This window comes from Diplotaxodon limnothrissa, linkage group LG5 (genome assembly GCF_057381915.1).
Source record: "Diplotaxodon limnothrissa isolate DT_005_m linkage group LG5, D_limnothrissa_male_GT1.1, whole genome shotgun sequence".
Lineage (NCBI taxonomy): Eukaryota > Metazoa > Chordata > Actinopteri > Cichliformes > Cichlidae > Diplotaxodon > Diplotaxodon limnothrissa.
Genome location: NC_140600.1, coordinates 32,303,472 through 32,375,560, shown reverse-complemented (window position 1 = coordinate 32,375,560; position 72,089 = coordinate 32,303,472). Strand labels below are relative to the sequence as shown.

The window sequence follows — 72,089 nt, the reverse complement described above, 5'->3', positions numbered from 1 at the left end:
ATATTTTTATTTTTTTCAGTTTCCATGTTGTTGTTTAAGCTAAAAAACAACATGTTTATTATAGGATACTCTCAGAGTAAAGGTTCAAAATATTAGCTCAGAAAGTATTCAGACTTTTAACTTTGTTATATTGTAATAGGGTCTATAATGTATCCATGATCAGTAATCTATAATGGCAAAGTGGACTTTGACTTCATGGCTTCATCTGGTTCTGACATACAGGACGCGTGAAAATATCGTTTTCTACCAGTGGAGTCCAATCAAGAAATAACAACATTGCAGTCATATTGAATAATAGTAAACTAAACTGACAACTAAAATTTAATCTACTATGCAATACTTTCTGGTGTAATTGACTATAATAGATTGTATGTTAATCTTGTGATAACAATAACTGAAATGTTCAATTTAACAATTCACAATAACAGTTACCTCAGTTGGCATTTTATACTCTAAAGAGCCAACAATTTTAGAGAGAAACCCCAGCAATCGGGGAGCGCGGTGGCGTGGTGCATAAAGTAGCACTGTTGCCTCACAGCAAGAAGGTCCTGAGTTCACCTCCGCTGTCTGTCTGGTGCCTTTCTGTGTAGAGTTTGCATGTTCTCGCTGTGTTTGTGTGGGTTCTCTCTGGGTCCTCTGTCTTCCTCCCACAGTCCAAAGACATGCAGTTAGTGGGGTTAGGTGAATTAGTAATTCTAAATTCCCCATAGGTGTGAATGTGAGTGAGAATGGTTGTCTGTCTCTCTGTGCTAGTAGTGCGACAGATTGGCGACCTGTCCAGGGTGTACCCCTCTTCTCGTCCTATAGTAGCTAGGATACTGTAGGCTCCAGCCCTCCTGCAACCCTCATAAGGATAAGTGGAAGAGAATGGATGGCTGAATGAAAACCCAGGCAAAAATACAGCCTCATATATCTTGTACTTGGTGACAGGGGGAAGGCGACAGTCTTCTGCTGCTTAAAAAAAGAAGAAGAAGAAGACTATAGGAAGCTAGCTGTTTTCCTTTGTTTCCAGTCTACATACCGAGGTAAAGTGCCCATCAGTTGGGTGTGGTGTGACTGGATTCCAACAAACTAAGTTTCAAATACTATACATGTTCAGAACAACATGGGATTTATTACTAATTAGGTAGGTAGGTGGTTAGATATCTAAGACAGGAATCAAACACACAAATACTGCAGGTTTAAGAAGATAAGATAAACCTTTATTAGTCCCACATGTGGGCAATGTTTTAAAAGTAGTAGTGTTTTGATCAGAAAGTACAAGTTAAGAGCAGTAAAAATTAAGAACAAAAATAATAGAATAGAATAAGATAAAAGAAGAATAACATACTATACAAAGTAGAATGAAATACTTGTTATATTGAGAAGATTGCACTTGGTACTAATGCACGTTAGGAAGACAGGGCGAAAGTTGTGTATGTGATATGTGTGTTTGTCTGTCTGCACGTGTGTGGTCATCTGCAGAGACTTATCCTTAAGCTGTGACATCAGTGCAATGCAAAAAAATGACCTTTAATGGCCACATGGTAGTCTTTGCACACTTATTTGTTTTTTATAGCAATAACTGTAACTGTACAATAACATATTTCAGTGTTTTGTTTTAGGTTTTAGGAGGTTTTAGGTGAAGGAGGATACCTACTTGGCCTTTCTGTCTGTAATTCAATATTTACTTCCCATTTATTGTGGAAAGAAAAGCGAAAAAAAAAAAACACCTAGATCTCTTCCTTTATTTAGACAATGTAAAGTTTTATAGACATTTCAGTCTTACCATTGAAAAAATGGGTTTAATATATAAACTCAATGAACCTGGATACACATAATCAATCAAGATACAGGATATAATCTAGGAGTCGTGATTCAGGTGAAAGCGGTCTTTCTTATCTGAGCCTTTGGGTTTTAAAAGTGGACTCTTTCTGACGCATCTAAAGTTGTAAACTGAATGAAGAATAACCATCAAACATTATTATGTCACAGCATAGCCAATAAAAAGATAACGAACTACACCCTGAAATGCCAAAACACTTGAAAAACCAATGGATCATATTTCATCTGGTGGCCTAATAATAGAAATGCAATTGTAGAAATGTCAAGTGAATACAAACAAAATGATTCCGTGACTGGCCTGACAGAAGCAGAGCCGGTCATATTACTGATCTGTAAAAAACAAATATTCATTCTAGTTTTTAATGTTATACAGTTTGCAGCAGTGAAAGCGACTATGTCTAACGAATGCTGCAGAGCTACATAGTTAAATGTAATTCAAAGGGCTGCATCAGATTAATTTCGAAAACAGCTTGAATGTACAATATTCACTATACACTTATTAGTTACACCTGTACTTAATACCTAGTACCTGGTCGGACCCCCTTTTCCTTTTAGACCTGTCTTGAGTCTTTGTGGCAACAAGGTCGTCAAACCATTCCTCAAAGATTTTGGCCCATATCAACATGATAGCATCACACAGTAGCTGCAGATTTGTCAGCTTCACATGTGTAATGTGAATTTCATGTTCCACCACATCCCAGTGATGCTATATTGGATATGTCATGTTCACGAAACCAGTTTGAGATATTGTGAGCTTTGTGGCATGGCATGATATCCATGCCATCCAATTATTCATTGCACTAACATTAGCATTATGTCATTTGTCATAATTACTTGTACTGATAGTTGTGTTATTTTATTTTATCTGCACTCATTTTTTCCTCTTGCTGCATTGAGCATGTTTACGACAAAAGAGATTCCCTCGGGATAAATAAAGCTTTTCTTATCTTATCTTATCCTGCTGGAAGCAGTCATCAGTTGATGGGTGCAATGTGATCATGAAACGATGGACAGCAATAACATTCCGGTAGGCTGTGGAATTTAAATGATGCTCAATAATAAGGGACTTAATGTGTGCAAAGAAAATACAGATCACAACAGTTCACTACAAAAAGCCTGAACTTACAAGGCAGGATGAATCACTGGTTGCGAACTGTACCATCTGAAAGCCATACCAGAAACCAAGATTCATTAGACCAGGAAACATTTGTCTAGTCGTCTGTTCTCCAATTTTGGTGAGCCAGTGCAAATTATAGCCTCGGTTTCCTGTTCTTACTTGACAGGCGTGGCACCCTTTGTGGACCTCTGCTGCTCTAGCACATCTATTTCCTCAACATGGCATTTTTGTCCAGATAACTCTCGCTATTTTTTTTCTAATTTATTTTTTGTTTTGGCATTATTTTTGACCTCACAGGCTTATAAGGTCAATAAGCCAAGGGGGTTCCATTTCAGTGCAACACCATCAGGAGTAGAATGACTCATAAAAAACAGTCTGAAAACCCAGACAGACTCCATTCATTAACTATGAGCTGAATCAGTCACACTCATTAAATTGAAACTCTTTTTATTACACAATGTGAAGCAGGCGCTGTGTAATTGTAATTAAACTGACAAAATCTCTCATTGTAGCGATTAGTACATTCAGTGCTACTGCAGATTTACTTTATTTTGTGCTTTTGCAATATTTTCTTGATATATATTAATCTGTCCACAACAACACAGCATTTTACAGGAGGAACTTGGATATTAGGAGAGTGTCAAGTAAGAAGAAGTAAGAAGAAAGTAAGAAGTACAGGGAAAAAATAAAGTTATAGCTGTATAAATAATCCTCAACAAATATAATAGATTTTGTTCCCAACCTGCCGTCTGTATCAACTTTGAAGGTCATTTCATAAAAGTTAATTCTATTCTGGAGACTCATTGCTAATGATATGTCTCCTGCTTTAATTTATACCCCTCTAGAGTCAGCAGTGACAGCTTTGCTGCAAAGCTATAAATGGACTCAACCGCTTCCTGCAGACTATCCTTGTGGAAATTCATCAGGAGTGTCAGATTTACGCATGACTCATTTAATTGTTTATGTTATTCTAGCTAGTACTGTGACTACTACCAAATTCTCTCCTCGTATAGCTCCTTCAAAAGGCTAACATTTCATAAGAGTGTTGAACAAATATTACTCAAAAGTCCTGCTCCTCTCTTTAATAGTAGAGCTTACATAGAGACTGGGTCTTGGAACTATACCTGTCCAGAAGGCTGTCAAATACAACATTTAGACAGATGATTAAAATAGCAGGTATGGTAGTAAATGCAATAGTGGCCACTAAATAAGGCAAGGTAGGAAATATTAAAACAAATCTACATTGGAAGAAAATCTCATTATTGTGAGTAAGCCAAACACAGTTACAATACATTACAATTTGTTTAACAAAGGCATCTTTTTACATGTTACATATTACTTGTATATTTCTACAAATCAGGCTAAGCACACACTCCTTATATTATTGTCTTTATTACTCCCGTTATTGTTTGTATTATTCCAGCTATCGTCTATATTGCCTCTCCTGTAAGGTCAGGGTTCAGTGTAAAAGTCTGAGTCTGAGTGGCAACGCTTAAGAGTCAAAATTGTAGAGAGTAGCAGACTGTTTCCAGCCATTGTTTAATTAGCTTATACTGCCACAATCACATGCAAAGTGAAATCTCTAAAAAGCAATAAATGTATAATAATTAATAAATTACATGTAGTGTGCGTGGCGTAACATCACAGAAGATTTCTGGACTGAACCTCCTGGTCGCCTGGGACCCTTCTGTGTGGATTTTGCTTGCTGTGGTTCCTGCAGGTCCTTGGTCTTTGCCTTCATTGTTCAAAGGCAAGCACATTAGGTTAAATGGTGATTTTAAGTTAGCTTTAAGTGTGGATATAATAGTATGTGGTTGTCTGCCTCTGCAATGGACTGGGGATCTGTCCACCATCTACCCCACTCTCACCCTGTCAGATTTGGAATAAGTGCCTGCCTTTCAATGAACTTAAGTTGGATAAGCAGTTATACAAACTGATTATCGGATTCATACAATACAAATCAAGAAATGATTGTCAAAGCGCAAAATAAAGTAAATCTGCAATAACACCAAACACACTAATACTTACAATGAGATGTTGTCACTATAATAAAAACTACACTGTGTGTACTTCACATTGTGTAATAAAGAGTTTGAATTTAATGAGTGTGTGACTTACAAAGTACATTGGTTTTTCATTTCAGACTCAGGAAATGATAGGTAGCATGCAAAAACTGCAAAATAGGTCAGTCTTACATAAAATGCTTTTTGTTTTCAGGCTTTTTATTCTGAATCACTGAATAATGGTACCCATTTTACCACAGTTGACCTTTGTGAGCCTGATTCAAATAAATAAATAAATGGGAGGAAAGAAAACAGAGACTACTGTAATTAAAGTTAGATAATGGATAAAGGGTTTAAACTGGCTTTCATGTCATTTCAAGATTTACAAAGGAAAAAAGAACTGAGTTGATTTGTCCAAAAATGTATTTCTTTATTAATTTCTTATAATTGGCCACTTGCACACATGCATTTGAATTCAGTGTTAATGTTATCTTATCTATATTTGGAATGAAAAAAAGAGACACCCATATTTTGCACACAACAATCAGTCAATGGAGTGCTTATCTAAAAAGACACCACTGCAGCTGCACGTCCATCATGGTGACACTCATACTCGGACTGCAGTGTATTTTTCTTTTGGTATATTTTATTGATGTTTTGATACAAATACTTTACTAATCAGGGACAAACATACCATACTGGTTTCTGATTCTGCTGTTTTCATAAACAGAACCACTCTTGAAGGAAGGTCCTCTTTTGTGGAATGAATTAGCCTGAGGGTGGAAAATATAGAATAGAGATACACAGAAAAGGTTTGCAAGTCTTTGCTGACATTTCAGTTACATATTGATTATCTTGAGGACTTTATTGGCCCTAATTATCATTCAGTACAACAGTTATGAGCTGATTAAATTCTGGTTCCCAAACAAGTAAGCAATACATGAAAGAAAATGATACTGACCATACTAAGCAATAACAGCATAATAAACTGATGCCAGTAACGATGTTATGTTCTAGTCAAGGGAATAATTAATGTGAAAGTGGGATTTTTCAGAAACGTTCAAGGTCACAAATTTCAAAACTCAATTTCACATGGATCATATATGCTGTCCCTGGAGTCTCAAATAAATAGTGGTTGCAGGTTGGAAACAGATGTTCAGTTGCAATAGTCTAATTTTACTGCTGTGAATTTCCTACTCTCTTACTAAGGAACATTTTCTGTTAATATACATGTATAAATCAATCCCACTTTAAAATAATTTGACACTTTTCCACTCGACTGTAATGGATCCGGCTAAAAATATCAAGACTTTAAGTTGAGACCAAATAACTGCATAGCTAAGTCTTATCAGAATCAACTCTACTTGGTCCCAGTTAACACACATTTCTATGCTGACACTAAACTGTAGTAATATTGTACATGTGAACATCATAGTTACCAAAACATTAACATGTTTACAGCAGAAGTATATAATAAATTACATTTGTTTCATGATTTAAATGCTATTTTTTAATTAGCATTTGTTTATTATTCTTTAATTTTAGTACAGTAGCTCTGACATGGTCTTTTTTTTTTTTATTTGATTATTTGTCAGAATTACTGTCTTGTTGAAATGTGTCCAATAAGCCTAAATAAAATCTGTTCGAGCAGCCATTGTAAGTTGGATAGATCTTAAGCCATGTAGGTTGATCAAATTCTATGACTGTCATATTTTATGTGTTTAATGTGTCAAGTGCTGTCAGCTTAGAAGTGATTATGTTCTGTCATGTGTTACCACGGTTACTGCCATAAATGCACCAAAGGTATTCGTTGGACACGGTGTCAGGTTTCATGGAGATGAGTGCGAAGACTCAAATGCTGATATGGAAAAGCAGATGGTAAACTGAAAGTGAGCCAACAAAAAGCAAAACATAAATACAAAAGAAAAACCAGGAACAAACTGACTGATAATAACACTAAGGCTGTCACGGTCCTGGGACATGCGACCCAGTGTTTTAAGGTTTCACTCTATTTTGTTATTCATTTATGTTTTAGCTTAGCTTATCCAGTTAATTTCTATTATGCCTAGGTCACTGTAGATTCCCCATGTGTTCTCACCCTGTGTTTTGGTCTCCCTTACCCTTCATATTGTCATGTCTGTCTCATCATGTGTCCTGTTTTATTTTGAAAGAGTGTGGTGTTCTTTGTTCATCGTATTTAGTTTCACCTCCCCTGTCCCGTCATTAGGTTTGTGTGTCAGCTGTGTCCTCATGTGTCTCCACTTCTCCTGATCATCTCATGTGTGCATTTAAGTCATATTGCCATTCATGTCGTTGAATTCTTAGTTCTTCATGCACCTGCACGAAGAGGTTCTATGCTGGTCATGTTTATGTTGGTTTATTCATGCCATGTGGTTCATAGTTTTTCATGCACCTGCACAGAGTCCTGTTCACAGTAGTCATAGTTACTCCATTTAGTCATTTCTAGTGTTTTTCCAGTTTCGTTTTTAGTTAAGCTATAGCCTCTGTTCCTGTTATGCTTTGCCTTCACACCTATTATCATCCCAAATAAAGGCTCGCCTTTAGTTAAAACTCAGTCTCGTCTCCTCGACTCTGTCTGCTCCTGGGTCCTCAACACACACCTCCACATGGTCTGCCCCTGCAGCTTGTGACAAAGGCTGGGAAACAGGAACTGGGAAAAAGGAGGAAGGATGACTTGAGATGGAGACATTAGATACACAAGAGGGTGATCAGGGAAGTGGAAACAGCTGGAAAAAGAGCAGGGAGAAATCAGGAGTAATAAGACAGGGGAAGCAAAAGTAAACACGTGAGACAAAGACTATTAAAATAAGACAGGAAACACATCAGGGACAAAAACCCAGACTCTAGTCACACAAACTTGATGCAGGAAGAGAATAATAAACACATAAAAGACATGAGAGGGCAGACAGAGAGAGAGAGAGAGTGAGACACGCATACACACACACACACACACAGAGTGAGACATGATGGGCTGGGGAGTCCAAAGGTAAACAAGCACAGAGACATGCCATGACAGGCTTAACATATATAGATACCAAGGGAAGAACCACAGAGACAAGAGTGAGAGAAGAGGAAGTAAACTCATAACCCTAAAGTCATTTATGACTGACCTAGAGATCTCAAATAATATAGTAGGGAACTAACACTGAAAAGAAAAACTCATAAACACAAGGGATCAAACACAATGAATAGAATCAAGGAACAAGTTCACTTCTCAAAATCAAAGCAACAATGAATTAATAAGATTCAAAAGGTCCAACAACACGAAACACTGGCCTTAAAAACCAAATGACATTCAAATTGTGTGATTATTTGATGCAGAGGCCAAGGTCTTATCTGAGGATAAAACAGCCACACATCTCTACTTAAAGTTTTCTCATGTGATGCAACTAATAGCAATGATTAAACATGTTTTACACTGGAGATATGTGCTCTTTTTAGGCAGCCTGTGGGTTTTTTTTGGGGTTTTTTGGTAAATCATGACTTCAAAGCCTCTTTGATTTACATCTGCAGTGCACTGTTAAGAGCAACTATGGAAAAAACGTTGTGCAGCAAAAGGCCAGTCATGTTTACATGACAACGCTAAGGGGAAGTGCTCTAAGAAAACATGTGAAAGCTACATCATGTAAGATGAATGGCCCTGCTGTATGTTTACTGAATCATGTTGGATGAAGTTTTGTACATTTATTACTCTTTGCGGACATAAAGTCTATGTTTAAACTAGATGTCACTTTACACCTTGTCTCATGTTGCCTACGCTTGTTAATCAATGACAGAATTTCTTTCTAAAAGAAAACTAGGCTACATCTTATTTTACTTGTTATGATTCAGTGTAGTTGTGTGAATGAATATAAGTCAAACAGTCTTAAAAGCAGCTACAGCAGACTGCATTCAAACACATACGTCAGATGTTTAACACAAAACAAATATCATTTTATGACATCAGTTATATTATGTCACTGTAGTAAAACTGGTTGCATTTCCCTGCATTAGTTCCAAAAGTTATTTTTGGTCAAGCCATGAGAAACCAAGATGTGGCTAAAGGGGACCATGACCTCTTGGCATCCCATACAATAACAGAGGAACCAATTGAATAGTTATGCACACAATCAGAACAATAGTTACATCTTTTTATTCAGATTTTATTTCTTTATTTTTCCAGAAACCTATCTCTATCATCAATGTCCTCACACTGCATTTTCCCACCTCAACAAAGTGTTTAAGTTGTAACTATTTTAAGAACTTTAACAACAATTAAATAATGAAAAACTTTAGCACCTCTTCCAAGCTTTTATTCATTTGAGAGTTATTTGACAAAGTATATATGAAACCTTATGGTTTATTCCACTTCTACATGGAATAAATCAGTTTCCATACTGCACAAATTTAAGTAATTGTCTCACTCTTACCACCTTCATAAAAGTGGGGTAGTTAACCCGAGAAGTCGAGTGATGAGATCTACATCAGTACACACTCTAGCATAAAATTGCAGTGATGATTGGAGGTTACAGCAGGCCAATCAAACTTATAAAGGGGAAATCAGTTCCTTCAAAATTAGAAAACCCTTACTTTGTAGAGAAAATAGCAGAAAGGCTTAAATCAAGGGACACCATTATATCAATAATCTTGCATTAACTAACTGATTGATTGATTGATTGATTGATTGATTGATTGATTGATTGATTGATTGATTGATTGATTGATTGATTGATTGATTGATTGAGTGTCAAAAATACAACTAGTGAACCTATTAACAAATGTGCCTATCTGCAAAAACATTACATTTTCACAGTTTCATTTTGAGCTACCTTGCCAATAGACCTGCTCTATTTTGGTCTCCACATATACCTGAGGGAAATTTCTGGCTCTTTAGCTTCTAAATGCACACAATTTAGTTGTGAATTTTCTCTGCCTTTGCCATGATGGGTTTAATACTGGGCTCTGAACTTTATTGTTGCGCAGCTGGAAACAGGGCTATTGGGAGGAGTATGAGAAAACCAAAAACAATAAAATTGCAAGCCAGAAACACTGTGTGGAACTGAGGGGAAATGCAGAGTGAGTGTCGCCATAAACAACTTAACTGTTTGTATAAAGATGTAAATTAGTGCAGAGTATTTTACAACTGCAATTCCAAAAAACACTGGAATGCAGTGTAAAACTGAAATAAAAACAGAATACAATTAATTATACTGTGTAGCATCAATCTTCTTTTAACCACAGTCTATAAATGTCTGAGAAGCGAAGAGACCAGCTGCTAAACTACTGGGAAAGGAAGGTTTTCCCATTCTCATTGTCTCATATAAGATTATAGCTATGTTTTCAGTCGGTGAAAGGTCTGGATTGCACAGGCAGGAAGTTCACCAATCTGACTCTTCTACTACAGTGTTTCCCAACCACTGTGGGACATAGGTGTGCCATGAGAAATGATCAGGTGTGCCGTGGAAGATTATCTGGTTCCACCTGATTAGTACACTATGCGACCGGCATGAGTAACGGGCAGAACAACTTCCACTAGAGGGCAGTACAACTACCTGCTCTAATTAAATGGGTTGCCAACTGCCAGTAAAACAGAGGAAGACAAGAAGAAATTACATATGCTGTGAGCGAGACAAGGCAGCCGTAATAGCAACAGATAAATATTTGAAAAATTTTCAAACCTGGGTCCAACCTACAGTGGGGCAAAAAAGTATTTAGTCAGCCACCGATTGTGCAAGTTCCCCCACTTAAAATGATGACAGAGGTCAGTAATTTGCACCAGAGGTACACTTCAACTGTGAGAGACAGAATGTGAAAAAAAAATCCATGAATTCACAAGTTAGGATTTGTAAAGAATTTATTCGTAAATCAGGGTGGAAAATAAGTATTTGGTCACCTCAAACAAGGAACATCTCTGGCTCTCACAGACCTGTAACGTCTTCTGTAAGAAGCTTTTCTGTCCCCCACTCGTTACCTGTATGAATGGCACCTGTTTGAACTCATCATCTGTATAAAAGACACCTGTCCACAGCCTCAAACAGTCAGACTCCAAACTCCGCCATGGCCAAGACCAAGGAGCTTTTGAAGGACACCAGGAAAAGTATTGTAGACCTGCACCAGACTGGGAAGAGTGAATCTACAATAGGCAAGCAGCTTGGTGTGAATAAATCAACTGTGGGAGCAATCATCAGAAAATGGAAGACATACAAGACCACTGATGATCTCCCTCGATCTGGGGCTCCACGCAAGATCTCATCCCGTGGGGTCAAAATGATCATGAGAACGGTGAGCAAAGATCCCAGAACCACACGGGGGGACCTGGTGAATGACCTGCAGAGAGCTGGGACCAAAGTAACAAAGGTCACCATCAGTAACACACTACAACGGCAGGGAATCAAATCCCGCAGTGCCAGACGTGTTCCGCTGCTGAAGCCAGTGCATGTCCAGGCCCGTCTGAAGTTTGCCAGAGAGCACATGGATGATACAGCAGAGGATTGGGAGAATGTCATGTGGTCAGATGAAACCAAAGTAGAACTTTTTGGTATAAACTCAACTCGTCGTGTTTGGAGGAAGAAGAATACTGAGTTGCATCCCAAGAACACCATACCTACTGTGAAGCATGGGGGTGGAAACATCATGCTATGGGGCTGTTTTTCTGCCAAGGGGACAGGACGACTGATCCGTGTTAAGGACAGAATGAATGGGGCCATGTATCGTGAGATTTTGAGCCAAAACCTCCTTCCATCAGTGAGAACTTTGAAGATGAAACGAGGCTGGGTCTTCCAACATGACAATGATCCAAAACACACCGCCCGGGCAACAAAGGAGTGGCTCCGTAAGAAGCATTTGAAAGTCCTGGAGTGGCCTAGCCAGTCTCCAGACCTCAACCCCATAGAAAATCTGTGGCGGGAGTTGAAAGTCCGTGTTGCTCGGCGACAGCCCCAAAACATCACTGCTCTCGAGAAGATCTGCATGGAGGAATGGGCCAAAATACCAGCTACTGTGTGTGCAAACCTGGTAAAGACCTATAGTAAACGTTTGACCTCTGTTATTGCCAACAAAGGTTATGTTACAAAGTATTGAGTTGTATTTTTGTTATTGACCAAATACTTATTTTCCACCCTGATTTACGAATAAATTCTTTACAAATCCTACCATGTGGATTCATGGATTTTTTTTCCACATTCTGTCTCTCACAGTTGAAGTGTACCTCTGGTGCAAATTACTGACCTCTGTCATCATTTTAAGTGGGGGAACTTGCACAATCGGTGGCTGACTATATACTTTTTTGCCCCACTGTAGATGAAGGCCCTAGCATGAGTAGTGGTCAGAAGAAGGCAAAAAGGGTATACTGGGGACAAACCCATATATGTGGTGCGAGGGGAAAAATGATCAATATACTTTTTTTTAAACATTTTTGTTTGGTGGTGTGCCATGTGATTTTTCTAATGTGATATATGTGCCTTGGCTCCAAAAGGTTGGGAAACACTGTTCTACTACAAAGCCACACTGTTGTAATGCAGAATGCATTACAGTTACATTGTCTTGCTGAACTATGAAAGACTTGATCTGGATGGGAGCATATGTTTGAAATCTGTATGGCTCTTTGGGCACTGACAGTGTGCTCCCACACTTGTCGATTGAACAGGCACTAATGCGCCTGCACATCATCAGAGATCCAGTCTTTTAAACTAAGCGCTGATAGCAAGCTGGATGGTTGCTCTCCTCTAGTCTGGAGGATGGGACATCCATGTTTTCCAAAAAGAACTTGACCACAGAACAGTTTTCCACTTAGATGCGATGCTTTTCCACATGGTAAATGAGAAACTGAGAAACTCAGCCTCTCTAAGATGCTCTCATTTTACCCAACCATGTTGTTAACCTGTCGCCAATTACTTGGAAATTGTTCCTCCAGCCATTTCTTTTTATTACCATTTAATTTTTCAGCCTTTTTCAGTCGACATTTGTCATGAAACTGTAAAATGTCTTTGTTTAAACATGCTATCTTTTCTATTATGGGTTTATGAGATTTGCAAATCATTGCCTGTTAGTTACATTTAGCACAGCGTCCCAACTTTTGGGGAATTGTAGCTGCAAAAGAGCATGTAAGAGCACCCAGATTTCCAGAGTTTTTTTGTTGGACACTTCGACACCACCTTGTTAACTGCTGCATGATAATAACTAATATATATTTAGTTATAGATATCACACAGCTGTCATGCTTTCCAAACATCCGCAGTTGCTTTTGTGGAGGTGTATCCAGTCAATATTACAACCTGAACGTGCTGTGCCCTCTGTTGGCAACTTCAAGTGTCAAGGGCAACAATTGTTGATTGTTGTGGATGAAAAGGAAAAAAACATGTTATTATCTCACATGGCACTGAAAATAATTGGAAATGATTGCAGTATGCATGAAAGAAGAATATTTTTTATTTGTTTCTTTTATTGTGGTGAAGTTTTTTTTAGTGTAGCATCTTTTCAGCTAGAAATAATAGCAGTGATTCAGTGCTTTATCAAAGGCTATAGACGACATCATCTGGCTCTTGTTATGATGTGACTGTGTAGAAAAAACACTGTGCTTTGTGTAGAACATTGCCTTTTATGAAAATTATAATGAATTTTTTAAGGTTGAATTGAATACTTATTTGTGCTGTAATTGTTCATTCACATGTTATCTGTAGCTTCATCTTCTTTATTTTAAGTTGAGCCAAAACAAATATATATTTTTAATAACTATTAGATTATAGCTGAATTACAAATACAGAGTACGAGTGTTGGGTGAGGTTTCATAAAAGGATTTGGCTTGGTATTTCTGTGCCATCTGCCATCAGCGATATTATTCAGGAAGGGCTTTTGGTGGAATTCTTTACTTACATTAAGGGTTGCACTTTTCCCCAGGTGCCCCCATTTGTTGTACAAGTGATCCAGAAATATTACATTGCACTAAGTTGCAGTGTGGTATTTTAAAACCTTATATATTTAGGATTGTGCTTGGTACAGAAGTGTAATAATGAAGCTAGATCTTCAAGTTCCTCATCCCTGCAAGTGGTGCAAATTACATTCTTGTTATAACAATATGTCAGACGGATAATTTAAAAGTTGTCACCAAGAGATAATCACTGCAGGTCTCCAGGAGCTTTCCAGCTGAAACCACATGACTATTGTTGTTTTTTGGACTTTTTCTGATTGACCATCTGAGTGCTCTGAAGTGTGGCCACAGCAGGCAGCTGTTTTGAACAAAAAACGTATAAAAGCACTCAAGACTGACTAGCAGACAGACAAAATTACCGACTGGCAAGTCAGCACATGTGGAGCACAGACAAATGGCACAGACAAGCAATTTTATTGTGTGTACTTTGAGCAAAGAGAGTGTGTCACCACATGGAATAATAGAGAAAGCCATACAGGGACTGAATAAGAATCACAATTTCCTGCATACGACTTAAAAGAATAATAGTCTTTAAGGATCAAATGAAATTGAAGTAAGAAGGTAATTTAGTGGATTACAGTGTAGCTGAAATATTTATACATAGCATTGCAGCATTTAGTCTATTTAAAATGGACACCAAAAAGTTGACAGAGCAGATTAGTGCACATTCTGTTTTGGTGATGGTGGTAATCCTTCGTTCCAAACTGAGAACAGAAAAGCCTGATGTATTATGTATGAATGGATGCTTCTGAATTGATTGAGCTTGTGCATATAACCTTGCTGTCAGAAAGAGCTGCAAGCAGACCCAAAAGAGCAGACTGAATCTATCATTTCTTCCATCTAACTTTAAATGCTTACATTTATTCATGAAAACAGCTTTGACTTTATTTCACAGCATATATTCATACAAGCATATATTTACCTGATTATCCAGTATGTGCAGCAGAGGTACTGTGCCACAGGTTGCATCTGATGTGTTTTCATCCAAGAGTATTTGCCAGAAGCCATTGGCATCACTGCAATACAGACAAGCTATCCTTTCATGCGTCAATGCAGCAGTCATGGCATTATTGTAAACTGGGAGTTACTGTCTCAGTCCTGTATTAGAGTGTGTGTGTGTGTGTGTGTGTGTGTGTGTGTGTGTGTGTGTGTGTGTGTGTGTGTGTGTGTGTGTGTGTGTGTGTGTGGATGGCAGGCAATTTCCCCTAAGCAATCACTAAAGAACTAATATCCTGTATTATGGAATGTTAATTTTAAGTTAAGTGCAAGATGAGTGCATGAGTCCTTACTCTACACAAGTTTGCAAAAAGTGTAATAATTTGTTAAACTTACATTATTTTTGCTGCCTGATAATATAAATTATCAGCCACCAATCTATGAATCATTCAAGAATAAAAAAGGCGCTGAACTTCAGTGATGCACCAGTGTTGTGCCCTCACATAAGAGGGAATTTAGCAAAGAACCAATTTGACATTTTATCTGTAGGCACTTTGTTACTAGCAGCCATTCACAAAAAACTAATTCCCCTCATAATGTGTTAAAACTGCAAAAAATGCAAAAAAATATGATACAATTTGACACGACATAATAGTATTTTTTCATGAACACGATGGTTCCCAAAGACCTATTAACCAAAAAGAAGAAGTGACAGACCTAAAAAAGCTATTAATAGCAGGTGTCTGAAAGTCATGTCCTTAAGAAAAAGGATGAGGTGCATCTGGCCCTTAAACTGATTTAGTTTACTACTGTTAACTAAAGATTAATCAGAAATAATCTCAGCCAGGGGGTGGCTGTCAACAAGCCATTCTTATAAAAGGAAACGGGGAGAAAAAGCTGAGTTATGGTAAATTTGCAAGAACTGGTTTGAAAATCTGTGGCAAAAGGCCTTTTGGAGTAAAATTGAAAAAATGAGAAAGTTTTGTTTCAACCCATCATCAGTAGCTACAGAGGAGGGCAGGAGAGATGCAATAGTGAGTGTCTACAGTTATCTACAGGGTGGGGGAGGCTCTGCTGTATTTTGGCTCTGCATTTCAGCCAGTGGTGTTGGGATCTTGTCAAAATTGATGAATAGCATCAGATTCTGATCCACTTTGCAGTACCACCTGGAAAGCATCTGACTGAAAGTGGCTTCACTTTTCAGCATGATCTCAAACACTCTGCCAATGCAAGTGGATAGAAGAAACACACAATGGAACACTATCAGTCATTGACTGGCCTCCCCAGAATCCAGACCTCAACATTATTGAAGCAGTGTCATCATCTTGACATCTTGACTTGATATTAAAAGTACTACTTCCCTTCACTTTCCCCTTTTCACTCCAAGTGTGTTCAGATGCCACAAGTTTGTCTGCTCTCCTCTGTAGTTTGTGTTTTGTCTTGCTTATTTTCAGCTTTGGTCTGCTGGTGATTACTGTGTGATGGGTCCTACCACCTGCCTCACGTTACTCATCATCATAAAAACAGGAAGTCTCCACAAAATTATAGTTGTACACAAAACTCAACCAGACAGATGGGTTTAGTAATAACTTATAAATCACTAAACATCGCACATACCAGCTTTAATTATGATGATTTATTTAATTACAGCCACATTACAAATAAGTCAGGAGTGTGAGAATGAAAATTAGATACTGTGTGCTTTGTAGTATCTTCCAGACACTATTTGAAACCTAATTTTCAGATGTACTTCTGTTAGATGCGCTGAGGAAAGTATTTTACCCACAGGCACTTAAAATTCTGCCCGACATGCTTTTAAACATTTTGTACTTCCACACAGTTTGACCACAGGACAAACAACTCAGTCTCCACCGAGGTATAAACATAGGCCTAGGCATTGTGAAATAATTGTTTTGGACGGCCTTCATAAGACGGCGGGTGTTCTATAATAATAATAATAATAATGGATTGCATTTATATAGCGCTTTTCGGGACCCCTCAAAGCACTTTACAATACCACTATTCATTCACTCTCACATTCATACACTGGTGTATTCTATAATAATGACATTTTACTTTAATTATTTAGTCAAAATGTCACTTAACGCATCAGGAGGCTGTTTACAACATTAAAGCTAACAGGGCAGGATTGCTTGCTGGACAAGTTCAAAACTCAAAAAGTCCTTACAACTTTTCTATGCAACCTTCACACTTAAGGCTGGGTCATGGCGTCTGAGAGCTGATACCTAAGACATGCTGTTGAACCATGTCACAAATCAGTTGTTGTTGTTGTTTTTCCAGCTGAATAGGAAGGTGGACTTTGAAAAGCAGGCTCCCATAGCATGGGAGAAGAAGAAAAAGTGACAGAAAAAAACATCACTGGCTTTCAAGAGGAATCACTGCAGCAAGCAAAAACGGTTTAAATGCCCATTTAAGCACTTCACTCAGCAACATAAAAACAGTAGAGTGGCAAGAGTGACATGTCCCCATGAAAATTAAGCCAGGTCAGTTGTTATTTTTTATAGGTGATTTTCATGACCACAAAAAAAAATTAGTTGGTCTAAGTGTTTATTTTAGAAAAGCAAAGCTGTGCTAACAAACTACTAAATATGTGTAACAAAATAAAGGAGTAAAGGAGCTGCAAAGATTTATACCTTTACACATGATTAAATTCTATTTTCACAGCAGGAGTTAAAGAAAAAATGTTAGAAATACGATTTAAAAACGTTACAGTAAGTTATGTAGGCTTCTATTTAAATCTAGCTTTGATATAAGCACACAGACCCTCTCTCTGTTTCAATTTAAGTTCATCTTACAGGAAAATGTCATCTCACTGGATCACAGATGTTATGTATAAAGCTTTGGGGTCTGAAGATTGAAACCAGTGCAAAAAGTGCTTTAAACCTCTATTCTTTCTAATGGAAACTCTTTGGGTTATGAAAAAGGTATGTCTGAATAGAAATCTACAGAGAAAATCACACTTTTCCACGCTTGTCTATGACCTCAATTTTGTGTATTACTTTAAGGTCTCAACTGGTAGTTTCAGGTGCTATTAAATACAACATCTTGCTGTGCATTAAAATGAAAATGATGATCGCCACTAGAGTCAAAAATAAGGATAAAGAAGGGAATGCTCCACAGCACACAAGTCACTACCATATAAGCATGTACTCGCCCTCTGTTTTTGGGTTGCTTTAGCTTCCTCCTCCTGTCCAAATATATGTATGCTGATTACAAATTGGCTGTAGGTGTAGTTGTTCGCATGAATGGTTGACTGTCTTTCCATGTTAGCTCTGTAATGGCCTGACTTTTACCCAATGTCAGACAGGGTTCTGCCCCCATTTGACTGACGGAGGCTAACAAGTTTTATAGCATGGGAATACGAGACTGGATCCAAATCCAGTTCTACTTTGATTTGCTTCTTCAACTCACACCTGTGCTTCAGTAAAAATAAGCTGCACTTTCCATGAAGGATGGCTCATGTAATAGTAAATTAGGTGAGCTATAAGAAGAATGTGCCTCGGGTTTACATTACAGCTGGTGAGCATAGAGGAACAATCCACTGAGAGAAAAGAAAAAGACGTGACTGCACTTCTGAATGAGGAACTCCAAACTGAGCTTGCCAGCTGAAACCCCTCACATAGTTCTAAACCATGGAAAATAAATCAAGTCCAGAACACATGTACAGATGCACTAACACAGCTTGGATAAGCCCCAGTGAGATATTCATTGGCTCTTGTATCCACATTAATTCAATTTTTTACTTAACAAAGACAACAAATCAAAGGATTTTCTTAGTTTCATGAGACAAAGTTGAACAACCTGATTTCTTTAGTATTTTTACATTTTAACTATGATTTTTATTACTATTATTGTTATCATTTCTAGCCAGGCTTTCCTTAAAGTGGGCAGAGTTGAATGACAATAAGGAAACATGAACTACTATCATTTTCACTGGCTCTCACTTTTTTGTTCCTTATTTATGCAGTCCTCTATGAAAGAAGGGATCTTTTGTATCTGCTTGGAGCTTTATGCTAACTCATCTCTTTACAGTGGACCATTATGCAGAAATTTCAATTATATGCAATCCATAGACTCAATGACGCAATCCTGAAACATAATTGTTCCTGCTGAAACAACCCCCTCTGCTGTCTCAAAAAATGCACCGTTAACCCTTAAGTGCAAACACAGAAGAAACCTTTAACAGTTATATTTCTTAATTCTAATGCCATAGAGTGCTACAGTAGATTATTACTTCCAGTGGCTGGATTATTAAGTGTAAAATTATAGGTCAGCCCCTTTCTTGGCGTTTTTTTTTATGAATGAAAGCTTACGCACGCCCTTTATGATTCAACCCTAATAGGCTAACCTAAATAAATAAATGAAGCAGATGTATGGTCCCAGAAAACGCCCCCCCCCATCCGCTCTCTCTTTCTCTCTCCCTCCCTCTCTCTCTGTGTGATGGGAACGTGGCTGCAGCGCATTTACAGTCTCCTCCCCTGTGGATCCTCCAAGTATCTCCTCTCCCCTCAACCACCGACCAGAAGCGTGTCAAACAACTTTTCATTCAGCATTAGGCTGATATATGTATATATCTATATTTCAATTTGCTTCGTTTTTGCGCTATTTGATTCGTCATTCTCAATCATGAACGCACAGAGAGCGGATAGTCAGAAACGACTTGCAGATGAGCAGAACCAAGGTGAGAATTTAATTCTACTTTTACATTGAACTGTTGTTTTAGTTTTTGGGAAACTGTTTAGTTGTCTGCATCTAGTCTGCTTTTGATTTTTTTTTTCACTAGTGCTTGTAAGTATTTTAAAATGCGCAATTAAGTCCGTTCAACTTAAATATCCAGTTATTAATAAAAAAAATTTGCAACACGATTTAAAGACATTAAACACAATTTCATTGGAATCTTTTGTTAACTGCAGGCTGGTTATATTTCCTAATTGACATGTCAGATAAATATAATGTTCAACTCTATTTAACGTTAATTCTCATAATGCTGTCCATACCATATTAGTCCAATAACCTTGGAGTTGCCGAGTAATACATGAGATTTGGCCACATAATTAACCTTTGAGATGAAGTCATTAGCATCTCTCAGTGCAGAGTGGTAATTATCCCAAACAGTCATCCGCTGATGAGAAAGAGTTTAGTAATATTATTTTGCCACTAAAAGCAATGCTCTCCTGTCCACGAGGGAATCTGCAATCTGTAAAAAATGTATGATTTTTTTCTACCTATGCAGAAATGACAGAAAATGTTCTTTTTCTATAAGTCTGTGGAATTTCAGTTCTTTACTGCTACTGCTATTTAAAATAGAAGCAACAAAGTCTCCTTTAACAAAATGATGCAAATACAAACAAGGATGTGTCATACCTACACTCAGAAAAATTATGGTTCTTAAATGGTTCTTCAGATGTCTTCATGGTTCTTTAAAGAACCATCATACGTCAAAGAACCTTTTTATTTTGTGGATGGTTCTTCAGCTATTACAAATGGTTCTTTAAAGAACAAAAGGTTCTTCATCCTTAGCAATCTAAGTTTGATGGTGTAAATGGCATAAATATTTATTCACTATAATGAGGCTGTGAATTATACTGTGTGTTTTCTTTGTGTGCATGTGTGTGCGAAGGGGGAGGGCGGGATACCTGGCAATTACCCTTTAAGAGAAGATGGTAGGAAGCTGAATATTCAAATAAAAGTTAGAAATATTTGCAAACAGTAGACACAATACACACATTCAAATACTGTACTTTAGTTTTAAATTTTAATAAAGCATTACTATTTTCTACTCCAAGGCATTGCTTTTGAGATTATTATATATTTTTGAAAATATAGCATAATGATAATACTAGTTATTGTAAACTTTACAAACCACCCAGCAGTATGTAAAGTCAAATTATAAAATACAAGTAAATAACAATTGCAGAACAGAATGTCAGTGTAATGAACACACACTTCGTTTTGACAAAGCGCACTGCTTAGGTAAATGATCTGAGTAGTTGTTCATCACTGAGCAATTTGTTAATATGTGTTTCGAGCCAAATAAATGACAGGGAGAGAGAGAGTGACGTCAGAACACGTCATACTATAACCTCCCGGGAGCGGACGGAGGGGTCCGTCGTTGGGATGCGCATGCGCAGACAGAGTGTGCGAGCGGCGGGCCTTGACCTTTCGGGAAAAAAAACCTCACGAACGGTGACAGCGAAACGGATAACAGTCTTCAGTACCTGCTGGACTTTGAAGCTGTGGATTCTGGGACTGTTGGAAAAGGTAAAACATTTTCATTAAAACCTTATTACTGTTTTGTTTTTGTTACTCGTCATTGTAGCTTGCTGTTAATGTTGTGCTAACAGTAGCGATTAGCTAGATACGTTAGCCGTTGATGTCAGCGCAATTTAGTATCCAACTGTTTTCTTAACAAAACCACTGTTATAATTAAGTGAAGCTGCTCCCAGCTAATTTGAACCTTTGGCTTCTAAAATATGTGGTTCAATTGCGTGCTGCGTACATAACCTAATGTCAGCTAGACCGAAATTAAAATTTAATATATTGTTAAAGTCACTAAAATGGCGCCTGAAGCCTGTTGTGGCGTGAGCTCTGTGTCTGCTCTAGAAACTCTGAAGATCTGAGCCGTACATTAAATACTCACATGAACCTGTACTTTGAATTCTGTATGAGCTGTATAAAATGCAGCTATGCATAAGAGTTTTGAATGAATAATTCGATTAGATAACTCTTTATTGTCTAATCAAATTATATAGAAATGAATATAAATGTGACATGAGAAGGTGTCTTTGACTGTTCCTGCATAACTTAGTTTCGGACTAGTTGACAAGTTATGCTCCGGTCATTTGATGTTTCCAAGATAGATGTTCTTTTATAATATAGTTAATTTTTTTTTATATTTCATTTATCCACCATCATAAATCATACATACAAGCTAAGAAGAGGTCGTTATACTAACAAGAGGTATCAACGCTGGGCCAAAGTTCAGCACATGGGTAAAGTTTGTAATCCAGCCAGGGTGTAAATATCACTCAGCAGCCAGAGCTGAAGCAGGTAGCATCAACAGATAAATCTACTCTACCCGGCTTAAATCACAAGAGCACCTCTGACCAAAAAGCTGTAGATTTTTCTTGTTTGCACAAATTAATCCAGATTCACATTAATTGTGTTCACAGCTCCAACAAAATGAGGAAGAGGAGGGGGAGAAACACAATTAGGTTGAATTACAATTGGATGGAAGGCGAGGACAAGGAGAAGGAAGCTTAGGATGAGGAGGAAGAGAAGCAGCAGGAGCATCTTTAGGGCTCCCTATGATGAGGTTTGTTTCATTAATATGGTCCTCTCACAAAGAAAGATGACTTGTTTTAGTTCACCTACTTCCTGTATTAAATAGTGATGTGCAAAATGTTGTGAAAAACCATGGAGCAGGTATGTATAGTGCATCTGCAGGTAAATGAACATCAAATCTCTAAGACAGACTGAAATCTGTATATTTATCACCCTTATGATAAAACCCACGTCAGCCATTGGTTTATGGACTTTGTATTTTGAAGCCTCAACATTTGCTTTATTGCTGTTGCTATGTTGGGACCATATTAGGATGAGGGATCAGAATCTGGAATCATGCACACTATTGTTTCATTTAGTGTGTATCCATAAGATTCGTACAGCAGATCCAAGTTGTGCCTTGAAAACAGGAAAGTCGTCTGCATAGAGGAGAACTGTAATAGCAGGCTTTTACAAAGTGAGGCTTTGTGCACTCGTTTTACTTCTGTCACCCTGTTTTGATGCAGATTTCACTTGAAATCAGGCAAGAACTGGACTTATTTTTTATAATGTGTTCTTGTGAATTAATTGTGTATCGCATATGTTTGATTTGACTTTCTGCAAGACAACAGTCGTCCACTGGCCAAAAAAGTTTTCCAAATACCTCCACGTGATCTAGCCTGGATTTAGAAAAGAATAGCACAAAAAATCTGCACCTCCTGCTTCAGATGAAATTTGTGTTTCTGTGTTCAGAGGCAGCGGTGAGAGGGGAGACCTCGGCTCATCCAGCTGGAGAGCCTGACCAGGACGAGTCGAACATTAACTCAGCTCTTCCAGGGCACCCTGCAGACTCGGCTGTTGGCAACAACGAGGGATGACGTGAACGCCAAACAGGAGTCCATCACAGGTCAACTGCAGGTATGCGAGTCAGACCTTCTGAGGAGGGTTTCACTTCTCTCTCTTCTTTATAATTGACTCTTTTCTCTCTCTTTCAGCTCCTTGTCTCAGAGTGGGAGGGGTTTGAAGCACAAAGGGAGGAACTTGTCGTTTGGTTGGCTGATATGGATGTCTGCCTGAGTGAGGTTGACCAGCTGACAGGAAACACCAGTGAAAAACTGAAACAACTGCAGGTGTGGGCTTGTTTTGATATGACATATATTTGATATGATACATACGTCAGAGACATTATCCTAAACTGAACTAACAAAGGACCATGAGTACAACATGAAACGTACATTACATAGCGTAAGGCTGAAGTTCATTGATCATTTTAATCATAAACTTGTTGAAATATTTTTACTGAACATGCAAACATCTGCTGATGAAAATGTGTTGATTTATTGGTCTGTTATGAAGCTATTGCTATTTCTAATGTGTTTTATCACTTTCTGATGTTTTATTAATTAAACAATACATGTATTATTTGTTGTGTTATCTGTAGCTATAGTATTTATATATATTTATTTATAGTATAGCAAATATATTTAATTATTACTGTTTAAAACACTAACTGACCCAAGACTTTGTGGACTGGTGCCAGCTGAACTACCTCCAGATCAACGCCAGTAAAACCAAGGAACTGGTGGTAGACTTCCGCAGGCACAAGCATTCTCCACTGCAACCACTGAACATCCAAGGTATGGACATTGAGGCTGTGGACAGCTACAGGTACCTTGGTGTTCATCTGAACAATAGACTGGACTGGACTCATAACTCAGACGCCCTCTACAGGAAAGGGCAGAGCAGGCTGTACCTGCTGCGGAGACTCAGGTCGTTTGGAGTGGAGGGCCCACTCCTGAAGACCTTCTATGACTCTGTTGTGGCTTCTGCTATCTTTTATGGCGTGGTCTGCTGGGGCGGCAGCATCTCTGCTGGGGACAGGAAGAGACTGAACAGGGTGATCCGAAGGGCCAGCTCTGTTCTAGGATGCCCTCTGGACCCAGTGGAGGTGGTGAGTGACAGGAGAACGGCGGCTAAGCTGTCATCCCTGATGGACAACATCTCCCACCCCATGCAGCAGACTGTGACAGCACTGAGCAGCTCCTTCAGTGGGAGACTGCGGCACCCACGGTGTGGGACGGAGAGATTTCGCAGGTCTTTCCTCCCCACTGCTGTCAGACTCCATAATAAAGACTTTAACTGATCAAGCACACACATCCATACATATGCAATAATACTAAGTGCAATAATCCTATCTGTCATCGTTGTATTTTTACTCAGTTGTATATAGTATTTGTATTCTATTCTTATCTTATTGTATATTTATTTTATTTTATTCTACTGTATATAGTATTCTATTCTGTACAGTTGTGTACTGTATTTATTCTTATTGTATTCTAATTTTTGCCTCATAACTTTTGCACTGTCCACTTCCTGCTGTGACAAAACAAATTTCCCACGTGTGGGACTAATAAAGGTTATCTTATCTTAATATGTGACATGTATTAGTAGTGATGTTGTGCTGAGGGTTAAAATGCCTTTTTGTCTTTTGGTAACTACAAAATGACAATAAACCATTAATATATGTCTATGCTGTGCTAGTATTTATTTTGCCCTACTCAAATTCAATTTATGATGCATTTTATTTTGAAAGATTTAAAATGGTTTTTTAAAGAACCACTCAAAAAAGGTTCTTTAAAATGGTTCTTTTAAAGAACCATTTGAAGGACCTTTTTAAAAATGGTTCTTTAAAGAACCATTTTTAAAAAGGTTCTTTGAAAAACCATTAAAGGTGCCCCAAAGAACCATTTCTTGATGGTTCTTTGGGGCACCTTTAAAGGTTCTTCAATGAACCACTGAAAGAAATGGTTCTTCAAAGAACCATTGTTTGAAAGGTTCTTTGTGGCACCAAAAAGGTTCTTCTATGGCATCAGTCTAAAGAACCACTTTTGGTTCCAGTTGGCACCTTTATTTTTCTGAGTGTAGTTAACAAGCTTAAAGTTTCCTTTATTTGTTTCGAATGATATGCCACTGACATCATCACACTAATTAGTTTATTCACTGAAAAATCTTGGTTCACACACTCCTTGATGCATCTTAAGAAACATCTGTTGTTTGTTTTAGACATAAAGGATGCCAAAAACCGAGAGAGACAGAGAAGATAATAGAATAATAGAAAATGCATGAGCGAAACAGAAACTGCATTAGGTTAATAGTTTTCCCACCCAGAATGAAAAAAATTCTGCTGTTGTCATCTAATTGACTTTAATCTGATGAAGTTTTGATTCAAACTGATGGTCCCTTGAGGTTCTCTGAGGCAAAATGGAAATGTTTGCTTTTTCAGAAATATTATGGACAAAATCACTCAGGAATGGCAACAATAATAACTGCCAAGCTTTTAGGTTAGATAAAATTAGGTCTCATGTTGTGGGAATTTATGCATTTGTCGAGAAGTTATTCATTAAACAAGATGATGAAATATTAAGCTTACGTTTGACCCCAATAAGCAGCATCAAAGAGCTCTTAAACAGAAAAAAAACCCTCTTCTGATCACGGCACTGTCTGTTTTATCTTCTTATTTTTCTTTTAATAGCAACACCCCAGCACTGAACACCCCAAGAAACCAGCAGAGGATGTTTTGACTCCTTCATTTGTGCCTCCAGCCTTCCTCTCAACAATGGACCTCTTTTTGCAGGGATCCTCTTTAAACTTATCAAAACTGCTCCACAATATCAGCATTCCTGTCAATGCCTCTGGGAATTATACTAACAACCAGTTCACAGAGGTCAACCTCTTTGAAATCCTGGGTCCGAAACGCTCTCCCTTTTTCTTCCAAGTGACCAGTGTTTACCTTCTCATCTTTCTCATTGGCTTGTCTGGAAATCTGCTCACATGTGCAGTGATTGCAAAGCACAAAAAAATGCGTAATCCTACAAACTTTTACCTTGTGAGCCTGGCTGTATCGGATCTTCTCGTGCTTTTGTTTGGGATGCCCTTGGAGATTTATGACCTGTGGCAGAACTATCCATTCCCCTTTGGTGAGGGTGGCTGCTACTTCAAAACGTTCCTGTTTGAAACTGTGTGCTTTGCCTCCATCCTTAATGTCACAGCTCTGAGTGTGGAGAGGTACATAGCTGTGGTATATCCACTCAAAACACGATACCTGTCGACTAACCAGCACGCTAAACGGGTCATCACCATTGTGTGGGTGGTTTCGATGATCTGTGCCATCCCCAACACCTCACTGCACGGCATCTTCTACCTGCCAGAGAGAATGGAGGAGTCAGCTATTTGCACTGTGCTGAAACCTTTGTGGATCTATAACCTGGTCATGCAAATCACAACTGTCTGCTTCTATTTTATACCCATGATGGTTATTAGCATGCTGTACTTAGTCATGGGCCTTCATTTGGGGAGAGAAAGGCGCCAGTCCAGTTGGAACCTGGGAAAGAATTGTTGCAGCACTCGAAGGAAGATGAGAGTGGAGAATGGCCGAAGGAGACAGGTCATCAAAATGCTCTGTGAGTTTTTTTTCTCTCTCTTCAAAAGGCAAACATTGCTCTGTCGTGCTGCTCTGACTTGAAAGCATATCTCCTCTAATCTGTATTGTCACTGCCAAGGCATGATCCCATAGACAAAACATGACGAAAACAGAGAGTAAATAATGACACAGGATTATCAGCAGTTTGGATGGATCATTAAGATTCGGAAGGGCTTCCTTTTGAGTCGCATCTCCTAATTCTGCAACTTGACAAGATTACACGTTAGTGTAAGACCCTTTTGCTGTAGCTATTTGTTTTTTTACATTGAGGAATTTCCCATTACATCCATCTAAAGATTCTCACACTACGAATGGCAAAAATAATAACTGGCAAAAAATAGCATTAGGAGTCAATCTGAAAACCTATTTTCTGAACCAACTGGCAATTATTGCAAAGAGTAAATTATCAGAATATCCATTATGAACACAATTAGCAGCGTGATAGTGGTAATGTCACAGGAAATGTCTGCATTTAAGCTTTTGTCATAGCTCCTCTCAGGAGTTTAGAGTGGATGTTGGTGATGCTATTCTCATTGTATTTGTACAGCCAGTCATAATTTCACAGCATAGAGATTAGTCGTTACTTTTTTTTTATTATGTTTTTATTTAAAAACCTGCAACAAACAAACAATATATCATGAATTTCTAACTGATATTGCAGTCACAAATATCTAATATTTCAAGAAAAGGCCTAAAGGTGAATTTTAAACTGCTTCTTTAGCTAACACACTGGTGATTTATTTAATGAAACGCTGGAAACTAAAATTATACCCTGACCTTTTCTGTACTTTTTGAGATCCGTGCTGATATTTGAGAGTTAAATAAAAGCATATAACCAAGTTTATAGCCATCATAACAACAAAAAACATCTAACTGCCCCCAGCTGCATACAAAATACCAGCAACACTTAAAAATAAAGACATTTCCTTATTCTTATCTTTGCATCTGTAGAGCTGCATATTGCAAGAAGATATTTACCTCATATGTAGCACATTCCGTCTGAGAGTTATTTTTCCCAGAGCTCTAAAAGCCAAATAAATTGTAGTAAAATTGTGGAGTTTTCTTCAAAACTACTAAAAGTTGTGTTTACGTTCAATGTTACTCTCCAAGGTGTGAAATGTAAATTCATGAGGCTTAATGGAAGTGCTGAACGCATGGCTTTTTCTTCTAAAACATAACAGCTTCCTCTGCCTTTGTAGGCTCCGTGCAACACATCTCTCTGTGCAGTTATGTTCTGTGCAACTGCATGAGAGATACAGAAAACAGGTGCAAAAACAAATAAATCCATAGCACTACTAGATGTCTAAAACATCACAGGGGACCTTTAAATTATGTTTTTCTTAAAAGAATCCCAACTGAAGATCTTTTAGAAATGTTGTTAAATTCACAAGAGATTTGGGGGATGCTTTCTGGTTCCACTGCAGGTGGATTCCTTTATCAGGAATGTCATCTGTTCTGGAGAATGGGTGATAAAATTTAAATTAAAAATAATAATATGAAATGTATGGACAAAAAGATTGTGATTGTTTTGATTTGCACAGTTGATCAGACTGCTTCTGTCATCATCCTCCTTATCTTGTTCTTCTAGTCAAATAGTAATTGATAGTAAAATAACATTGGTTTTGTTTTTAACGTGTGTTTCCCATGTAAAGTAGCTGCAACACAATGACTTTCAGGAAAAATGACATGCATATTTTAGTTTTTAAAAAGGTTTAACATTTGCATCTATGAGCAGCTAACTCGATAAAAGCTCTTTAATTGATTTCCACTCACTATCAACAACTAAAAGCGCAGCAAGCTGAAAGCTACTTATTGGTCATCAAGCTGTAGTTTCATACTGAACATCTTCACACATATACCCTGTGTTCTTGACAACAATTCCTGTTGTCAATTCATGCTGTTCAGCCAAACTTTGTTACCAAAGTTTCTCTTATATTACAGTAAAGATAAAGTTTCTAAACACATCAAACACATCAGCCGTGACTTAGTAAAACACACACGTAACAATTATACAAAAAGTCTGTGAAGGTTCTCAGTCCTTCAGGTCATCGTAGTCAAAGGAGCTTGCAAAGAAAAGCGTCTGGACTTCTTTAAGATTATGCAAAAAATTCAGAGAAAAATATGGCCCAAGTATTTCACCCAAGATAAATATATCTTTAATGAAGAGCTGGAACAAGATGATATAGAATATAAATATGATTCTTTGAAAAACTGTAAAATACAGCATTTTGTCCTAACCATGAAGCTTTAGACAAATGAAAAAGTTAAAATGCACTATGCGAATCACTGTAGTCTGGGAAAGAAAGAACAAAACCAAGTGCTAAATGCCATATTTATAACTGTAAATATCTTGGCAGTGTGTTGAGTGCCCCCAAGCAAAGCTTGATGCCATATGCCCACGATCATAAAAAGCCAAACACTGCCTGTGCCTGCTGGATCTCCTGCAGGGAGAGCCCCTGAGAGCATTATGCCTAGATTATTTGGCGAGGAATGTATTTGTGCTCCATCATCAAAAAAAATGCTGAACATTGTTTGTTGCACAGAATGAAGCATTTAAATTTGGCCAAGAACAGTCGTTAAACCCTAAAATTGATAAGACTTATAATACCTGTTTGAATTGGTTTCTAGTCTTATCTGTAAGCTAAGAGAGTCTACAATCTATGTCTTTGATATATTGTGGTTGCTGAAGTGCAGCATTTGCTAAACAAGAACTTCAGTCAAAGGATAATGATATGCTGAATTTCCATTTTTAAGAATCTGTTGACTCATTTGCCTTAAGGGCATCAATAAGCAATCTAACTTAACTCTAAATTACTTCACAATTACCACAAAGGTCATGAATACAGCTGTTTATCCGTCCTTCTTACGACCTCATTCTCATTCCTGGAGCATTAAACGCTGTCATTTTTTCAAAGCTGTTGACACAAGCTGTCTTTTGTCATTTATGGATGTTTAAAACGAACATGGTAAGAAAATATGAGCATATAGGTCCAATGCATAAGCATAGTAAGACTGATGTGGTCAGAAAGGAACATTTTAACATCAAAACATAATATGTTCCTAAACCTTATTTTCACAGTGCGGCCATTTAGCTCACAAACCAGACCAAACAGGAGCCTACAAGCTGACAAATTCATATAATGTCAGCAGCAATGACAGAATAACAGTAATTTAAACCCTTGGGCAAGAACATGCTATTCTTTCAAGTTTTGCTAATGCAATGTGTGCAATGGCATGACACTGACTGAACAGACCAGAATACCTAACTCTAGTCCATCCATATACAGCTGTTTTAAATGAAAATGAGAAGAAGAAAATCTCCACAAACCTGTGTACTCCTTATAGAAACGTTTGTCTCAGTTTGTTTAAACAGGTTTTCAAATAAAGTTGAGGAGATAAATCATTTTATGGCTGGATCGCTAACAATTGATAAGAACTCATAAACCGCAGAGTGGATTTTTATAAAGGACCACAAGCCAACAAGTTTAATTTTAACATTCAAATCTGTTCTGCAAAAATAAATGTATTCATCATCTTTCTCTCCAGCAATCGTGGTGGCAGTGTTTGGAGTCTGCTGGGCACCCTTTCACATCGAGCGTCTTCTGTGGAGCTCTATCAGCCAGTGGACCGACTTGATGCACAACATTTATCAATATGTCCACATCCTGTCGGGCGTCTTCTTCTACCTCAGCTCTGCAGTCAACCCTATCATCTACAGCCTGCTCTCCACGCGGTTCAGAGAGTGTTTTCGAGAACTTGTTTGTTCCCAGGGGGAGGACAATAACTCTGTCAGAGACTCCCCTCCTTTTCCTAAAATTTTGCTGGATCCCTCCGTTGCAAGTTCAAGGGGTCAGGCCGAGGGGAAGGACTCTAATGCTTTCATCCCTTTGCTGTCCCCTAATATGACACTGAGTATGGACACTGAAATCCTCACATGTGCTTGTACAGACACAACGTGCAAGACCTCTGTATTCTGACATTTTATTTGAACAAGCTAGAAAGCAGCTGGTGCAGAAATATTGTAAACTGACAGGTTAACATTTTGGATCTTAGGTTTATTTGTTTCCAGAATTTGCTGACATGATGCTGTATGATGAATACTGCCAGAAGAAAATGAGCTTAGCTTAGAACGGAGACTTGAAACAAATGAGGACAAGTAGTCTGTGTCATAATGTAATGAAACTGTCTCATCTGCTTGTCTCTGACCCTTTTATTAACATTGGCTCATCTCAAAAGTAAAAAAAGGTTCTAGTTGATGAGCCATGTAAATCCAAAAGTTGCTTTCATGTTGTATTTTAGTGCAAAGAGAGATCATTTGGAAGAAAATAACAAAATCTACTGCAAAATCATGACACTGGAAATGTATGAATTTTTGGCAGTTAGGCTGATGAGACTATGGAGCATGATGTTATTGGGGACTGGGACTGGACCCCCTGATGTTTAGTGATGGTGGAGGAAAAATATGGTTGACAGGATAGGAGGTTGAATGTGAAAGAAACCCCCCTTTTTTAAAATATCAAGATACCGTTAAAAATACATTGTAAAGGTAAAGGGCATATATTTGTTTTTTAAATCTTTGAGAGCCAAGCTAACCGTCCCCCTATATTTACAGTCTTTAGTTGCTTAGCTTTCCTGTAGCTCCAGTATCATATTTAGCAGTAGTATTATGGATATTCTCATATAATCCTAGCAAAGGATGTGGATAAGCATAATTTCCAGTATGTTTTGCTATTTTCTTAAACTTATCACATGTCACTAAAAAGCTTGGATGTAAAATGATTATTTATCCTTTGTTTGAAGCTTTGAATCATATTTGACAACAGTGCCTTCACATTTTACCTGCTGTCTTATTTTTTAACTGCTGTATGCCTTATGTCAGAAAGTGGAAAATCAGATCGATCTGAGCCAAATGATTACATGTTGTAATTGATATGTTGTACCTGAAAATTAACGTGATGCTAATTTGCAAAAAGAAGTAGTATATGTCTCTGTGTTTCAGTGGGACAAAGAATGTGATAATTTATTGTGAGCTGTTGCTAATGTTTTTGGGGTTTTTTCTCTTGTTGCATGGCCAGCCGGTAAGCTGTTGTTCACTGTGATTGCAAAAATGAAAACTGATTATGGCTATTGTGCAATGGCTAATTCAAAAGCAAAATAAATATTAAGCAGTCTATACATAGCTGTCACATGCTTGAACTATGTAAATACTGGAAACACATGCTGTCATTTTGATTACGGAACCATGAAACTGAAGAGTTTATTCATCACCGTGATTGCATTATGAAATGTCTTTTTCCACAAGAGTTTATAGACCTAGTGTGGTTTGAATCAAAATAATAAGCTAGGACAGATTGACTGGTTGAATGTATTGTGTCTTTAGAGTCACTAGTAAGTTGTCCTACTGCCCTTGTGTTGCTGGCCTAAATATGTGGTAGTCTTCACCAATCCCACCACATATTACAGGCTGTATACCCACCTCACTTAGCAATAGAATATGTTATTCTTACCTTTTTGCTTATTATTTAGGTATCCTTGAACCAGTTATCTCTTTTAGGCCCATTGGCCTCGCTGTTGGCTTTCCAGCAGGTGGTTTTCTACACTTTTTTGTTATGAATGATTACTGTTGAAGCAGGGGCACTGCATACACGCACGCACACACACACACACACACACACACACACACACACACACACACACACACACACACACACACACACACACACACACACACACCTCTAAATATACTGACAGCTGTTATTATGGTTGAGAATTTTCAGCATATTGGCCAATCCTTTGAGCAATGGTTGAGAATTGATGCATGGTATAATACGTGTTTTGTTTTTTTGTTTTAATTTTCCACTACACCGCACGAGTCAAATTATATTTTATGCTTTCCACTATTGATCAGAATAAGCTTTAATCAGTCAGCTGTGACAACATTGAATTGAATAGCAGAATGGCAGTTCTGCAAGCCACAGCAGGATGAAATGGATACAGTAGGGAGATTTGCATTCACATTCGCTCACTTTCACTCATTGGACTGGATGCTTGAACACTAAACAACATTTTCAATACAGATTTCATTTCCATAAAATTCTCAGACATGCTGTCTAATACAAAACAAAATATCGGCCTTTGCATTATACGTTACTTTTGTTCTCTTGAATGTGTTATCTTCTCGCAGCATTCAGAGTGGAGTATTCATATTCATATTGGTGTTAGAGGTCGGTATGAATGAGTCCATTTTCAGGGATTATACAGAAAAGAGTCACACAGGCACCCAGAAGTGTTCCTGTCCTTAATCGCCTCTTATTGTGGAGCAAAAACAATTTGTACCTTAGTGACATGTCGGTGCTTGTTTGTTGCTTTTAACCCAGCAGTTTCAAATCTGTGGCAATATACCTATTTAATAGGTGACATTCCAGTTTGCCATTTAAATGTTCTACTTCTACCTGCCATGAGTAAAGTAACACAAACACATTGTTTTCCAGAGAAAGATGAATATGTATGAGTGACATATTTCATCCAACTTCAATCACAGTTTAAGAGTTGAATATAGAATGAATGTAACTCTTCATGTAAATGGCCACAATAAGAGTTGTTCTCCAGTTCTGTCTGATGAAAACTCAAGAAAAGAAAGACACTACGATGTGAAATTCAAATGAAGCACAGGAAAAAAACACAAGCACTCCCACCACAGTGCGAATTGTTTAGTTCTCAAGTGTAATGAAGGGCCAGCGTGAGAAGGATATTCATATGCATTGTTCAGAAGTGAATTTAATACATTTTCTCTGAAGGACATTATACAGCTGGATGAACATGTCATGCTTATCTGTGCTCTCTGTATATCAAAAGCAATATCATGTCTTTGACCTCTAGAATAATCGCAACATCTCACTTCAGTCTTTTGATATTTTATAATGTCTATTTACATCCCCTTACACATCCCAAGGACACAACGTTTGTCTTTAGGCCACAACACGGTTGCAATTCAGCTGGAGAAGGATGGCCTACGGGGTATTCTGACCACGTTATATGTGTTCAGCCCTGGTGCATCAAAACCTGGAGATAAACCCTGCTTATTAAACACGTAGAAGTTAAATAATTGGCCATCTTGAGCTTCCAGGGACACTGAAGCGGTGCCGACTCGCAAAACACAGGGGTACTCTTTTTCAAACACCACTTTAAACACACGATCAACCAGGTAGTTAAGTTTTATTGTCCTGTACTTCTCTGGTATGAGCTCTTCAATCTGAGGACCAAACTGCTGCATGATAAGGACTCCGTCTGGCCCTACTTTGATCTCATAGAAAGTGATGTTGCTGTAAGTGAAAAATCCAATGTAATGATCAGGGTTTGGAGGAGCAACAAGGACCTTTTTGGCCTCCCTGAAGGCTCTCTCTATGGCTGGGACAATGTGGTTGTAGGCCTTTGTGACCACATCCTGTTTCTGAGATCGGCTGCCTGCCATTAGCACCACTAGGCCAAGCTTCAGTCTGGGAACCAGAGAAAAAGTGGCAGAGTAGCCATCCAAATCCCCATCTTTACGCAACAGTTCATAGCCCATCAGCTCATTCACCTCCCATGGCGTTCCAGTACGGTTAGCAAAATAATCCTTATCGCACCTAAAGAGTGGGGTCAGCATAATCTTCAAAGAGTCTGGCTCCAGCAGCTTGCGATGATACGCACCCAGCAGCATCATGGCAAGCTTGGCCAAATCTGCAGCTGTTGAGAACATCTGACCAGAAGGCCGATACCAGCCGAGGTCATAGAGTGGGGCTGGTTTTCCATTTGAGTACACTCCAACAGCCAATTGGCTCTGCATCCCTGGGGTGAGGTCAAAGCTGGTGTCTTCCATCCCCAGCCGGTCCAGGATGTTCTCTGTGATCCATTGCTGGTAGTCAACTCCGGCCACTCGCTCTGCCATCACATGAGCGAGTAGTGAGAAGGCAAGGTTACTGTAGTGACATCTGCAAGAACAAATATAAAAAGCATTGGGAGAATGAAGAAGAATACATGATAATTCACGTTTAAATATCACCATACTTGAAATATTCCATGTAATTTAAGTGAGCGCGCTCTTTGGACAGAAAATGCAGGAAGCCTAGCACATAAAAATCCCATTCACTAGCAGAGAACGCAATATAGACTGCTCCCTTGGGGGTGCAGTACAACATCACAGAGACTTTGCAGTATGGAGCTAGCAGGTTAAAGACCGATTTACTCAAATATTAACTCTTGTTTGTTTCATCGGGACAAATATTAAAGAATAAAAATGACACGTTGCTTCCAAATCATATTTGATGGACTATTTCTTAGTTGAGCTCAGGTCCCTGCAGGTTTAATACAAACACAATGTGGTGCTGGAGATATTAAAATATCACTTGAAAACACTTGTTTACTCAAAGGTCAAATATTTTACTAATCAGTGTAATATGTAGAGACAGGTACAGTATGTGGAAAGACCTGAGCTAATTAAACTTGACATTTAATTATACATCCTCCCCAGGTAAAATCTAAGTAGCATCAAGAGGGATTATTGTAATTACAGTTTTTGTCATTACGAAGCAGAATGTAGTTCTAATGTAAGAAATAAGTAACAGAATAATATTTGTACACTGCAGGAACACTTATTTGCTTGGTTAGAATTTCCCCATGAAAACACTGATGTCACCACAATGAAAGAAATCATACTTGGTGCCTGGATCCGCGACGAGGACATCATCTTGTAGAAGATTGATTGCAGATTGAGTTTTTCCTTTCCAAAGCAAATTTGTAGCTCGGAGCCTCCTGGGCAGGCCTGGATTAAACAACAGCAAAACAGTGTTAAATTTAAAAAAATAAATAAAATGAAAAGTAAAATTTGTAAATAAAAAAACAAAAACAAAGGGTGAATTGCATTAGTATACTTTAGCCTTCTCAAACACATATCATCACTTTATATTTCACTCTAATAGTTATTTCATTTACCTTATAACAGCACTTTCTTTCTACGTGATATATTTGACCAGTTGTCTATAAAGGTTTATGATGTTCAGCCACTCTGACTTGTTGACAAATTGTGAGACATGGTTGGATATTTAAAGACCTATTATCCTTCCTTGCAATAGATGAGCGTCTCATATTTTAATTCTTTACACAGACAGAAGTGTTACTTATTGAAAACTTCTTCAGATAAACCGTTTCCTGCTTAGGCATGTTCATTGCAACTCTTATCTGAAGTCTTATCTGAATAAATGTTACAAGTCTAAACAGCACCTGAGGGTTGGATTTTTTTTTTACTGCAAGTAGTGCAAGCGCCTTTAAATGTCTGCTTTACTTATGCATATCAATGAAAGTGAAAAGATCATAGATGTTTAAGATTAAATTAGAAGAACAGTAGGAAGGGATTTTAAATGGCTTTAAATGACAAAATGGTAAATGGTCTGTATTTGTATAGCGCCTTACTAGTCCCTAAGGACCCCAAAGTGCTTTACACATCCACCCATTCACACACACATTCACACACTGGTGATAGCAAGCTACATTGTAACCACAGCCACCCTGGGGCGCACTGACAGAGGCGAGGCTGCCGGACACTGGCGCCACCGGGCCCTCTGACCACCACCAGTAGGCAACGGGTGAAGTGTCTTGCCCAAGGACACAACGATCAAGACTGTCGGAGCCGAGTCTCAAACCGGCAGCCTCCCTATTACAAGGCGAACTCCCAACTCTTGAGCTACGATCGCCTCCGCCATAAAAAGGGAGGTCAAACCAGCTACATTGTTTTTGTCCTTCATTCGTTTGTCAGAATATGTCAGAAAATTGGCAACTTTCTAAAGACACCTTCATATTACTGAGGGGTCTGAACCACTCTTCAAAATCCAGACGGACTGAATTTATTGTGCTGTGGAAAAGCACCAAATTCTTCATTGTGACACAGTAATAGTAGGTTTACTGCCACTTGGCTCATCAGTTCATGAATCATTTGCTTCAGCTCAAAATCAATCCATAAAGCATCATTAGTCTCCAGAAATATTATTGCCAAATAAATAAATGGATATTGTCGCAGGAATCAAGCATGTAGCAAGAGCTTTCCTAGAAACCTCTTTCGTCTCTTTGTTCCCTTCTATTGTTCCAGCTTGATTATAAATTCAACCTTGAAGTGGCTAATTTTCTTTGCTTTAGCTTTTGATGTTAACTGCAAGCTAATGGCTCTTGGGATTCTTTCTTCCTCTGAAAGGAAATTATCTCAAGAGGTTTTCCATCAAAAACTTGTTTCTTGAGGCACATACTCTCAAAGTTGGTCTCATTCTGTTTTTCTGATATTTTTGATAGGCTGTTGAACAGTGCATTTAGAATGGTTCCCGAGAAGCTTCACTTTCACTGTGCAATTTTGTCTGCCACCAAATCTCCTGGGATAATAAAAGGTCAACTGCACGAACAACACTGGAATAACTGGAAACTGGAAGAGGCGGAAGAGAGATAGAAAAAGAATAGCAGACCTTTGATAAACATTCTCTCAAAGGAGAGGGCGAGACAATATTTCTGCAAGTTGGACCACTGGCAAAATCAGCCTCCTTATTAGGCCGGTATGGAAAACTATACAGTCATGTATATGCTAATCAGGCATAACATTATGACCACTAACAGGCGAAGTGAATAACACTAATTATCTCTTCATCACCTGTTAGTGGGTGGAAGATATTAGGGAGTAAGTGAATATTTTGTCCTAAGAGTTGATGTGTTAGAAGCGGCAAAAATATGTAACTGAAAGGATTGCGAGTGAAATTGTGATGGCTGGTTCCGGGCACCTATAAAACTATCAAAATTGATCCAAGGAAGGAACAGTGGTGAACCAGCGACAGGTTCATGAGGGGCCAAGGTCCATTAACACACATCGGGAACAAAAACTGTCACCTGTTGCCTGATCCAACAGACGAGCTACTTTAGCTTAAATTGCTGAAAAGTTCATGCTAGTTCTAATAGAAAGGTGTGGTATCTAGCTGTGGCTGCTTTGACTAGGATAACGTGCCCCTGCCATGAAGCAAAAATGGTTTAGGAAAGGTTTGAGAAGAACAACAATGAGTTTGAGGTGTTGACTTGGTCTCCAAATTCCCCAGGTGTCAGTCCAATGGAGCATCTGTACGATGTGCTGGACAAACAAGTCCAGCCCACGGAGGCCCCACTCAGAGCTTGCAGCACCCTCAATGATCTGTTGCTAACATTTTCGTGCCAAATACCACATCACATTTTCAGGGGTCTAGAAGAGTCCATGCCGTGGCAGGTCAGGGCTGTTTTGGTGTCACAATAGTAGCTGGTTGAAATTATTTAAAGTTCAATCAGATATTTAACACATGAATTATAGATACAGATAAATTTGTGATTTATAAACTTCTGTTTATTGGCTGACAAAAAGCTTTTTCATGCAAACCCAAAAGTCAACTGCCGCTTTGCTGAAGCATTTTGTTTTCTTTTAACAAGAAAAGGCTAAAATTCAGTGTTATTTTAAGGTCATAGGGATATAGTATAAATATGTACCCGAGAGCTGGCTAGCCATCCTCCGTAGAGTGACTGAAGATGAGCGGATCTGAACTTCTCCACTGTCGAGAAATATCAGGCCATCTGTCACATATTTCAACTCGGAGTCTCGCATCTTCCCCAGAGGGTTTTTGATGGTGAAGTTCTCCACATATTTCTCCAGAGGGTCATCAAGAGAGCCAATCTTCCCGTCCTCCCACAGCTTGTACAGCATCAGCGTTGGAAAAAGTTTTGATAAACTTGCAATTCTAAAAGAGAGATAACAAAGCAATATGATAGCTAAGGTTGAAAAGGTTTTTTTAATCACACACTGAGGCATATTGTTTGTATTCCTCCTTGGTTTCCTTTTCCCTTCCCTGGCTTATATTCAGGTTTTCTTGTTTTTTTTTTAAGATAGCGACACTAAACATTCCCCCAGGATGAACATGCAATAACTGCTATATTCTGCATTTGCTGCAGTATCACCCATCCATCCATTTTCTTCTGCTTATCCAATTCAGGGCTGTGGGGGAGCTGGTGCCAATCCCAGTTATCAAATTCAGTTTATTACTGAGTGAAATTTATATGGATTGTTACTATTAAAGCAGCTATTCAGGTGTGGATTTAGCTTATTATTCTTTGTTCTTTTTTGCTGAAACTGCCTGTGTAGAAGGCTTTTCTAAGCTTTGAGGCGAATAACTAAAGCAAATACTAACGAGAGTGCAGGATGCATTTTATTGACAGGGTAGGGTAAACAGGGTAACCTAGAGGGTTATCTAGGCAACCGGAGACTGGAATTTTTGCAAGCAGCCAACCATCAACCACAAAGTGATGTGCCATGAGCAAATCACTCCTTGTGTGGATAAGGAGTGACTAAACTTTTTTTTCCAAAATGTTGAGCTATCCTTTCAAAAACCGACTGATCAGTCCAAGCTGTGTGCACAGAAGTTTGAATTTTGAATTCATTTACACTGATATGTGGGTTTGGGATTTTATTTAATAAATTCCTGAAATGAATTTGCAATTTAAAGTATATTCTGACTGAGATGTTTTAATGACTTTGGTCATACTGATAATAATATAATAAAATAGTTGGTTTAAATAGTTAATAGTTTAAGAAAATCTAACTGTTAATTAAACAAACTATACTTCAAAGTACACTAATACAAATTTATCCAGTCAGTGAAGTGGTGTTAAAGCCAAAACAGCCTGTTGAAAAAATTTAAATTCTCCATATTTGGGGCTTATTTCCTTGAACCTCATACCTAAAAACAAAACAACAAACCAAAAAAAATAAAAAATAAAGTGCCAAAATACATAAAGTGCAAAACATAATTGGAGAAAACAGGGGCTCAAAGAAAAAGGAAATCTGTCCCTTCAGGCAGATGCTGCCAAAGGTACAAAATCTTCTTCAGCACCGTGATCATAGCCAAATAATGGTGATGGACACAGTGTGCAAGAGCAGCAGAGGGAGAAAGCAAGATGACAGCGAGTTATGAAGGAGAGAAAAGTGATAAAGCACCCATTTATCTACTGGAAATCTACACTATTTATTATAGATTTTTTATTATTAATGTATAAGGAAGATTTAATGTTGTAATTGAGGTTGACCTCTTATGTAGAGTCCTTGGAACCTTTTTGAAATTCTTGGCATTCTTTTTAAGGATTCATTCAAGGAATTTGCAGCATTCTTTCAGACTTACCCTTTGTTATCTCTCTGGAGTACACAGAGAGATAACAAAGGGTAAGGTAAGGTAATTATTTTAGGAGTAGAGTATAACATTTTCTAATGCTGTATTCTGAAATTATTTATTATGTGTCCTCTGTTGTAATCTCCTTTGATTCATGAAGTAGTCCAGTAATTCCACTGGTAGTAGGATATTCAGTGCAGTATTATGTTGGTGAGACAACAACATTTTCAGTGGCATTATTTTAGTTATTTTTTCTCATATCCATCCCCAACTATCACTGTTTGTTTAGACCAAACTCGTCCTCAAATCTGAACAACTGAAAAAAGGTCAATTTTTTTAACCATCTTTTATTTTTCTTTCCAGTTTTTCTTCTTTGATTTTAGTTTGCCCTTGTGCTTTATCACGTATCTTTTTTTCTTGGGTTTCTTCAGTAAACCAGTGCATCTGTCACGGGCTGGGTCTGTGACCCAGCATTTTGAGTTCAGTTTTTATTTTTGACGTATGTTATTGAAGATATGTTAAATTCTGGTTGTTGCTATAATTAATTAGGATCTGATTTTCCTTGTACTTTGCTATTCATTGTTTATGTTAAGTTAATTTAGATATTACCTCCTAAATTGCTCTGTTTTAGTTCTTTGCTTTTTAGAGCCATTTGTGTGTTCGCCCCCTGTGGTTAGGCCTTTCTTGTTGGTTCATATCTTAAGCTGTCATATTTCATGTCTGTGTGGTTCATATTGTCAACCATGTTTCTTGTCTGCGTCCCGTCCCGTCATGTTTCCTGTTTATTTTTAAAGTCTCGTTTCCATGTTCTATGTGCTTAGTTTACACTTTCCCTATCGTGTCATTATGATTTATTGTGCCGGCTGTTTCCTCATGTGTTTCCACTTCCCATGATCACCCCTTGTGTGTACTTAGTCTGTGTGTTTCCCTTCAGTCTTTGTCGGATCGTGCTATTTTTCCCATGTCAAGTCACAGTTCAAAGATCATAGTTAATGTCATAGTTCACAGTCATAGTAGTCACCGTCATCATAGCTTCCTTGTTAGTTCATAGCCTTAGTCTTAGCACCATAGTTGATTCATAGTTTTCTTTGTGAAGTCAGAGTTTCTCAGTCTTTTTGGGCTCTAGTTTGTTTTCACTTTCTTTTATGTTCCACGTATATTAGCCTGAAATAAAGGCTCGCCTTTTGTTGGAACAGTCTGTCTCCTTGCCTGTGTCTGCTCCTGGGTCCTCCTCACACACTCCACGGCGGTGCAATCTATATACGTCTTTTTCTCAGTAACTTTTGCATTGCTATATATGATCACACTCCTACCTCCATTCTACACTGTCCGTGCTACGCATTCACTGAGGTAGTTCACAGTGTGAGCCCCATTTTTTCTTGGTGTCACCCATAAAAACAAACAAACAACCAAATATTTTTTTTATTAAAAAATAATTTTTATTTAATTTAATTTAATATGATTAACTTATCAAACTTCTTTAGAAAACGCATGAAGTTGTGTGCAAAAGACCAACTGAGATTTATTACATGCAGGTCGGAGTTACGCATTTTTCTTCACACTATCTAAGCTGTCACAGAAACTCTGATTTCCACTGGTGACTGCCGTGCCAAATCTAAAGCACTGCCTGTCGAGCTACAGATTGCACTGTCTGTGGTGTCATTTTAGGAAGACGGCGTCTTCAGCTTTGATTAGTCGCACTGTGGCTTATTTTGTACCACCTGATTACCGTTGCATCTGTGTTTTCACTCATTTCTACTTGATCACTGATCTTTTTGTACACTCTCAACTTTAAGACATCTTGCAATTAGAGTTTTTTCACATCTTTTGGTATTTCGTTTCAATGTGGGTTAATTTTTTGAAACTGTGGATAGAAGAAGTCCATCAGCACAAAACTGAAGAGCAATTTGGCTCAGTGGAAAGCATGGGTGTACACTGATTTTAAATACATTTCTGGTAATTCATTAGAAAATAAACTGTACTTGTGTATTCGACTAGCTCTTAGTATTTTTCTAACTGAGTGATAACTAAAAATTGGGCTTTGTTATGTAAATAAAGAGAAAACTTCTTAAGTGTGAGACAATAACCTTTTATCATGTAATGATTTTTCTAGCATTGGGTTTTTAAGAGAAAGACTGCTTTACAAACTTGAACACTGGGGTTTCAGATTACAGCATGTATTGGGCAAAGAGGGTCTGATGAAAGACCTTTGACATTTCTATAGTTAAAATGAAGGACGCCAGCTTAGCAACTTAAAGTCCGATTTGGAGGCTTTCATTGATTGACTCATCTGTCTTTCTCAAATCCTCCAGCTTTATACCTCTTTAAAGCAATAAGTGAGGTAACATTTCTAAGGTCTTTTTCATGGTTCGACTATTTCTTTTTGAGGTAAGTGTTAGAGTCCAATTTTAGATACACTGGCATTCTGGAAAATGGTCAATTACTTTAGTTAAACCTGACAAATTGTGACCACCTTTGGATGAAATCCCAAGAGAATAAATTGTGATAGCTTTGGAAGTAAACAATTCTGATCATTTAAACATTAAATTATTGGTCCCAATTGTTTAGGAAGTCCTTATGTTTATCCTTAGCTGTTAATGCCAATTTTGAAGGTTCTCCCCTTGTGGGTTCTCTCAGGGTACTCCAGCTTCATAGTCCAAAGATTATTGCTTATCAAATTAATTGGTTACTCTGTGAGTTAGCGCTGTGATAAACTGACAGCCTGTCCAGGATTCACCCTGTGTCTCCACCTATGACAGTTGGGGATATGCCCCATCTTTCCCTCATAAGTGGTTAAGAAAATGGGTGGATTGAAGTTAGCTAATCATCTCATCTGATTAGCTGCTTTTACTACTAAGTACAGCTGAATTAAACATTCTAAAAGTGCTGTAAAACTTTAACTTCTCACCCTCAGCACTGGCATAGATATTAAACAGGTCTGATGAAAAACGTTCAAGTAAAATAAATAATAATAATAATAATAATACATTTTATTTAAATAGCGCCTTTCAAAGCACCCAAGGACACTGTACAACAGATAAAAACTGGAAATATACACAATGATAAAAATAGAAGATAAAAGTTAAAACATACAGAAATTTAAGAATAGGCAATTTTAAACAGATGAGTTTTGAGGGTGGACTTAAAAAGAGAGAATGAACTAATATTTCTGAGGTCCGGGGGTAGGGAATTCCAAAGTCGAGGGGCAGAGCAGCTAAAGGCCCTCCCTCCCATTGTGATCAGACGAGCAGAGGGAACAGAGAGAGAAAGAGAAGATGAAGATCTGAGGCAGCGGGATGGGAGCTTCATCTGTAATAAGTCAGAGAGGTACGGTGGAGAGAGAGAATGAATAGCCTTGAATGTATACAGAATTATTTTAAAATGGATGCGAAATTTGACCGGGAGCCAGTGAAGTTGCTTCAGGATTGGGGAGATGTGGTGGGTAGAAGAAGTCCTAGTAATAATACGGGCAGCAGAGTTCTGGACACGTTGGAGCTTGTTGATAGATTTTTGTGTAAGGCCAAATAATAATGAGTTGCAGTAGTCAATTCTAGAGATAACAAGATTATGGATGAGAATGGCGGTGGCGTGAGGTGTGAGGAAGGGGCGGAGGCGATTAATGTTACGGAGTTGGAAATATGCTGCACGTGTAATATTATTGATATGTGAGTTAAAAGATAATGTGCTATCGAGAATGACACCCAAGCTTTTCACAGAGGGAGAGATAGGGACCAGCGAGTTATTGATGGTGAGAGAGAAATTGTTAATTCTGGATAGCAGTCGTTTAGTGCCAACCAGAAGAAGTTCCGATTTATTGCTGTTGAGTTTAAGAAAGTTGGAGGAGAACCAAGAATTAAGTTCAGCTAGACAGAGGATGAGGGAGGGTGGAGGAAGAGTAGAGTCAGGTTTGGTAGAGAGATAGAGCTGGGTGTCATCGGCGTAGCAGTGGAACTGAATATTATATTTACGAAAAATATGTCCGAGTGGAAGAAGGTAGATGATGAAAAGAAGGGGCCCGAGGACAGATCCCTGGGGCACCCCAGTGGATAAAGGAGAAAGCTGAGAAGTGAAGGATTTTAATTGAATGAACTGAGTGCGGTCAGATAGGTATGATTTAAACCAGGCTAGTGGAGTGTGAGAGAGACCAATAGAAGCTAATCTGCTAAGGAGAATGGGATGAGAGATGGTGTCAAAAGCTGCACTCAGATCAAGAAGGATAAGGATGGAGAGGAGACCAGAATCAGCTGCTATAAGAAGGTCGTTTGTTATTTTTATAAGAGCAGTTTCAGTGCTATGTAGAGGACGAAAGCCAGACTGGAACTGTTCGTAAAGGTTATTATCAGTTAGGTGAAGATGGACTTGTGAAGCAACTATTTTTTCAAGGATTTTTGAGAGAAATGGTAGATTGGAGATAGGACGAAAATTATTAAAGTTGTTGGGATCTAGACCAGTTTTTTTCAGAATTGGGGTAATAGCAGCAACTTTGAAGGAAGCAGGAACAGTTCCAGTGGTGAGTGAAGAGTGAATAATAGCAGATATGAGGGGAAGGAGAGGGAGTAAGCAGGCTTTGACGAGGACAGTGGGGATAGGATCGAGCTGGCAGGTAGAAGGCTTTGATTTATGGATGAGATCAGCAATATCAGCTAAGGATGGAAGTTGAAAAACAGAGAGGAAGTGAGAAGGGGGAAAAGTTAGGACAGAGAAGCTACATTGAGCATTAGGGTCCAGGTCTAAGTGTATTTTATGAATTTTATCAATAAAGAATAGCATTAGAGCATCACAGAAGTTAGATGAATAGAGATGAGCAGGGAGAGAATCAGGTGGCCTGTTAAAAGAGTTGAATAGTGAGAAAAGGGTCTTGGTAGAGTTCTCACTTGAGCAGACAATAGCAGAGTAATAAGCAGATGTGGTTTGACTAATACATTCCTGGTAAAACAGAACGTGGTTATTAAACATATCCTTATGAATAGTAAGGCCAGTTTTCTTATAGAGACGTTCAAGCTGTCGGCCTTTAGCTTTCAGTAGCCGGAGTTCAGGGGTGTACCAGGGTGCAGAGCGAGAAAAAAGTACAGTTCTGGTTTTTTGTGGAGCCAGGGAATTTAGAATACTACTAAGGCTATGATTATAAAAAAGTACCAGGTCCTCTTGAATAGCTAAGTTGTTAGAAGACAAGCAGCTAGAAAAAGCAGAGGAAAGGATATCAAGATTTATATTCTTGATATTCCGGAAAGAGATAATACGGGGATTGTTAATTACAGAGAGGGTCATGTGAACATTAAAGGAGAGAAGTAGATGGTCCGAAATTAGCAGTTCGTCAGCTGTACAGATGGAGGGGGTAAGTCCAGAACAGCAGACTAGGTCCAAAGTGTGGCCCTTAATGTGGGTAGGGAAGTTTATGTACTGTTTAAGGCTGAAGCTATCAAGGCAGGATAGAAGGTCCTTGGTAAGAGGATGGTCGCAGTTATCCACGTGAACGTTAAAGTCACCCAGCAATATTATATTAGGGGAGACAGTAGCTAGATTGGTCAGCAGATCGGCAAAGTCACTGATAAAAACAGAATTAAATTAAATAAATAAATAAGTACAATTAATGCCCCAGAACACAAAGTAATGGTCTAGAAACAGAAATGAATGAATTGCATGTGTAGTGCATGATCCCTTGAGTATTTCACAAACTGCTTGTGTTTGCATGGATAACAAGAGGAGATGTTTCCACTGAAATAGAAAATTATTTGATTAAAAACACAAAAGAAACAAAGAAAATCATGAAAATCTGATCTGCTGCATTTTTTGACTTTGAACATTGTTAGAAGTTATAAATTTTGATCTCATTTCACTTAACCTCTTGAGCTAGTGTGGACTGTCATGACACTGATACTATCCAGATGTGTGCTGGCTGAATTGTTTGGTAACATGATCTAGCCCTCCACCTGTTACCCAGGTAGCAGCAGTGGGTGCATCAAGGGTCAGCACCATAGAAGGCATCCACAACAGGTAAACTAAATCAGACATTTACAGGCAGCAGCCAGTTCCAATAAATAGGCATTCGGCAATCAGCAGCTGGAACTAACAGGCTGCAAGAAACCAATCGAGCAAACTCCTAAAAAGCTTAACGAGCACAAAAGAACGATGTGGTTGTGTGTGTGTGTGGGGGGGGGGGGGGGGGGGATCTTGGAGCCACTGACAACTAGGAACTAGTGTTTTGAAGTGATGTAGTCAGGTTAAGAGAACTGGAGGGAAAGCCCGAGGACATCTGGCAAACAGCTGCAAGGCAGGTCTGCGGAAACATGAGCAGCGGGCCTGTTGCCAGCAGAGCTGCAGACTGTGACATTAATAGTGGAAGCAGTTGCACTTAACATTTTAGTAACAAAAGATGGCATCAGCTGTTTGGCAATAGATCAGACAGAGGTCATGCCTTCTGAATTATAAATGTGAGACTTTCAATGAGCTTGAAGGAAGTTCACATTTGAAAACACATACATTTGTTATCTCTGATTCCAAGACTCTTGGACTCATTGTATGTAAGTATGACTAGTTTAGAGCTAAATAAACAAACTATAATGATATTAGATTTAAAGATGCTTTCACATTTGACCTTCAGACACTTTTTGATGATTCATGTGGGACTGGAAATACTGCTTATATATTGTGTGCGGCAGGCAAACACGTGATGCACACACTCGACTGCTATATCGGTTGCTGTATTCACACATTTGACATGGACTCTGTATAGGGGAGCTGGTTAGGGTAAAGAGTGGCAAATGCCTGATCTGACATTTGCACCTCTGTCGGGTAACTCCCAGAAAAGGTCGGGGCTGCAGTGCCTGTGTGAAAACAGCTTAATTTAGTTTTGGTTTTAAGAGGATTTCTATAAAGGACCTGCTCCAGCTGCTGCTCCAAGAATATATAATTGAACAGGTAATGTACACCTCATTATCATTATGTCATTATTTTTTGTGGACCAGGGAAGACTATTCTTTTCACCAGCTGTTATGAATATTTCCTTATATTTTCAATATTTTCTTCTTTAATCAAGCAGTTTAATGAAGTTTGGACTTTTATAGACAGGATCATAAGACCTATGAATGAGCTTTAAGGCACTCACCTGTAGATTGTGTACTCATTTGTTGGTCCTGAGTGAGGGTCGCTGGCATTCCGCTTTCCAAAGTTGCCTGTCCACAAAACAGTGTCATTTAGGATTACGATGGCCGACAAGGCAGGAAGGCTGATAGGGTTGATGGTCTGCCGAAGCAAAACGTCCACCTGGGTGAGACACAGCAAGAAGTGAGTAGTTAGTTCCAAAATATTTCCAGTTAATGAACTTCTTATTCTTTGCTTCATGTTAGAACTTTATTTTAAAGATACGAAGGTGGCATCTATCTATCTATTAGGGGTGCAACAATACTCGTATCGATATTGAACCGTTCGATACAGTGCTTTCGGTTCGGTAGGCATTTGTATCGAACAATACATTTTTTAAAATTTATTTTATCAACTTTTCTTCTGACGATGTTGTCTGTGTTGAGAGCTCAGTGGATCTGCCTTCGACTACTCCGCCTAGGCTGCACTGTCGAGCGCAGATCCACTGAGCGCAGCACAAGCTAGCAAGACAGAAGCTAAGCTCGTTGCAACATGGCAACTGCCTCAACGCTACCCGAAATTGAACCTCCCCCACCCTCATTCAGATCTGGCGTTTGGAACTATCTTGGTTTTCATGTGAAGCATGACCCTGATGGTAAGCGCGTCATGGACAAAAGTAAAACAGTATGTCAGATGTGCCACGCAGTGCGTTAGCGCAGTTAGCTTTTTAACGTGTTGACACCGTCCAGGCCCACACACTGGGGTAACTCGTTAACGGAGATTTGCCGCGTTATGGCGTTAACGTCATTTTAACGAGATCAATACTGACAGCACTAGTGAGAACACAACGAATATGAAAGCACATTTATGCCGACATCATCCTAGTGCAAAGACAAGTGGAAGCAGACAAAAACAAGCACGCATGCTACAAACTTTACCCGAGTCATTTAGACAGCCGTTAGCACATGATTCTCCTTATGGGGACCTGATATGATATGCTGCTGAGAGTATACCCCAGAAGAAGCGTATGGTATAGCTATCTTACTACAATAATTAGGAGAAATGACTGAATTTGATTACTACACTACATTAGTATGTACAGGTGAGAGGGTGGCAATGTTAGCACAAGAACATTTTCAATGTAATCAGATCAAATGTTCACATGTCTTTTATCCATTTTCTGTTTGGCTTTGGTGGCTGCTGAGATTACAGTAAAAGAAGCTTTTCTCAAATGATAGAAAATACAAACTAAAGTGTAAATGGCAATCATCTGCTCCACCTTAGATTTACCAGACTTTATGCTCATTTCAGTTTATTTCTGTGGTTACTGCAGTTATGTTCATCCACTACATTGCATTCCCAAATTCTCTAGTGGGTGCTACAGTGCAACCTCCTGGCTACAGTAACACAACCTTTTGCTCAGACAGACTCTCAGATTTTTCATCCACTATGTCTTTAATCTCCCTCTGTCAACTGAACCGACATTTGGTGTTAAGGATTACCGGCCAGCCTGTAAATTTACTCCGACTTAAATGGACATGCTGGAAAAGCGCCTGCAGATTTAAGTCTGTGGTCTGTGCATGACATCACCTTTTCCAATGCTTCTTTTAGACTGGGGATAGGATGCTCCAGAGGTAGAGGCTCTGGGAAACGGGGACACATCATCTCTGATTTGGCACTGCGACCCATTCCTTCATCTGGGTGGTATAGACAGTACAAGGGGAAAAGAGAAATAAAGAGCAGAGGGAGAGGGTAGACTACTGGAATCACCACTTGATACTGTCAGACAGGGCAAGTATAATGTAGTCTAAGTGAGCTGGTGGTTCAATAATTCTCTGCTTTTTTTAATGAACCTTATAGGATCCAATTTCACAAAACGTGCGATACATAACTCTTTCATCAAAAAGCATGTGACCGCGTCATGCATTAATGTAATATTTTAATGGATTTATTATTTCCCTTTTAATTCTAAAGAGCTGATTTCTTTCAAAAGACCTTTCCCATTACTATCCTCTTTATTGATGTAGAATCACATTACATATCTTGTGCTGGGTTTGCTTTACTGCATTAAAGTTCTTAGCTTACCTTACCTGAAGCCGCTTTCTGAGATTTTGAACTTGCAATGATGCTACAAATGCTCCCACTAAGAAAGCTACTGGTACATCTCATAATTACAAGATAAAGATCATACAATTATGAGATTGTTTTATCTCATAATTAAGAGATCTGTATATCTTGAGTGTCTCATTTTTGCATTCACATCAGATAAGAAAGAGGCATTTAGTGGATGTACATAAGGAGCTGACTGTAACTGGATAGCACACTGAGGACCTGCTTGTCAAATGATTAATTTGGCTGTAACCAAGTGCATATTAATCATTTGTCCAGAAAGAAAGCACAGTGAAGATTTAAAAAAAAGCTTCTCCAGTTGCTTTTTAGACAGTTTTAAGGCAAACTGTCTAAGGCAAGACTTGAGTGACTCAAATCACATCAAACACATTTCAGAAGTATAATACTTTTGTGCAATTTGTGTGAAAAATCATATCATGATTTATTTCAACTCTAAAGAGAGTGCTTGAAATCTCAAATAATCCACAGCTCACAGTCTGGAGGCTAATTGCAATATTTAGCCTGACCTAAATAACTATAAAAAAAAAAAAAGCCTGTATAAAATCCCTAAATTGTGACTTTTTTTATTTGCATCTGTGTTATAATTAATATAATGTTAATCAATATAAATGTGCTTTGTTTGAGGTTTTTATTCACCGGACACCAATCACGTGCTCTCACCTGGCTGGACTTTTGGCATCTGATATTGCCAGAAGAAGCATCCTGTCATCACCAGTGACAATATGAGGAAGAACACCAAACCCAGCTGGGTCCATTTCACCTTCATCCTGCTGGTTTTAGTTTGTCCTTCGAATTTAACAGCAGCAGCAGCAGCAGCAGCAGGAGGAGCAACAGCAGGGGTTGGCTTATGCACAGACAGACAAGGCACACATGAACACAGTAAGTTGGCACTGAATGTGTCAGTTTGTTATCTTACACCATCAAATTTACACAGCTTCTCATGTTTTTGGAGTCTCACACATAGAGACAAGATATTGTCTTTAACACTGACTTCAGTTGTACAACAAGTGAGAAATCCTTTGGTTAATATGTAAGTGTTTCCTGTTGCAGTTCACAGTACTCACCACCTGATGCTTCACAGGTCAGAGCAGGATTACCAGTGACACAGAAATCTTCTTAGCACACAATCAACATCCTAAACATCTACTCAGATTGATTCTGCTATGTAAGCAATCCCTACACCCCTAAGGCAGTAAATGGTATCCAGCAGAGGTTTTCCTGAGCAGGAGAAAGGCACAGACACGGACTCCCATCTCTGACTTCTCACTCACTGCGCTGTAATTCTGGGCCATCGGTGTTCCGTCCGTCACAATTCAATTTCCTCTCCTGCAGCCACAGGCTGTCGACATCATAATCCCCAGATTTACTCAACCAAAGCAGCCAGGGAAATCTTAATCCCTAATCCCAGTGAAGCAATGCACTTCAGTCTAGCTTCGTCTTGTGGAGCCCACCACCGAGTCACAAGAGCTTACAATGATGGCACCCAGTCAGCAAGAACAAGTAGAGATTGGGTGTTAGGGTATGACTTTTAGCCACAGCATAAGTTGAAAAGTACACTCACTTGGCACAGGAAATTTGGGTCAGCTAGGTTAAGGAATGAAAGAAAATTTGGGGCACTGAGGGGAAAGTACAGTAGATGACCAAGGATATTACGCACTGGAATAATAATAATAATAATAACAACAATAATAATAATAATAATAACAACGTATATAACATTTTAAAACACACAGTTTTAAAGTGCTTCAAAGTTTGGATAAAAAACAACAACAACATTCCACATTAAAAAGTAGTGTACATATTTATACATGTGAACACAGTCTTTCATGCATACACCGTCCTTTACACATATATTAGGAGAACAAAAGGCTACAGACAACGGGCAGCAGCCTTTAAAACAAACCACAGATTCATTTGATCTGATAAACTGAGGACGTCTGTTTCAAAGTTTAGGTGCTAGAAATTCAAAAGTCTCTTTTAAAATATGAGCGTGAAACACTGAAGCAAAGACAAGGACACAACTGAACCAATTTAAGCGAGTCTGGAGAAAAGGAGTCTCTTTTCCAATAGTTTTATTTTTTATTTTGTTTTGCGGCTTTTTGAGATTTAGGTCTTTTTCTTTTTTACAGTACTATTCGATAGTTTATGCACTTTTTAATTAGTTGAAGATTGGAAACTTTGGGTTTTAGGGCCATTGTGTGGTCAGCTTAGGCTACGTTCACACTGCAGGTCTTAATGCTCAATTCCGATTTTTTGATCAAATCTGATTTTTTTGTCTGCTCGGACTTCACGTTTCCCAATTTTTGCCTCAAGTTATTTTGTTATTTACATAATAATGTAGATAACCTAATAATTATCCTTATTGCTGTTTTAGAGAGGAGCGGTGCTTCAAAGGATAGTTGCAGATTTCTGTCAGAATCTGCAGATTATGCAGTACAAATAAAATGTTAACGTTTCTCCAACGTTGTCTTCCCAGCAGTTTCACCGGCTGGCCAGGAAGCGTTCGCGATGTCTTCTCGGGCGCTTCTCCGGCGCTGATAATTGGCGTCTGTCTTGTGTCACTGACGTAAAAGACTGATTTAATGCGACTTGACCGTTCACACAGCAGTCGCTTTCTGAAACATCGGATATGTATCGAATTCAGTACCACATACGAAAGTGACCCAGATCGGATTTGAAAATATCGGATTTGTGCCGTTCACACTGTCATACCATGATCGGATATGGGTCGCATAGGGTCAAAAAAATCGGATTTGATGCGCTTTCGCCTGCAGTGTGAATGTAGCCTTAGACTCCTACCTTTTTAAGGCCAGGCCCCCAGGCTCTTATAGTTTCAGTGATTTTTGTTTTGTTAATATAAGTTTATACAGTGAATGTGGCCTCCTCTTTATGTGGTCTTAAACAACAGCTGTCTCTAACTTCTGTATCTATTTAAAACAATGCTGAGATTCCCAAAAAATTCCACATGTCTATTTCATTCAAGATCCAGTATATTAAGGTACCCTTTAAACATGTTTTAAGCTCTATAAATAATTTAGCACTTTTGTGATTATCTATCTCCGCATTCTACCTAATTAAATAATTTAAAAAGTTAATATCAAAATATTATTTGTTTCAAATGTTTCCCTACTGATTACAATGTGTGTCCTATTTCACTGAACTGTTTTCCTACTTATTGCACTGGTCCATCATTGGATGCGAACAAGTTGTAATGTCACAAACTCCTGCTGGTACATGCCCTTGTTCAGGGTGAACTCGCATTTAATATTATGGTAAAGCTGAGCTTTAATTGAAGAAAGCACATTTTGCGTGCAGCAGGAAATCATTATAAACATTTTGAAATATTAATTTAATTCTGTGCATCCTGCTCCAGGAAGCGTAACACTATCCAGTTCCATTAGACAGGGCATGAAAGGAACAGCAAAGAAAAAGCACAATTTACCCTAATGTGAAACTCACTGAACTCATTGAAGAAGTGTAGAAAAGGAAATGCTTTTAATTCAGAGGTCTCACTTTTGAATTCTCACAAAGCACAAAGACTTCTGAGTTGGAAAAGTAACAGAGGCCTTTGATTCAAAGTAAAGTCTCTGGCAGAGTTAAAAAAGGAGGCACTGTCTGACTAGAAAACGCTTCAGCAAGGTCCAACAACAACAACAGCAGAGAGCCATTTATTCACAAAGCCATTACACAAGTGCATCTATTTTTAGTATAAATAATTAAATGAATACTAACTCTGAGGCCTCATCAAATTTAGTAAGCCTTCAGTTACTTAGAATCCAGTTTGTAAATGGTCCGTTTTTCATACTAATAGTTGTTTCTAAACAGAGTAAATTATGGTGATAAGAAATTCAAGCTCTGTGAAATTAGCAGTTACTTTTTTGTTAAATTTGTTCTCTTCTTCTTTTTGATTTCATCATATCTGGCTTCACTGTTTGCATTTTAAAAAAATGACCCAAAGTGATGATGGTGCCAAAAGATTTTTTTTTTCTTTATTTATGCCCGTTAATTAAAACATCTCCCACGGCATTTGGAGAGATTTGCTGTGTATAGGGAAAAGTGCAAGAAAAGTGTGAAGATTTATCTGTAAAATGTTCTTAATTTACTTAAAAAGTTACAGTACAAAGATCACACTGGAAATTTGATCTAGCTACGTCGGTTCTTGTGAGAAGTTTACATAAAGATATAATGTTTTTTCTTTTTTTGAAGAGAAAATAACTGTGTTTCTATCCATCACTCAGAGCAACTCTTTAGTCCTGTTATTAATGGCTAAAATGGATTTTCCTAAGCACAGTAATGTATTTTGATGATTATAGGTATGATGGAGGGATGTGAAAAAAATTGAAGTGTGAAAGGAAGCTGTGTCTGATCTGGTTGCATAACCTGTCATAGCCAGTGAGTACAGCAGCTGGCCCATTTTACCAGGAAACACATATTTTTCTAACCACCAGAGCATTAACACTCACAGTAGGGTAATGGGTTTTTACAGAACACACAGATATTATATGTGTTTGCCAGTTAGGTTCTGGATGTGTTTGTGTGTGAAGGTTGTGTGTTGTGTTCAAGGTGGCTGCTTTTACCTGTGCTTGAACCCCATCCACAGAGGTTTCTATGAGAACTTTACTCCCTGACTTGCCCATGGTTTTACTGCACCAGCTGTTATATGAAGAAAAATAAACAGAAAAAATCAATTAGTGCTTCTGCGCAGAGCCTGCGTTCTTTGCTGTATTACTGTAAAGTGAAATATTTTTGTAGTTTTCAGTATAGATGAGGAAGGGGAAGTGACGCAACATTAAGGGTATCAATAGCCTTTGTGCTATGGATGAGCCACAGATTTAAAAAAGCAAAACAAAACAACAACTTCACCAATAACAGCTGTAAAATGTAAGTGTGGAGCAAAGCTTGAGTGCAAGACAGTAAATTTATTACAATAGCTCAGAGCTGGAGAAGGAAACTAAGACCTGCAACATCATGAATAAACATTTGAGAATCAGATGACCTTTTGCTGCAAAAGCTCAAAAAGCCGATGAATTTACCAATGAACAAATAATCAGTCAAAATTTATGAAATAGACAAGAGTCAAAAAAGGAAGTGTTAATCACTGATGACCTGGAATGACCTACTTTGTTCCAAGTATTACTTGAATAGTGTTCTATCCATGATATATATATAGTGTATATCTCACAAATGTCAACACTAAAAGGTGAGGTGATCTGTCATCACAGAGAGGGGTGAGACGAGATCAGACTCTCATTGAATGAAGTCATATATTGCACCTGGTTGTGCTATCTATAAAATAAAGTGACTTGAGAGCAGTCCTGTAATAACCTGTCCAGAGTGTGTCTGGTTTAAGAGAACTGGGATTGGCTGGATTCAGAATTGAGACAGAAGTTTAAAGTCTACTTGTTTCTACTTGTCAGCCACACTGACCATGTGCTGTGTTTGCAGTTCTGAGAAAAAAATAACAGGCAAACTCCGAGTTCTGACATCAGCAAGGCATAAGGTTACAAGGATTGAGACCCTGGGATTGAGGAGCGTGTGTCTATAATAACACTGACTGAATGCACACTTACCAATACAATCCAGCCCAATTTATAAATTTATTCCATCAAAATATTGAATTTAAATGTTGTTTATATTTTTCCCCAGACAATGCAGATAGCTACTTGGATCAAGAAAACAGCAGCAAAAGGTGCAGCTTTGAATCCAGCTTTGATAGTACAAATTGCTGCTGGCTTACAAGTAAAGGTAAATGTCAGTGCAGGGTACTGCATTCAATCAAATCATGGAGTAAAGTTTAAACTGCTCTTCCCCACTCTCAAGTGGGGAGCATGTTATCTAAAGGTTCAGTGTATGTTGCGGCTGAGAGAAAGGAGAGAGGCTGATTACTCTGAAGTGCTTTGAGTAACTTACCACTTCCAATTTCAGTAAGCGTATACTATGTCTTTATTGTACAACTTTTATAAGGGCCTAAATCATTGACTACAACACAAACATTTACAAAAGCAAAACTAAGGTTTTTTTCTTTCTTTTTAAACAGAATCTGTTGATTAATTTTTTAAAATTATTATATATATATATATATATATATATATATATATATATATATATATATATATATATATATATATATATATATATATACATATATGATTGATGTTTCCACAAAGTTATTCCAATTTTAATGTGATGTCATAGCTACATATATACACATACATGTATTGAGATAGTGCTTACTGGAGATTCCTGTGTTTTTCTTTATGTTACACGCTTGCCATTCGACTAAATGTCTTCAGGTCAGTCAAGGATTTTCTGCCTTTGTTCAAAAGCAAGAAGAAGAAAAAAGAAAAGAAAAAAAGCACATCAGTACCAGAAAACACGAGAGCTGATCATAACAAGGCAGGATATACAATAACATTGTTGTTTCTTGTTGAGCCCTGAGTTTAGTGCTAAAATAAAATTCAAGCATCTGCTGATTAATAAACTAGGGTGACACGTGAGGGGGAGGACTTCTGCATCTCAGTCATCAACTTGGATTACTGAATATTTATTGCATGGATGTTGCTTTCTGGCAAAAATGATTTACTGATATTGAATGTGACTGTAAGGTCACTCAGTCAGTCTAGAGAATTACACTGGATTATGCATGTTTACCTTTAATCCTGTTGCAAAGAAGCACACAAAAAAAGATTGTAGTTTGCCCTTCGTCTGTTGGTCTCCAAACCAATTAAAACTAAATCAGATATTCAGTGCAGGGCTAAAACATGAGCTGGCAGTTGGGTCGGTGTACCAGGGGTAATAAGCTGAAATTACTCACTGCTTACAGAGCAGCTATATGTGTTGATGAGGCTGCATCGTTTCAGCAGTGTCATTAGTCTGATATCAGAATTGATGGTTCGGTTGTTGAAAAAAAAAAAGCTTCTGCTGATGCAATAAAAAAAGAAAAAAAAGAAACATAGCTTGTTTCAGAATTGCAAAGCTGTTTCGAAGTGCTGCTGTGCCTTGGTAATGCTAACATGCCAATATGGTATATATTTACACAGTCTGTACCATTACCATTGCTGTGTATGGGCTGTCATCTTCTCCACAATGACTTTGTAGGGTTTGCTACATGGACTTATCAGGAAATAGAATAGAATAGAATAGCCTTTATTGTCATTGTACAGAGTACAACGAAATTGGAGTGCCACTCCCTTGGTGCAAGTTTCAATAATAAATATAAATGTAAAATATAAAAAGTACAAAAAAACAAAACAATCGTAAGTACTCAAACAATAGTATGTACAATATATACTATGGAACGCCAGGACTGCCATAATGAATTAATTAAATACACCATTAAATAATTAATTAAATGTGGCAATAATTAATTAAAATTGGAATTAATTAATTAAATAAATAGTTATGACACATGTAATTAATTAATTATTGACACATTTAATTAATTATTTATGTATTTCACATTTTAATTAATTATTGACACATTTAATTAATTAATTATTGACACATTTAATTAATTATTTATGTATTTCACATTTTAATTAATTATTGACACATTTAATTAATTATTTAATGATATATTTATTTATTTCATTTTGGCAGTCCTGGCACCTGGCTCTCATCATGAAATAATTTTATCTGTCAGCCTCACCCATCAAACTCAGGGGGCGGGGTTAACGCTGATCGAGTCAAAACCATTGCTTTGGCCTGGTGGCCATTGTTTCTAGCACACAACAACCGGCATGTGGAAGCTAACAGAACTGAGCTTTGAAAAACCCTGTTTGTGTGTCACCAAATACCGTTTTAATATTTTTTTAGCCGAGAATGTAGTGGTTTAATCTTCATGTGTCTGGTCGGTTTGTCAAGATACAGCCTCTTTGCAAAAGTGTTTCGATGATTTCGGAGATGTCTGCCCAGTCTCACGGCAAAGCGTGGGATAGACCCGCTCGCCTCGCAAGCAATCCCACCGACAAAGCGCAGGCCCCGGTACACAGCTGTAGTAACCCCCGCTGACTTCTTTTACTGAGGTTATATTTATCGGTGTTTTATTTCCTGATGTTCTTATGTGTCCTACGTGTTTCAGTCGCCAATTCTGAATTATAACTAACATTAAAAACATGTTTAAGGAGGAGAGAGAGCAAATAAATCTGTTTAACATCTGATCTTTGGGTTTTTGTTCAGTAATCAGCGTGACCTGTGTATAAACGCATAAAAGAGATAACGTTGGTGTTTCTGTCATGTAGTAACTGCTGGCTTTAACTGTACAAAGGTTGTTCGACACTATGAAACACATACAGACTTCATGATGTTCGGCTAATATTTTTATTGTGAATATTAATCATGCTGACCTCGCTCTGTACACCACGCAGCGAGGTCAGCATGTCCACGATATCCACGATATCCTCAGCTCCATGAGTTAACACAAAGTTTCCCAGCTGACTATCTAACTGCCAACTATTCCAGAGACGTGAAAATATACAGCATAAAGAAAAGTGTAAGAGACTCAGCAGCAGATTAGAATAACAGTTATAGATTTAATAAATCACCAAATGAATCCAAGAAACGAGCAAACCTGTTCCGACAATTTGAGTTTGTATTCCCTCAGCTGCAGACTCGCTGCTGTTTAAATGTTTGAAAAGAAAGATTAGATATAAAAAACGTCAAACATAGACTCAGTCTGCCTTCACATTTGATATGAGGCCAGCACGTATAGTGGCCTCAGCAGGCTATTACTGAAATACACGTGCTATATCATAAACTATGATATAAATAGGGAGGTCCTATTAACATGTTTAGTTTTAAAGGACACCTTCCTGCCTTTAGTCTCATTCATGAGCAGTATTAGTTTTCTTCTAACATCCAGAAGTCTGCACGATGTGTTTCATAGTTTGTAACAAGCCTTTGACAGGTAAACATAACATGACCGAAAAAGCAAAAAAACAAAAAAAAAAAAAAAAAAAGAGAGAGAGAGTTGACATAAGAAGAGAAAATGCTCTCAATTATGGAGACAGGCAAATGGTTCATTTATGTTTGATGTGTGTTTATTCCTCCCTAAATATCGTCGGTGAAGTTCGCCATGCACGTCAGATTTTCCTGCGCATTTTTATACCTCTGCCAACAGAGAGAGAAAAAAAATCACATTCTAACAGACAGCTGGTGCTTAGAATACAGTTGAATAACTATTAAAAAACAGATGATATTTAGATGATAGTTCAGTCTAACACATGTGCCAGTGAACCATTAAACGTCTGTGAAACTATGCAGTTATGAAACGTAACTTTAACCTCAGCCAAACCGATTTGCTCAGTTGTAAATAAAACAGCGAAGTAAACGTGACCCGACAGACAGAACCTGAGTGAATGAAGTCCAGCGTTTAACCACTGAGAGCTAAAACTCAGCTGAGGTTTCAAAGCTGTGTGCCGGTGATTGGACATCAGCCGCTGATGAAGCTGTTCGCCTATAAAGTGCTCTGTAAGGAAACGAGCTCCAGCAGCTCTGCGCTCGGGGAAAACACTATATTTACTTATCTTGTGCAGAAAAATGCGCTGACATTGCTTTATATCGAGCACCGGCTGCCCAGTTAAACTGTGACTATCACCAGGTAACTAGGCGTGTTTCTTGAATTAGCAGCAGGTGTTAAACAGCTGACAGATGAGGAGGAGGATGCATGCAGGTAAACTGAGGGTCTGTTGAGCTGATCGCTGGTTTCGTGAGAAAAATGTCAGCTCGTTCTTTATGTTACAGAAGCACAGAGACACAAGACCAGGCGGAAAGAGACGATCGTTCGGTGAAAATGAGAATCTGCGAATGCAACATGTGGAACACGGAGAGTGGAATATGTAAACAAACCGGTTAACGTAACCCCCTCGGTGCACTCTGCATGCTAATTGTTAGCAGAGCTAGTGAAATCTCTGAAAACATCTGAGCACTTTTGCAAACATATTCTATGTTGACAACCTGACCAGACATACGGCGCGACATTCGCGGCTAAAACACTGTTAAAAGTGTAGCTGGTGACAGAAAAACGGGGTATTTTAAAACTACACCACCACCATTGCTGCCTGTGATTTGATCTGCATTCTGGGATACCTGGCTGCCCCAAGTCTACACAAGCAATCGATTATCTAGGATCGACCTGTTTTGACTTACTTTGCACGGCAACCAATCAAATGTTAGAGAAGCTGCATGGGCAGCGTTAACCCCGCCTCCTGAGTTTGATGGGTGAGGCTGACAGATAAAATTATTTCATGATGAGAGCCAGGCGCCAGGACTGCCAAAATGAAATAAATAAATATATCATTAAATAATTAATTAAATGTGTCAATAATTAATTAAAATGTGAAATACATAAATAATTAATTAAATGTGTCAATAATTAATTAATTACATGTGTCATAACTATTTATTTAATTAATTAATTCCAATTTTAATTAATTATTGCCACATTTAATTAATTATTTAATGGTGTATTTAATTAATTCATTATGGCAGTCCTGGCGTTCCATAATATACAGGATAGCAGCATTAATATAATGACAGTATGAATAGCAGCATAATATAATGACAGTGACGGTATGGAATAGGTTCAATTGTTTTTGTGCTTATTTACTACGGTGATAGCTCTGGGAAAGAAGCTATCCCTGAATCTGTTTGTCCTGGTTTTATGTGACCTGTACCGTCGGCCTGACGGTAATAGTTCAAACAGTTGGTTGCTGGGGTGAGAGTGGTCCTTGATGATATTGCCAGCTCTGCTGAGGTACCGAGAGTTTGCAGTGACCTCCAGGCTGGGCAGAGAGCAGCCAGTGATCTTCTGGGCTGTGTTGATGACCCTCTGCAGTACTTTCCTGTCTGCAGCTGAGCACCCTGCATACCATGTTGTTATGCCGTACGTTAGGATGCTCTCTATGGTGGCTCTGTAAAATGTCACCAGCAGCCTCTCCTCCAGGTTGTTCCTCCTGAGCACTCTCAGAAAGTGGAGACGCTGCTGGGCCTTTTTAACCACCGCTGTAGTATTTGCAGTCCAGGAGAGGTCATCAGATATCTGCACGCCCAGAAACCTCATGGAGTGTACCCTCTCCACACAGCTCCCGTGAATGTAAAGTGGGGCCGGGTCTGCTCTGCCCTTCCTGAAGTCCAAGATAAGTTCTTTAGTTTTCGTGGTGTTCAGTTGGAGGTTGTTAACTGAACACCACTCAGTCAGTCTGTTGACCTCATCTCTGTAGTCCGACTCATCCCCCCTTGAGATGAGTCCAACCACTGTGGTGTCATCCGCGAACTTTATAAAGGAAACTTTATAAAGAAATAAAGGCAGACAGGTGCTGATGAATTACAGACACTGCTTTAATGTAATATAATTATTGCAACATAATAACTGTATGTGCAATTATCTCTGCTGCATGCAAACGTTGAAATATCTGCACTGCATGGACACTGCAGCATTTACGAATACGCTATGATAATGTGTTATAATTCACATATTGCTGCACTGAAAAAAAAACAATAACTGGATTTAATTTCAATTTTCTCTAATCCACATAGGGCCGAAAATATACATACAAGGTCAGAAGCATATATTACCTCCCGCTTGTATTTGGTTAAATGTCTCTTAGCAAGTTGCACCTTGGCCAGGTGCTTTTGGTTGCCATTAACAAGCTTCTGGCATAATTCTGACTGGATATTTCATCAGTCTTCTTTGCAGTGGAATTCATTTAAATTACTCATTGCACAAAGTGATTAGAATAATGAAGAAGGAAGACTACCTCCAAATTCTTCAACTTCAGCTCAGCTCAATAACTAGACAGTTGAAACCTGGACAGTCTACATTTAATTAAACATATCTAAGACAAAAAGGTGTGATGTACAGTTTCTGAAAATACTCTAGAGGTCACATTCATGCTAATATGGTAGAACATATATAATCTTAAAAGTTTCTGTGTGCTGCACCAGAAACCGCCTTGTGATTGCTTTAGCAGATTACAGTTACCTGTAGTCTGAATGAGAGACATCGACTAGTCTTTAAATATAGTATTTCTTCACTATGTTATGAAAAGTGTTGGTCAAGTTACTTGAAAATAGTAATTAGTTACTACTTACTGATTACCTCTTATAGAAATTAATCCTGTTACTTTATTGATTACTTAGTTTCAAAATTAGTTTCTATTACTTAGTTATTTAGGTAACATTATATTTTTTCTGCATAGTCCATCATATAAATGTGAATCAAATTAAATAGTCTATTTTTAAAACTTGTTTTATTAGCTTTAAACTTTTAACTTTATGCACATTGCATCAAGCAAACAAAATCACGGTTTAGTAATGCAGTAACGCAGCGTGCTTACGAGAAAGTAACAGTAATCTAATTACTTTTTTGCAATGTTAATCCTTTACTCATTACTTGAAAAAGTAATGGGATTACTGTAACACAGTGGTTCCCAAACTTTTTTTGCTAGACCCCCCTTTGTTTTACAAGAAAAATGTTCTTTTCATACCACGCCCCCCCTGCAATGGCTCTGCACCCCCCCAGGGGGCGGGCCCCACACTTTGGGAACCTCTGCTGTAACACGTTACTTTTAACACATTACTGCCCATCTCTGTTTATAAATGTTATGAAACCCTTATCGTTTTGGGCTCTTTTGGGGTGTTTTTTCGACAAATGTTGCTGAGGATAGATAATTCATTTGCTGCAGACCCAATTTACCCAATGATAACAAAAAGTAGCTTTAGGTGACTACAGTGTATTTAAAGTCATGAGAACATACTATTGAATGTAATCTGACATTTTTTATTCATTAATTTATCTTCAAATATGACTGGCCCACCAAGAGTGTGACCTTAAAAAATAATTAGCCTATCGCTTATGTGTCGCTGAATGTGGTATTTTACAAGTAATTAATACAGTTATTCCCTTATTTAATGGAACCTTTTGCCAGCAATGTTTCGATGATTAATACATCATATTGATTTTTCTAGGACACATTGCATCTTGAGAATCATTTTCTTTAATGCTGTAATAATGTCATCGTTAATTGCCTCACTTACTTTGCCTTCAACATCTGTTCTGTTTTCCTTCTGTGCTGTATGCTGCTGCAATGACCCAATTTCTGTCAAGGATCATTAAAATTTCATTTCATCAGTCAATCTAAAATCGTCATGTCCATTGGCATGCTCACATTTCCCCCCCCTCCCCCTCATTTTTATACAAGGCAACATGTCATGCTGTGAATGTGGAATGTTATTTTACGCTCTTTGCAAGCTGCAGGCAGTGAGGGTATGATCCTGAATTAAAAGTGCTTTTGCAAAGTATAAAAGAAAATTCAAATGTCAAATGACAGAACTTGACCACATTTTCAGATAATTTGAGTATCAAATGCAGAGGTTAATTAAACTTTATAAAGTTAAGAGTGCCATCTACATTACACTGACACTGCAACACTTCAAATATAATAAACCACTTCTGAACACTTCAAACTATCTGCATTTAAGTGTGCAGTTGCAAATTTCAGATGATATATGCATTTATTATCTTCAGCTAATTGTAAAAGATGATAGCATGAATGTCATATTGAAATCAAATGCATCCATGATGGGAGCAAAACAACACTTGAGTCAACTTATAAAGTATAACCTTTAAGCCAAGTTGACTAATTAAAACACAACCCCATATAGCCTCTTTTCATTTAAAAAAATCAACTAAACAAAAAACAAATCAGAATACAATTTTACATTATCTTTGAAACAGTTAGCACTGGTTCACCTACTGAGTAATGCAGTGATAATAACAGTAACATTTCTATCCAGTCTATTAAATAAACTATTAATTCAATGTTATCTTAACCACACACACACACACACACACACACACACACACACACACACACACACACACATATATATATATATATATATATATATATATATATATATATACTGTCTTTGAAATGTCTAAATGTCTCCACCTTGTCCAGTATACTTGTAACTGCATTGTCATACCTGCTTTTATCAGTATATGTATTAATGAAATGCAGTTGTATTTACTGTCGCCTGAATAATATTTGTTAAAAACATAAAGAACATTTGTCAATTTGAATGTATCACAAATACAAAGCATGTAGAATCCGAATTGTGGAAAACATATTACATAAGCGGTAGTGAATCAGGCACCTCTTTTTCTAGGCCATGGAACATCCTACATTGATTAATTCCTTGTGCACTTACCTCAGGTTCCGAAACTATTAACTGCCTTTCCTCTTCTTCATCAAAATGGTAAGAGAAAAAATATTCCGCTTTTGTACTGCCTGGGTTAGAGAGCTCGAAAGGGGAGCCTGACAGATGTTCGTATCATGGTTATGGCTAAATCTCCTTGTATCAAACCCAGTATTCTGGATTAACCATCACAGCCAATGGCCACATCTGCCATAGCTCAAAAATAGGTGCCCTCTCAGTGTGTGCGGCATGTGCTTTATGTGTGTGTGGGTTTCTTTCTTTTTTTTCTGCTTCTTCTTTTTTCTTTTTTTTTTGGGGGGGCATTTTATTTGTATTTGCATTTGCATGGCACTTGGTTTTTGGAGTAAAAGCTTACTCAACAAAATAAAAAAGCCAACTGGAGCTATTTGCTTGACTCGACATAGTTTTAGTGACTGGAAAAGATTACAGCCCATTAATGAGGTTATGGAGCTTGAGGTTGTTTGTGCATCCACCAGGACATGAAAGAACTTCAAAAGATTCATTAGATGCTAATTGTTCAGATCTTTTTTTTTTACTTTTACTTTTTTGAACCTTTGCTTCACTGATTCGCAAAAGAATCTGGCAAAAAAAAGAAAAAAAAAGAAGAATCTAAAGGCACCCAAACTCGTTCCCCTGGCTGTGGATTTATAGAAGACATCTGACCTAATTCTCTGCAATGTTCTCATTTCATGTTAAACAGAAACATGTAAAACATCTTGTGGGTCAGCTACACTTTAATGCAAACATTAGATGAACACAGATAAGCGCTCAGTCTTGCCCGTTGTCAGTGACAACCAGAATGTAAAAAGTGGACAGTTGTAGTTCTGTAAATCCTTTCATGCCTGCAAGCAGGAAGGAGCATGGATGGATTTATACATTTTAAAAACAGGGAAATGCTCTTTGGGCACTTGCTGCAAGAATTGTGAGGAATAAATATGTAGATAGCTCTCTATAGTGTACATGGCTGTGCCCACTGTCTCTTTGTTTACGTGCAAAATCACTGGTGACATGAGATAGTCTGCCATAGGGTCACTATAGCATCTGTGTTATGCAATGCTGACACTAAACCCTTATCTGGATGATGGATGTGTAGTTACACGGGAACGGATTATCTCAGATGCTGTGGACAAAGAGGAACATGCTTAGGCTGTTTTCTGTGGTATATTCTAATGAAATAAAACAAAACAAAACAACTATTTGCGTGCAGCCACAAAAGTACATAAATATATAAAATGATCTTTAAATAAAAGCCTGCAAAATAAAACTATGCCCTAGGCCACAAATAAATATTCACAGTGTAGTGTGCCTTTTCCTTCCATCTTGTTCTTATTGGTTAACCATACCATCAGATCTAACTCTGAACTCTAATCTAGGTATACAATCCTGTGGTCTTTAAATGCTACATAATGTAAGATTACTATGCACTCTCCATCATTAATCTTTAGAATTTAGCATTAACAGTTTAAAGCTACTGGAAACAGAAAATGTAATCCTTTGTTTTCCATCAACAATTTCAGATAATGGTCGCATACATTACAGAAATGTACTTATGACCTCTATACATATGGTATACACAAAGACACCCTCATGATTCAAATAGTGTAAACAATTTTAAGGAAAAGGCACCATGATCTCATATAATGTTAGTGCATAAACTATTGTTTCTTACCTTTTTGACATCATTAAATCACTTAGGGTATTAAAAAAATGTATCCATGATTTAAAGGCTCTTTTAGTGAAAATCTGAAGGGTTAACAAATTAGTTACTCTCTCTAATATGGCAGATTCTTGAGCGAACAAATATCCAGCTATTACACATGCTGTAAGAACAATTGCTGGATCATTACTGCATCTGTACTCTATAATCTAATTCTAAGAGGATCTTTGTGCTTATTTTCCATAACATAAGATGTAAGGGCGCTTTTCTGTGAATTTTGAGCTAATCAGACTACCCATTGTAATCGTTATAAAAGGTCACTATTACAGTTGTTCCATGTTAATTATTATATTGCAAATCTACATGTGTTACTTTCTTTCTTCTTGTTGTGAGATTAAGACTCCAGCAGTCTGTGCTTTTGCAGTAAATGGAAAATGGGCTATATAAATGCCACTCACCTTTTGCAAATCCAATTCAGACACTGGATCTATTAAGTATTTCAAATCTTTTTGTCTTAGCTGTCAGCTTTCTAATCACTATCATTATATTTCATTTGTTTTTTAAAAAGCTGGTTTTATTGTTTTACTTCAAACTTTACAAGCCAAGACTTCCTTAATCTTCACTTAAATTTGTGGGGAACAAATGTAACTGAGGGGTGTTCATCTTACCCACACATGGTGTGATGGCAGAGGGATAATGGTTTAGAGTAGGGGTGTCAAACTCCAGTCCTCGAGGGCTGGTGTCCTGAAACTTTAATGTGCCCCTGCTGCAACAGACTTGAATAAAATTAGTAGGTCATTAGCAAGACTCTATAGAACTTGACTGCACCTCTAACGAGGTGACAACCCCTAACCCTACTCAGGTAATTAAAAAGAAATACTGAAGTAAATGTAAGTGTTTGGAAAAATGTACTTTTAAAAGTACTTTTATTGCCCCATGTTCACTCACTCATAAGCTGCTGTAATATGAGTCAAAGCCCCCAAGGACTGGAGTTTGACACCCATGGTAGAGGCACTGGAGTTTGATTTGTCAGCACTGACAAACTCTGTTCTGTTTTGACCTGGTTATACTGGCATCTTGTGGACAAAGTGCATATTACAAACATGTCTGTAAGTAAATCCTGCAGAGATTTTAATTAAGATCGTATTCTAGCCCTGTTAAATCTTTAACACATAACTTTATTTTAATTAGAAATGTAGATGGCATTATGGTGTTAGAACTCTGAATATATTTTAAATTCTAGTCCTTTAAATGGATGATGGATGATTTAATAATCCTGTTTCCTGTCGTAACTTTGATGAGCTTCAAAGCAAATGTCAGGGCTAGTGAAGAATTATCCTTTTTAAATTCACCAAGCTTTGCAAGACTGATTGATCTGGGTTCTCTTTATGTGCCACCATCAATGTCTCGTCTTTATGAGTTCAGCAGACAGATAAATGCCATCAAAGGTTTTATATGAAGCAAATAAATTACAGCTTTCATTCTCACCTTGAACTCACGAAGTCAAATATGTAATCCTTGGACAAGTTAAATTACTACAATGTCTTAAAAGAGAGTTTCATTTAAACACCAAATGTAACCGTTTAAACATTTGAGAAATATTAATATAATCGATTACTGATATTATTCAAAAGTCTTTGCCTCCTTTTCATTGTAAGACATACAGTTATTCAAGTAGACCCTAAAATAAAATTGCGAGTCTTTAAAGAAGAAGAATTTGGAACTTTTTAATTCATAATTCGACATGTGGATTCTCTGTTAGGAAATCTGAGAAAATTCATATCAGTATTTTCTTTCTATATTTGCAAAAATAACCATTGGTGCCAAGGGTAAGTGGTGAGAGGAATCATAGCAGGATGGCAAAGTGACTCTGGCTGTTGCAAAAATCTAAAAATGTACAAAAACCAAAATAGGAAACAAAAGTGGAAATCACAAAAGGATCCAAGAGAGGGGAGTGGAAGACACCTGAAGCACAATCTGACAGACCGACAAAGGGAAGACAAGACTATTCATAGAGGGTGGAGAACAAGACACAGGTGGAAATAAGCCACAGGTTGACAAAAACCAGGGATAAAAGGGACAAAATCAAACCTTAGGAGACACAAGAAAAAGCAAAGAATGGAAAAAAAAAAAACAGGAAGTAGAAAAACAAAATGCCACACATACAAAACAGAGGGAGACAAAGCCAAAAAACACTTGGGGTATTAGAAAAATATGAATACAAGGAGAAATACAAATATAATTATAAAAGGTAACAAAATAACAAATTTATCACACAATCCCAGAACCATGAGAATTAGACCATTAACTGTGTTTATTGTATAAAGTGTAAACAAACAGGAAACGGCTTCTTCAAAAGCGGACCAGCTCAGCACCACTTGAGCTCACTGACAGGATCGGTATTGTTCATAAACTATTTCAGTTAACACAGTGTGACATTTCCAGAGCTCATTAAATGCATTTATTTTTATAACTTTAATCATATCAGTCTGGCCAAGGTCATCCCCATATCATTCTGACAAATAAGATATGCTACTGATGGCTGACATGTTTTGACAGATGAAGGTGTTGTTATGCATAATCAAAGCTGACATTAAAAGGCCATGTTAAAGACATCACTGACAGGACAACAGCAGCCTGGGCATTCCACCACACTTGTTGGGAACAATAACAGAAAAATGTCTGCACTTGTTTATTACAGTGCCTTTAAAAAGCAAGCATCAAAAAAAGATCAGCTCAAGGCAAAGAAACCTAGAAGAATAAATAATGACTGTTGATAGGTGAACTTTGTTTGGCATTCAGCTTCAGGTTCTTATTCAGCATTAATGTCGGGGTCGACTTACATTATAATTCAGGCTGGAAATTGGACCCCATCCCTGCCGTCTATGTCAAATCAAATCAAATCAAATCACTTTTTATTGTCACATCACATGTGCAGGCACACTGGCACAGCACATGCGAGTGAAATTCTTGTGTGCGAGCCCCACAAGCAACAGAGATGTGCAAACACAACAACACAAACGAGCAAAATACAAGAATGGCCAACCTGAAACTAATAAATATATGTACAATATATAATAGTGTATGCATTTCTGGATGTGTATACTAAATATTTTCCTACGTGTGTGTGTGTGTGTGTGTGTGTGTGTGTGTGTGTGTGTGTGTGTGTGTGTGTGTATACACATTTTACAAATTAAATAGTAAAAAAATAAAATAAAATAATAATAATAATAATAATAATAAAATATATAAAATATACAGAGTTGAATATGTGCAAAACAAGTGGCATTTATATACAGTGTGGAGTGCATAATGTTAAAGTTCCAGTAGTGAAGCTGAGGTGTCTATGACGTGTTCAGCAGTCTGATGGCCTGATGGAAAAAGCTGTCTCTCAGTCTGCTGGTACGGGACCGGATGCTGCAGAACCTCCTTCCTGATGGAAGCAGTCTGAACAGTTTATGGCTGGGGTGACTGGAGTCCTTGATGATCCTCCCCGCTTTCCTCAGGCAGCGCTTCCTGTAGATGTCTTGGAGGGAGGGAAGCTCACCTCCAATTATCCGTTCAGAGCACCGCACTACTCGCTGGAGAGCTTTGCAGTTGTAGGCGGTGCTGTTGCCATACCAGGTGGTGATGCATCCAGTGAGGATGCTCTCAATGGCACAGTGATAGAAGGTCCTGAGGATGCGGGGGCTCATGCCGAATCTTTTCAGTCTCCTGAGAAAGAAGAGGCGCTGCTGCGCCTTCTTCACTGTTTTGTTTGTGTGTACTGACCACGTAAGATCCTCAGCCAGGTGTACGCCAAGGAACCGGAAGCTGCTCACTCTCTCCACAGCAGCGCCGTTGATGGTGATGGGGGTGTGTACTTCTCTGCACCTCCGGAAGTCCACTATCAACTCCTTTGTCTTTGCGACGTTGAGGGTGAGATGGTTGTCTTGACACCAGTGGGTCAGGGCGCTGACCTCCTCCCTGTAAGCCGTCTCATCACCGTTGGTGATAAGACCCACCACTGTAGTGTCGTCCGCAAACTTCACAATGATGTTGGAGCTGTTAGTGGCTGTGCAGTCGTAGGTATAGAGTGAGTACAGGAGAGGGCTCAGTACACACCCCTGTGGAGCACCAGTGTTCAGTGTGATGGGGGATGAGGTGATGCTGCCCAGTCTGACCACCTGGCGTCTGTCAGACAGGAAGCTAAGGATCCAGCTGCAGAGGGAGCTGCTCAGTCCTAGATCCTGCAGTTTCCTGTCCAGCTTCGAGGGAACGATGGTATTGAATGCTGAGCTGTAATCTACAAACAGCATCCTCACATACGTGTCTCTCTTCTCCAGGTGTGACAGGGCAGTGTGTAGTGTCAGGGCTATGGCATCATCAGTGGACCTGTTGTGGCGGTATGCAAACTGTAGAGGGTCCAGTGAGTCGGGTAGTGCAGAGCAGATGAAGTCCCTGACCAGCTTCTCGAAGCATTTGCTTACGATGGGGGTCAGGGCTACAGGTCGCCAGTCGTTCAATGAGGAGATGGTGGAGGATTTGGGTACAGGGACGATGGTGGCCATTTTGAAGCAGGCTGGGACTACAGACAGAGAGAGGGAAAGGTTGAAGATGTGCGTGAACACTCCAGCCAGCTGAGCCGCGCATGACCTGAGGACGCGGCCGGGAATCCCGTCCGGACCAGTAGCTTTGCGTGCGTTCACCTTCCTGAAGCACTTCCGCACATCCTCCTCAGACACAGTGTGCGCACTGACGTCATCCGCGGTGCGCACACTGTCCGGTCTCATGGTGTTCGCTGTGTCGAATCTAGCGTAGAATACGTTTAGATCCTCACACAGAGAGGCCGTGGTCTGCGGTGTGCTGGTTTTCCCTCTAAAGTCTGTGATCGTGTTTAGTCCCTGCCACATACTCCGAGGGTTGTCAAACTGTTGCTCCACCCTGTCCCTGTACTCACGTTTGGCTGCTTTGATCGTCTTCCGGAGTTGGTAATGTGCGTGTTTGTAGTCCGATGTGTTCGCGGAGGCAAAGGCGGTGTTCCGTGCCGCCAGTGCCGCGCGAACATCTCCGTTAATCCAGGGTTTTTGATTTGGGAAGGATTTGACTGTTCTGGATGGGACGACATCTTCCACGCATTTCCTGATAAATCCACAGACTGAGTCTGTGTATTCATCAATGTCTCTGGCGGCCACGTGAAACATTTCCCAGTCCTATGTTCACGCAAACCAAGAATAAACTCATCTACATTTTGATTAGGGGTACCAAATACCACAATTTCTCTACGGACTTACTGGGGAATTCCCATATTGTTTTGATGTCTTGGGAATATAGGGCTAAAAAACAGTAATGTTTTAGTCCAATCAGTCTTTAACTTTATGTTTTGTTTTCTGTTTTCTTAAAATTAACTAATAAAACATAATAATGAACTTGTGTCCACAAGTGCAAAAAACAAAAAATATATAAAATATGAGTGTGTTTTCATAAATACTTTTCAAATAACACAGCTATCATCAAATGCAGCAGGCTGATATGTTACATACCCTTAATGTAACAGGAAAACGACTATAGGTTTGTGTACAGTGCTCAACTGAGAGGAAACCTTTATGAAAAATAAAACGATAAAAAAGGGACTTATAAATAAGTCAGTATGAATACTGAGTATTCGTGATGCATTATAGCTGTGGTTGAATGAGCAAACATAGCTATACAAACAAAGCAATTAAGCTACACTCGTTTCAGAACTAGAATGACACAACGTTTTTTACAATTCCTTAATAATTATATATATCACATTTAGAAAGCGTCACATACGCCAAGTCTCCACAGTCTTGACCTGCTCCTCGAGGTTCCAGTGTCTTTTAGCCTTTTCTCTTTTCAGTCTCTTCCTCTCTCCACCACCTTTCCTTTTCTTTTGTCAATCGATCAACTGAAAAAAATACTGTTGGCTTGCCAGTTCGGTGTGGTTCAGAGAGACCGCAGGCGCGCATTATGTGTGCGTTTGGTGCGTATTCAGGAGAGGAGAGCATGCTGTCTTTGAGCATGAGAGTCGGGACGAATGTGCGAGTTCTGAGTTTTCCGTCCACTTACTGTAGCTTATTATCAATCGGCATGAGTTATTTTTTTACTGCAGGCCAAAATGACCCCAGCAACATGCTTTTCCTGTTATTACATATCTAAGTAGTTGTGAATGGATGAATACGGGCTTACATTAGCATGAAATGATACTATATTCCTGCTTAGCAGACATTTCTTCTAAGCCTGGATTTGTGGTGATATGCCCTTGACACTAGATGGCACTAATGCTCCACTCCACTAACTAGCTTGGACTAGTTTACAGCATCTTTTGATAAATACAGAAGAATGAAACAGCGCACTGTGTAAAAGAAAAGTTGCGTGATGAATTATCCTAAGACTGTTTTATCAATTTGCTGGTAATCCCCTTTTGTTTACTGTCATCTGTTTTCCACCAGTGGGGAAAACACTATTAAAGTAAATAACACTGTTGGCTTGTGTTGCATCTTGGCTGTGTTTCTTTTAAAATATTTGTGTGCCAAGTCGGCAGAGTCTTGCCAACAGTTGCCACCAACACAAAACCCACAAGACTTTCCATTGCTGATACAAAATTGCAATCAAGTTACGTCCCTGGGGAAAAGTCAGGATGCAGGCATCTCAGATTGTGATGTTCTGTGGATGGATATATATGAAAAAAAGGAGAAGGTTGTGCTGCCTGCCAGGATGTGAAGCCAGGAGCATAAAAGAGGGAAAAGTGGAAAGTTAAGTGGTGCCGATTGCCAGAATGCTCACATGACTGTAACATATGGGAGCAATGGTGAGGACGGTTTCTCGAGGCACGATCCAGCAAATGCACCGACATGTGACACTCAATTACAGTATCACACAGATCTTTGGTGTTTTTCTTCTTTACTTTTCTGGCAACCCCCAAACCATGTAAACAACCCAGTCAGCACACTGAAGGTCAAATATGATAATCAAACAATTACAGTGCGCTTCAGGGCTGTGATTAAAACGAGGGAAATATCTGCCTTGGACCATCTGAAAACTTACTTTGAAAAAAGAAAAGTCCTTACTTACAAAGAAGAAGATTTTGCGAGTAAAACAAAAGATCAGTAATCAGACAGAAAGGTTTCATGACAGGAGTCAGAGATAACCAATGTTTCTAACAGCTCAAAAATCCAATGCAGCTTTGTGAAGTTGCCTTCTTTGTTCTATGTTTTAATGCTTTAAATAAACCATCTCTTT

At 38.4% G+C, this 72,089-nt stretch overlaps 2 protein-coding genes across 3 annotated transcripts; one reads left to right on the top strand and one right to left on the bottom strand.

Moving 5' to 3' along the window:
- The first annotated feature begins 19,493 nt into the window (after positions 1 to 19,493).
- nmur3 (neuromedin U receptor 3) lies at positions 19,494 to 30,547 on the top strand. Its single transcript, XM_085354564.1, has 3 exons — positions 19,494 to 19,508; positions 25,623 to 26,550; positions 30,117 to 30,547. Exons 1-3 carry the CDS (start codon positions 19,494 to 19,496, stop codon positions 30,545 to 30,547), a joined length of 1,374 nt encoding a protein of 457 aa, XP_085210690.1.
- A 3,014-nt stretch (positions 30,548 to 33,561) lies between these two features.
- Positions 33,562 to 53,607, bottom strand: lactbl1b (lactamase, beta-like 1b). 2 transcript variants are annotated; one of them, XM_085354561.1, is made up of 7 exons: positions 53,548 to 53,607; positions 49,631 to 49,814; positions 48,431 to 48,537; positions 46,866 to 47,023; positions 38,091 to 38,338; positions 35,265 to 35,370; positions 33,562 to 34,540 (listed from the first exon to the last, which is right to left on the bottom strand). In XM_085354561.1, exons 1-7 carry the CDS (start codon positions 53,605 to 53,607, stop codon positions 33,562 to 33,564), a joined length of 1,842 nt encoding a protein of 613 aa, XP_085210687.1. The 2 variants fall into 2 exon arrangements, with proteins under 2 accessions (XP_085210687.1, XP_085210688.1); XM_085354562.1 differs by having other exon boundaries at positions 53,554 to 53,607.
- Between the last annotated feature and the right edge of the window lie 18,482 nt (positions 53,608 to 72,089).

Coding starts and splice junctions, on each gene's coding strand:
- lactbl1b (XM_085354561.1), bottom strand. CDS start 53,607: ATGGGCAAGTCAGGGAGTAAAGTTCTCATAGAAACCTCTGTGGATGGG. Junction 48,538..49,630: donor GATGCCAAAAGTCCAGCCAG/GTGAGAGCACGT, acceptor TATACCACCCAG/ATGAAGGAATGGGTCGCAGT. Junction 47,024..48,430: donor TAAAAGAAGCATTGGAAAAG/GTGATGTCATGC, acceptor TGTCTCACCCAG/GTGGACGTTTTGCTTCGGCA.
- nmur3 (XM_085354564.1), top strand. Junction 26,551..30,116: donor ACAGGTCATCAAAATGCTCT/GTGAGTTTTTTT, acceptor CTTTCTCTCCAG/CAATCGTGGTGGCAGTGTTT.